The sequence below is a fragment of the Delphinus delphis genome, chromosome 10 (genome assembly GCF_949987515.2).
Source record: "Delphinus delphis chromosome 10, mDelDel1.2, whole genome shotgun sequence".
Lineage (NCBI taxonomy): Eukaryota > Metazoa > Chordata > Mammalia > Artiodactyla > Delphinidae > Delphinus > Delphinus delphis.
Window position 1 is genome coordinate 29,217,486 of NC_082692.2, and position 72,089 is coordinate 29,289,574.

At 41.8% G+C, this 72,089-nt stretch overlaps 1 protein-coding gene across 1 annotated transcript; it reads left to right on the forward strand.

Moving 5' to 3' along the window:
• Positions 1–27,155: 27,155 nt before the first annotated feature.
• ADGRF1 (adhesion G protein-coupled receptor F1) lies at positions 27,156–51,700 on the forward strand. The gene is made up of 14 exons (XM_060021258.1): positions 27,156–27,247; positions 29,359–29,416; positions 31,304–31,447; positions 32,415–32,588; positions 34,531–34,631; positions 35,660–35,718; positions 39,079–39,230; positions 40,385–40,548; positions 42,179–42,367; positions 44,440–45,813; positions 47,560–47,601; positions 48,813–48,872; positions 50,701–50,767; positions 51,313–51,700. The coding sequence occupies exons 1-14, from the start codon at positions 27,179–27,181 to the stop codon at positions 51,384–51,386; spliced, it is 2,727 nt and encodes a 908-aa protein (XP_059877241.1). The 5' UTR covers positions 27,156–27,178; the 3' UTR covers positions 51,387–51,700.
• Positions 51,701–72,089: the final 20,389 nt, after the last annotated feature.

Genomic DNA, 72,089 nt, shown 5'->3' on the forward strand with positions numbered 1-72,089 from the left:
GATACTACATTTACCTTACATTTTTTAAATTAACCTTTTTATTTTGAGATAATTATAGGATCACATGGGTTATAAGAAACAGTACAGAATAACCCAGTGTACTGTTAACCCCTAAGAGTAACATCTTGGAAAACTATAGCTCAGTATCACAACCAGGATATTGACATGGATACAGTCAAAATATAAAACACTTGCATTGTTACAAGGGTCACGAGTGTTGCCTTTTTATAGTCATATACACTCTCTTCCCATCCACATGTCCTCCTTAACCCCTGGAAACCATTAATCTGTTCTTCGTTTCTGCAATTGTGTCATTTCAAGGACGCTATATAGAAAGAGTCATAGAGTATGTAATTTTTTTTATTGGCTTTTTTTGTTTTTGCTCAGCGTAATTCTCTGTAGATTCATCCAGGGGTTGTTGCATGCATCAATAGCTTTTTCATTGCTGAATAGTAGTCCATGGTATGGGTGTACCACAGTTTGTTTAACCAGTTACCTGTTGAAGAACATTTGACTTGTTTCCAGTTTGGAGCTGTTATAAATAAAGCTGCTATGAACATTCATATACAGTGCTTTGTATGACCATATGTTTATACAAATGCCCAGGAATATGACTGCTTTCATATGGAAATACAACTGATTTTGCATGGTGATCCTGCAACTTTGCTAAACTCACTTATTAGTTGAAGGAGGGGTGTGTGTGTGTGAGTGGTAGCTTCCTTGAGATGTTTTTATGTAGATAATCACAGTATCTGCAAAGAGGCACAGCTTTAGTTCTTAGTTTCTGTTCCGTATACCTTTTATTTCCTTTCTTGCCTTTTAGCGTTGGCAAGAAGTTCCGGCACCACGTTGCAAAAGAGTGATGAGAGTGGATGCCCTTGCCTTGCTCTGATCCGAGAAAAGCGCTCAGTCCTTCACCTCTAAGCATAATATTAGCTGTAGACGTTTTGTAGATGTTCTTTATCAAGTTGAGGAAGTTCCTCTTTATTCCTAGCTTTCTGAGAGGTATTTTTAAAATCATAAATAGATGTTGAATGTTGACATGTTTTCCCGCACCAGTTAATATGATGGTGTGATTGTTCTTCTTTTGCTTTGTTGACGAAAAATTAATCAGTTGATCTAAGAAAGAAATGGAAACTTTTATTCGAGCCAAATTGGAGGATTATAACCCAGGAAGAGCATCTCAGAAAGCTCTGAGAACTGTTCTGCCCCTTAGAAGTCAAGGCACAGTTCTGTAAGTTTTTTGAGGCAGAGGACTGTACATCAAACGACCCATTATTGACAGTTTATATCGTCCAGATCTAAGTGCCGTTGCGGTGGGTCATGTGACCCCTTACGAGATCCAGAAGACATGTTATCTTTAAGGAGTTGTCTTGCTGATGCGAGGAGAATGTTGCTGTTTATGATCGAGCAGGTATTTCTGCCAACGGGGGAGGTTTGGTCGACGCCAAATGCAGATACACAGCGCACAGTGCGGGGAGGGGGGAGACCAAAGGGCAGAGAAGAATTTTTGTTTAAATTTTTCTTGTCTTGCCATAAAAATATGAATTTTTGACTGCTGGTCACTGTCACCAGGGACCTTCTCCTGCAGCTCCTAGGCGAGACCTGGAAGACCATAGCCCTTGCCTGGTTACAGATTGGGTCAGGACTCTTTGATCACGAATCTCTCCCTCCTCTCCAGCCAAAGTAAGTCTCCAGTCGCCTCTTCCGTCTGTGTCTCATTCCTCCTTGAGATTTGTCACCAGGTCCATATTAAAGGAAGCAGAGAGCTGGCTGTCTCTCTCAGCACCCTTCCAATTTACAAGAAGTCTAAATGGCTGGGGCTGTCCTGTCCTTGCTGGTTATTTCCTTTGAGACAGCAGCCAGAGGAAGGGGTGGGAGTCAAGGCAGGCAGGAAGAAAAATGTTGTTGAACACAGCCCAGCTCAGCAGATGAAAGCCTGCAGGCCTTTGGCTGAGGATAGCATAGAAAGGGACAGGCAGAGCCAATCTTCAATCATTCCTTCTCAGTGTTTACATTAGTGAGCTCTGGGCACTGCCCTGCTGGCAGCCTGGGTATTAGTAGCTGTTGGCTCGTGGCCTGATTGGAAAGAGATTCCAGATTTTGGAGGGAGTTGAGGGAAACAAGAACAACATGTCCTGTTCACTCAGAGAGTATGGAGGCCTCCGGCGTGGTCGTATGTACAGGGCGCTCAGCTGCAGGGTGATGTAGCCTCTGACACCCAGGGCCACACGTGTCAGGAGAATCCCAGATCTGGAGCTGGAGGAGGTCCTACGTTCGGGTATGGTTCCACTCTCTGACCTCAGCTTGGGAAAATGGGAGCTTGCCCAGTTTACAGATAAAGCAACCAAGGCCTGGCCTTATCTTGGGATATACAGCTAGAAAGTAGATTGAGGGAGAAGGATGATGGTAAAGTAGAAATGCGGTCTGTGGTCCCCTCTGTCCCCTCCTGGGGACACTGGCAACCTGGCCAGCCTGGACCAGCATAAGCGACACTGGGGAAATAATGCTTGCCTGTCTGCCCCATATTTACCCCAACCCATCCAAATGCCACCACCTCCTTTTCAGGCACTGTCAGCATCTAATAAGCCTATTGTCCAAGGCTTAAGTGTGTAGTGTGGGTTACTTACGGGAAGTCATTCCCGTAAGAGCTGGAGTAGTCAGGGAGAAAGTAGCCAGGGAGAAGAGAGCTTGATGCAGGCTTTAAAGTTGTCGACTGAAAGAAAATGCACACCTAAAAGTTGAGAATTATGTTTGATTCACAGACTTGGCCTTGCTGAGGACTAAAGCCCAGGAGGCAGCCTCTCGGTTAGCTCTGAGGGACTGCTCTGAAGAGGTGAGGGAAACGCCAGGATCTAGGAATTTTTGCAACAAAAACCAGGTAGTTGGAACATCCAAAGACTACTGTTAATCAAAGAAAACCAGACATCTCAAGTTAATGATTTAGCACTTTTCTACGTACGGGAAGATACAAGAGTCTGGGCTTGTTGAAATCACTCCTTTGATATGCACCTTAATTATCTAAGGCCGGTATCCTGTTTTTCTCCACCCTGAACCCCTCAGGGTACACAGCCCGGGCTGGCTGCAGTGGCTGGTGGCTCCACGGCTGCAATATCCTTTGTTTACTGATATGGCAGGCGACATTCTTCATCCACAAAGTCTGCGTAGGACTTGAGGAGATGGAGAACAGGGAAATGGGCATTCCAGGAAGCTACTTTTTAAAAGCGTTTATTAAATGCTAGTCATTAGCAAAGCACTCTACACATATTACCTCATTTAATCTTCACAACAACCCTATAAGGTAGGCATGAATTTTCCTAGGTTTATGAATGAGGCTGGGGGAGGGAGGCAGTGAAATATTTCATTCAGTATCATCAGATGATTAACCCAACGGATGTCTCCCTGAGCCCTTATTCTTGACCCCTGCCCTATACTGCTTCTCATGGTGGAACAGGAGAGACAAGAGGGTGTCCTGAGATGAAATGGGAGTGGAGATTGATTGGCAGAGTGGGTGCAATTGACATACATTTTTTGTGATCAGACATGGGTTAGGTGCGCAGTACTCTCTTGGGCATCTGCTGATCTGACACTTAGCCATTATACTAATGCTCTAGAAAATCCTGCCGTGACAATGGAAACGGCATCCTCCAAATTCAGGTTCAAATGGTGTAGGGTCAATTCATAGGGAGGCTAACGAAATGACCTGGATGAATCTGCTCATCATCAGTCCTATTAGACCCGAATTCCTGTTATAAGTGACGTGGTATCACCCTTCTGTCTATTTGTTCGTGCCCTTTTTTAACTTGTATGTTCCCTGAGGATGAAGATTGTTAGTATTTAGCTCAGTAAGTCCCTCAGTAATGGAAGGAACTCTCCATGGGCTCTCAAGTTGAATTAATTAAATCAGATTATTTAGTGGTAATAATTTCACAGTATATGCATATATCAAATCATCCCATTGTACACCTTCAACTTACACAATGCTGTGTGTCAATTATATCTCAATAAAGCTGGAAAAAGAAGAAAACATTTATTTTCAGCCATGTGATTTTGAGTAGAGTTACAGAGAAGTTAGACTCAGAGCCTCCATTGTCTCCTTCTCAAATGGTTGAATGCTTTTTAAGGATCTAAAATCCTTAAAGGATCTAGCAATTTAAATTTATATTCTGGGACCCAAATGAAACCTCTGAAGTGACATCTCTTTTAAACAATAGGTCCACAAACTTTTATGCATTGTGCATATTGGAGAGGAGATTCGTCCATTGAAATGTCTCAAGACTTCTTTAAAGTTTGCTTTTAACCATGTCCTTAAGGTCTTGTGATTCCTAAATTTGGACAGAGAGGCATTAAGGCATGATTTCAAGATCAATCATGAAAAGCTCAGGAACCCAAGGTGGATAGACCTGACTTCCGGGGTCAGCTTTGCCACTGGTTGTGTGACCTTGGGTGAGCTGGCTAAACTTTCAAAGGCTGGGTTTCATCCTTGTTCAAGGGAAGAAAAAACGGAACCCATCATAGGTGGTTGTTGTGAAATTTACTTGAGAAAATATATCCAGAGGATTCCCTGGCACTAGGCAGTGTCCCATAAATGTGAAATTAGAAGATGAAATAAATTAGTGGTACTGCCTCGGCTATTTTCATTCAGAGGCTATTTGCGTCTCCTAGGAAGGGGTAGGTGGCAAAGGAGGCTGGGTGGGTGGAGGAAGTGCTGTGGTGTGTTTGTTGTGGGACAACGGCATGGAAAACCACTTTCATGTGTTGCATGAGTCGGTGGGGGAAGTGCACAGGTGCTGTTACCCCTGGAGAAATTCACTGCCTCCCGTCCTGAACCCCCGCCCCAGAGAGAGGGAGAATCCTCACATGTTCGCCGAAGGACAATTCTCCTTGTTCCTTAGCACAGAAACCTGTTCTGTGAATCATTACACCTCTTTCCCAAAGGCCACCCAAGATGGTCTACCCTCAGCCGAAAGCTTCTTTTCCTTGGATTTTGTTTCTGGCCTCTTGTGTGCAAGCCAATACCTGTAAGTGCCCTAATGACTAGAACTTATATGAGCACCTCTGAGTGTATTCCGCATGCCTAAGTGGTCCCTCTGAAAAGACACTGTCCTTGGAGACCTCTTGGGATGTTGGGTCATGGTGAACACAGTAATGATGCTTGGTGAGTACATCTGAACGGTCCAGATATTGTTTAGCTAGTCAGAGTTGTTGGGGGCAGTTGGACGTAGTGTTGGGCCCGTCATGTGCTGTGTGTCCTCTGACTGAGGTCGTAGGAGTCATCTGTGGGATGAGCGTGGCTAAGGTGATGCAGGTGAAGTACCGGAAACTTTCCATACCATTGACCAAGGATAGCAGGTTTTGATCTGTTGATGGCTTCTGTGTTATGCCTGTACCTCCTTGATTCTTATCTATTTCTGATGGGTTAACTAGATGGGTCGCAACAAAAGGGTATAATTTTACGATTTTTAAAGAACGTGGTAAAAATTATGTGGAGCCCTGGAAGAGCAGCATGAAAAATCTGGAACTGTAGACTCTGGGCTGGACCGTCTATAGCTAGTTAGCTTGGTGCAACTGTTCATTTTATGTGTCAAGTCAAATGGGGCACAGCGTCCCCAGATATTTGGTCAAACATTATCCTGGCTGTGTCGATGAGGGTGTTTTGGGATGGGATTAACATTTGAATCGGTAGACTGAAAAAAAGCAGATTGCCCTCCCTAATGTGATGTGTGGCTCTCATCTAATCAACTGAAAACCCGAATAGAACAAAAAGCCTGACCCTCCTGTGAATAGAGAGAACATCACCTGCCTGATTGATTGAGATGGGACACTGGTGTTTTCCAGACTTGGACTGAAACCTCTGCTCTTCTGGGATTCTGAGACAGCCAGCTTTTAGGCTGGAACTTACTTACACCATTGGCTCTCCTGATTCTTTGGCCTTTGGACTCAGCCCGCAGCTACACATTGGCTCTCCTGGGACTCTGGCTTGTCAACAGCCCATCTTGTACTTCTCAGCCTCCATAATCCCATGAGCCAAGTCCTTATAATAAATTTCTTTGGATCGATATAGATGTATACGTATTTCCTATTGGTCCTGTTTCTGTGGAGAACCCTGACGAATTACACTTGGTAAATTATGCATGCTTTTGTCTGGCTGTGTTAGTATCTTCAGGCATTCAATGGGTCACTTAAATTTGCTTTTCTGCATTTAAGTATCTGCACCCCAAACCCTGACCCGCTGCCTAACAGTGAGCTGCTGTTATGTGAAGGAACCAAGAAAGGGAATATGGATTTATAAAGATAAATTTAGACCTCCTCCTAAAAGCTTCTAAATTTATGTGGATTTTTTTATAAAGTTTTTGTTACAAAGTTTTGCATATGACAAATTACAAACTAGGTCGCCAGCTTGCAAAGTGTAAGCATGAGACTGTGTCCAATCAATTTATGAAGAAAGGCATACAGAATATATGCAAGGAGCACTAAATTGGAGACTATTCTGCATAAGAGTGTGCTTTGAGGTCTAAGAATTAAAGTTAAGGCAAATTAAAGGCACTCTTTTAAGAGGGGTTAAAATTACTTCCATGAGATGCTGCCACGTGCTGAAGACAAAATAAGTTCAGCAAAGGGTTAAAAATTTAATATATGATAACACTGTGTTTGTTGGTTTACTAAAATAAGCAGGAAAACCAAAAGTTAGAGCCCCAATCTGTGGAAGATGACATCATAGGGCAAATTGGCTGTCCCACCACGTGGAAGTGAGAGGGGACCCGCAAGTGTGGCATAGCTTAAGGTTCTGATTAAGTTCTTATGATATTGAGGTTATTATTCTGCTTGTTGCTTTTATTGAATGTAAGCAGGTAACAGGCATTGGAAATGTTCATTGTAACGTATAACATTGTTCTCAATTTTTTTAATGCATTAGTGCTCTTTCCCATGCAAAACTGTCAGCTCCTTACATCCTGGGACCTGGTTGATTTCTTATTGTGTCTCTAACAGTATTTAGATATTAGTACTCTGTGCCGGGCTCCATGCATAGAGGGTCTCGGTATATACTTGTTGAATAGAATTGAGTTTATCATCCATTCAAACAGGCATGGAGACACTATAATTCAAAGTAGGATGAGTACAGATGTAAACCAAAGAAGGCATTCCTTGTATTTGTACAGCATTGTTCTTGCACAGAGCACAACTTCCTTGTTATACCTTACGGGCTCAGATATCATGCTAAGAATGTTATATATATTCTGAGTAGTATTCCATTGTACGGCTATATCTGCATTTGTTAGTCCCTGTGCCTATTGATGGAGATTTGAATTGTTGCCAGATCAGCAATTATTACTAAAGCCGCTATGAACATTGCATACAATTCTTTGTGTGGATAGATTATTTTCATTTCCCTTGGGTAAATATCTAGAAGTGTGTTATGAAGCTACAGCAAATAGTGTTGAACTGGTTCTTGAGTACATACAGACGAATGCAAGGAATGTAAAGTCCATACATGGACACAAAGAAACATGGGAATTTCATATTTAATAAAGGTGGTACTTCAAATCAATAAGGAAAAGTTGAATTATTCAATCAACAGTGTTGGAACAAATGGGTAAATAGCTGGAGAAAAAGTTACTAGCTTTAATTGCTTCGGCTGGTTTAGACTATGCATTATAAGAAAAAGACGGCTGTTCTCAAAAAGGAAGAAAAGGACAAAAAAATAAGTCCCCAAACTCCAGGATCTGTCAGACAGAAGATGTAACTAATTCCCATTTCTAACTGGAAAAATATAAAACCGAGATGGCCTTTGAGTGATTAAGGCCAATTACTACTAAGCCTCATGACAAGAAGCAAGTCAAGGGTATGACCATGAAAACCTTTTGCTTAAACATCTGGAATAATTAAGGTGGTTCTAAGTAAATCCTTTCAGTTGGACAAAATTGCTCCGGGAAAATAGACCAAAGGTACGGCTCTCCCACCAAAGCCTGATATGCTCAAGATACCTGCCTGGAAAAGAACTGGGGCATAACGATTGGCACAAAAAGCTAATTGAATAAAATAGATAAAAAGCCAACTACATTTTTAAGAGAGTTACACTGTCAAGAGAGCCACTAGCTGTGCTAAAAGGGGTTCTAACTTCTTTATCTAAGACCACAAGCTTATTCAGCATATTATTATCTACCAGACAAGTTCTCACAAAAGTTTTACTGCATTACATAGATTGCCTTCAATTTAGTCTCCTGTAACAGTTTCTTTGCTGCCCATTAGCTAGACCAGAAGCAAATGCCATTAATTTTCAAATTGCTCTTATGGAACTTTTTGCCCCACTCTTGGAACTAATTTCTGTATTAGCCAACTAAGTCAATGGTGGTAACAATGAAAAAGAGTGAGTCACTTATAATATACATACAAAATATTTTCCCAAATAATTATTTATATTTGGATGCTCTTTATTGTGGTTTTTTGCCATGAAGAATCCCTCCCACCTGTTTATATAGTCAAATACCGTTTGGTTCTCTTTGTCATTCTGGGTTATGGTTTTACTTTGAAAAGGTTGTGTCATTAAATCAACAAATTAAGGGACATAAGAGCAACAGCTCCTTGTTTTCTTCTAGTATTTTTATAGTTTCATATTTTAACAATTTTAACCCAGATGAAATTGATTCATAGTGGTAACAATTTCAGTTGTTAAAACAAAAAGGGTTTATATTTTGTGCATATAACATATTTTAAATAAATAGAAGCCACGACACCTATTGATGGACTTTTGTATTGCTTCCAATTTTCACATATCACAAGTAATTCTGCATTGGACATATTTGTACAGATATCATTCTGCACGTGGGCAAGTATATCTGTAGGTTCTCTTTCTAGAAAATAGAATTGCTAGGTTAAAGGATATGTACATTTTAAAATTTGGCATAGACTTATTGATTTATACTCCCACTAGCTATATATGAGACTGCCTATTTCCTCCTACCCGCAACAATAGCATTAACCTTTTTGGTCTTTGCCCCACCTGAGAGGTGAAATGTAATATTTCATTAATGTTTTGTTTTTTATTTTTTCAAGTTAGATTAGACTTTTCCTTGCTTTTCATATATTTCAGAAGTCTTTTTACCTCTTTATTTTTTTCATATCCCTTTTTCCATTTCTCTCTTTGGTTGTATTAACAATGGTTAAAGAAGACAATTTAGTTGATCCAAACAAGCTTTATTTAACACTTCATGAAGTAGACAGTCTCCATTCGGAGAGGTGCAAAATGGGGTAGAAGGCAGGAAGCTTTTATAGGTAAAGAATAAGGAATAAGGAAGAGAAAAAAAAAACCTATCTGATTGACTGGGGCTGCAGAGCCTACCTTGTTTGGGGTGAAAAAGAACAAGGAAATAAGGGTAGATCCCGAAGCTGGCTTGGTGTTTGGCTAACAGGATAGACTGCATTTCACGTCAAGTGGAACATTTACAAGGACACAGAAGTCACCCAAGTTTGAGTTTGCCTCTGTGGCACTCCAGGCAGAAGTGGATCCATTTTGGGCCCAGAAAGTTATTTCAACAGACATAACTTTTTCTTATAGATTTGTAAGAACTATTTACATAGGCAATAAAAGACTCACTTATGACATACATTGAAAATATTTTTCCAAGTAATTATTTATATTTGGATGCTGTTTTTTGTGGTTTTTGCCGTGAAGAATCCCCTCCCACACCTTTTTATATAGTCAAATACCAATTGTTTCTCTTTGTCATTCTGGGTTATGGTTTCACTTTGGAAAGGTTTTCTCATTAAATCAACAAATGAATGGATATAAGAGCAACAACTCCTTGTTTCCTTCTAGTATCTTTATAGTTCCATATTTTGTTTTAACATTTTTAACCCAGATGAAATTGATTCTGGTGTAAGTTGCTAGGGAGGGATACATATTTATACAATACCTAACTGGTGAGGGTGGGTGTTTTTGTAGATGATGATCTGTGAGCTGTGGAACAAGAGTTGTAGAAGATTAATTTTCTAATGAATATATTTTTGTAATTTTGGGTTTTGTACCTCGTTCATGTAAAATCTACCAAAAATTCATTGAACTAATTAAATTCTTTGCTGTGATGAAAGAAAGCAACAGGAACATGGACAGTCTCTGCTCAGCTTCAGTTAAATGTCACCAAGGCAGAAATATGGAAACAGTATTGTCAGACCTGCCCACTTTTCAAAAGAAGCTGAAATCTGGATTTTCATGTGAAATCCCCGGATGTTTAAATGTTAACAACTAATTCAGAGTTTTAAAAACATTGCCTGGGCCAAGCAAACACATCTGTGAGCCAGATGGGGCCCTCAGGGTGCCAGTTTGAGACCTGTGGTTTAGACATGTTTTCCTCTTACCCTCAAAGATTCATTTAAGTGCCTCTTCTAGGGGAAGCCATAGTGTGGTCAGCCTGTATCACAAAGGATTTTAATTGATTGTTGGTGGCCTAGTTTTTCTATTAAACTCAAGCCTTTCTATTAAGTTATAAAGTTAGAAATATTTATAGATTTTGAGATCCCCAGGGCCTAGCACAGTATCTTGTACCTAGTAGACATTTAATATGAATGTCTGTTGAATGAATAAGTAGATGAATGAATGAACTCCACTGCAAATAGAATCCCTGCCAAACATTCGGACAAAGTAGCTCAGGTTCTCGGAGGTTACCTCCCCCCAACCCCCCAAGTCCCCCAGTGCACTCATGGCAAGCTGAACATTTGTACCCGATTTTGTTTACAGGTGGCCTCTTCCACGTTGTGAATCTTGGCCACTAGATGTCTCGCTTTGCTTAAAAGACATTCTGGACCCCTGGGTTCAACTTGTGGTTTGCTACAAAGAAACAATACTTAAGTAAAAAAGAATGCCTTAATCTCAGGCCACATCTTCTACATATGTTTGTCCTCTTGAAGAAGCTGAAGACAGCCACAATATCAAAGAAAAAGTGCCTAGGGATGGAATCAGATTTATTTTGTTCTGGGAGAATTTTTTATCCACAGGAATGCACCCTTGGGGGCACTGAATGACAGTCTGTTGGGTTTTAGCCTCTAATCCAGCAGATTCGTGAGTGTTCTCCACAAGTCTTGTTGGTGTTACTTTTCTCTGCTGCTTTCGGCTGGTGGAGAAATGCATCTTCCTGTTAAGGGTCTGGGACTCTAGAACCCGTGTAGTAAAAGCAGAATTCTTGTAAGCTGTATCAGGACAAACTTCCCCCCTGAGGCTGCCCAGATGCTCATCTGAATTCCTGAGCTTCACGTGAACACAGGGGATATGCTGGTGCCTGTGGTTGTGTCTTTCATGTGCCCAGTGAGGGTCTGCTGAGCTTGGAAAGGTGGGCTGCTTGGTGCTGTATAATTCTTATTTTCTTCTTCTTCTTCTTATTTTGGCCACACCCACGCAGCCTGCAGAATCTTAGTTCCCTGACCAGGGATCAAACCTGGGCCCTGGCAGTAAAAGCACCTAGTCCTAACCACCGGACTGCCATGGAATTCCCTTTCTTTTTTTAGTGCTCTATAATTCGCGTTTTAAAGACAGGCAGAGTAAGGGGTAAAAAAAAAGCTCAATACTTTTATAGCCCATGGCTTTCTCTTCTCAGTGTTACCTCTGGCATTCAAACACAGTACATTCTGAACTGATTAAGGGCAATGGATGGAAGATTGCCCAACGCTGTTAAATGCACCCAGGGCCTTGAATTGAATGATACTTGAAGCTACTTGAATAAAATGGAACTGTGCATTCTATGGGGCTCTGGTGGCTCTCTGATTTATTATGGAAGGTTCAGATGGTAAGAACGCTGTGTCTCATTAGCACCTGAGACATAGCCTTGCCTTTGTCTTTTCTTTGGTTATTTTGCAAGTGTTTGACACTTCTCTTTGCATTTCTCATCTGTCTTAGAGAAGCAATGGAGTGTAGGTTCAGAAAACAGACTTTGAAGTCAGCCTGTGTTAGTGTCCTGGCCCACCATTGAGACTACATCAATTTTGATTGTTTTACCATATTTGTAAGACTTACCATATTACTCACTGTAATTTACATTTTACAGTCAACTCTCCCCCTCTTTACTTCTCCTTTCAGTTGTTTTTTGTTTTTGGTTTTTTTTTCGGTACGCAGGCCTCTCACTGTTGTGGCCTCTCCCTTTGCGGAGCACAGGCTTCAGACGCGCAGGCTCAGTGGCCATGGCTCACGGGCCCAGTCGCTCCGCGGCACGTGGGATCTTCCCGGACCGGGGCACGTACCTGCGTCCCCCGCATCAGCAGGTGGACCCTCAACCACTGTGCCACCAGGGAAGCCCTCCTTTCAGTTTTTCTTTCTAATTATACCTGAATTTTAAAAATTACATTTAACCCTTTCACAATTATGGAATAAAGCCACTGGAAACAGTTCAGGACATATCCCTCCCTTGAATCACCATGTCATTCAATGTGGCCCTCTGTGTTTGCAGCCCCTGGATCAGAGCTTCTCAAAGACCAAACGCAAAGGATACCCAGCACTTCCGATGGAAGGACACTCCTCAGAGTGGGTACATGTCCTTCGCAGGTCCACCTGCTGATCGAATTCAGATATTGTCTCAAACCCACTCAGGGAAAGATTGTTGAGGTCATAAGAGTTAGATGACTAGTTCCAGTAACACGATTCTGTTTGCTATTTCCTTTGTCCTAGGCCTCAGTCTTGTTGCTGCTTATTCCTGTGACTCTTCTCTTTTGCTGGGAAACCAAGCCGTCAGACCAAAACAAACAGATGGAGTTAGGAGGCCTGAAGCTCTTCCTCAGCCCCCGGTCTTTCTTCTTGTTCTTCTTCAGCATTTGCAGGATGTTAGACCCAGACTCGCCAAGGAAGCTCTGTGGTCAAGTTCACCAGAGGAAAAAAATGTCAGGTTGACCAGATGGACCAAAACGCATTGGTTTAGCTACCTTTGTACCCTTAGGTGAACAACTTTGTTTCTGCTTCATAGGTCAGTGGGTGAGATTTGGGGGCAGAAGGAGCATTGCCATTGCATCAGAGCAGCAACACTTCCTCAGCTCTGCCTTCACAGAAGGTGGCTCTTCTTGGGCTCATAACAAAGACATGTCACAACGCCAGCACAAGGCTCAAAGCATGCTTCTTCCTTTTGGTCTTTGTCCTCTGCAGTGATGGGGGAGCCCCATCCCCGAACCAGGAAATATTGAAAAATTCAGCATCGCGTGTGTTAGCATATTATTAGGAGGAAGCTGGAAGGGGTGATTAAATGGCTTGGTGGTGAGTCATCGGTAACCCTCTTTGTGAAACAACCTGAATACTGGGCATACTATGATCTCCTTCTATAAAATATGGAATTAACTATTAAACACATACATTTATTTGAATTCAGGGTTTCACCAAAATCAATGTACTCATGAAATCACTGATGTTTATTGGTTGCCTAATTTTCTAGTATCTGCTGAATGGTTTTGAACTAATAAGAAACTGTAGGGGTCCCTTTGGTTCTGAGGACTATACACCAGCCCCTAGGAAGCTGCTGGGCTTCATGACAAAAAGAGCTGGAAGTGAATAACAGAGCTGCCGTACGAGCTGCCAGCCCTCACCATGCTGAGCTCCACACTGATCGGCCACTTGGTCTGCTCTTCGGCTGTTTCCTTACCCCTCCCCCTCGCCCACCACCCAATTCCATAGCTACTTTCTCCCTAAGTAATTAGTAAGTTATTAGTCCATTTTATAGACACATTCCCACTGAGATGTCAGTGACTTATATGTTCCTACAAGCTCCTGAATTTTCATACAGACAATAGGAAAAGGGCAGCACTGAACTGAAAATATGGCATCTAATCCTAGGATGTTAGACATTGGATCAACTGAGTAAGAGTATATAGTTCTAGAAGTCCTCGACCGTTCTTATTGAATGGAAATTTGGTCTCCACGTACCATTGGTGGATCCCGAAAATAGGCAGAACCCTGCAGAAAAAGCACATGAGAAGAAAGGAATTAACTTGACTAAATGATGAGATCAGCTTTATTCCACCCAGGCTGGTGGGGGACACAGGAGAGATGGTTGATGCCCTTGAACTATTGGAGGTTGTCAGAATGGCTTTGTTCTCTTGACAGCTCTTCCACTGGACCAGATCCAGACCTGGTCATGAAGAGACAGGATGAGGACCAAGTGGCCCAGATGGTGTTGGAAACAAGAGGATCACATTGAGTTCAGGCCTGATTGGCACTAAAGGTATTCAGAATGAAAATATAGACCCTAATATATTGGGAATATTGTTCACTCTAAAAAAAAAAAAAAAAAAAAAAAGAGAGAGAGAGAGACTTCTGTTAGGTTTTAGTGCCCCGAAGACCATTTTGTCCTTCCTGAGAAAATGGCTGCTTCCTTTTTTCTGATAATAGGAACAATGTATCTGACTAGCTTCCTCTTTTCATTGCTAGGAAGCTCTGTCCCTAGAGTTACATTTTAAATTTACAAAACACTGTAACTACCTCATAGGTTTTTATTTACATTCTTTTTCTTAGTTGACTCCCTACTCTTTTTTTATTTTATTGGAGTAAAATTGCTTTACAATGTTGTGTTAGTTTCTGCTATACAATGAAGTGAATCAGCTATATGTATACCTGTATCCCCTCCCTTTTGGACTTCTCTCTCCCGCCACCATCCCACCCATCTAGGTCGTCACAGAGCACCAAGCTGAGTTCCCTGTGCTATACAGCAGGTTCCCACTAGCTATCTATTTTACATATGGTAGCGTATTTATGTCAAACCTAATCTCCCAGTTCATCCCACCCTCCCCCCGCCACCATGTCCACATGTCTGTTCTCTATGTCTACGTCACTATTCCTGTGACTCTCCACTCTTATAGTTCCCCTTTTTATAGTTCATGTACATACATATAGTTTATGTATAGAACATTTATGTTTCTTTATTTCTATTCTAATGTAATTTTATGCATTAATATTGTAAGCTGCCTCAAATCATTTGTAAGTTATAGAGTGGTTTAAAGTGTCAACTACCTCAAGTCATTGGTAAATGTGGAGTGTCAGCTTTCAAATCGGATGACTCCTTAGAAAGAAACTTATGAAAGAAGTTAGTAAGGTTTAGCTCGAGGTTTTCTAAGGACAAAGAATATACCGAAAGCATTTGCCCTGGGCGTGGACGCCGTTGCTCTTTTTTGCCCACCCCCATTACATAGTATTCCACCCAGAAGTCCGAGGTGCCTTTGTCTGGGAAAGTAGCAGGTTGATTCTTCAGCCTTGAGTGAGAAAGTGGGAAAAGGAAAAATGATATCTACCTCTCCCCATACCTCCCTGGAAAGACCCACCTCTCCCCAGCTGAAATTTATGCATGAAAGGCTACATTCCTTCTGCTTTATGGGCTATGGCCCTGGGTGTCCAGAGGCTGGATGTGAAAGCTTGACAGAGTGGCATCATGTGACACGTGAATCTAGGACAGAAGTATCCTGCATTCCCCTAGAGCATTTTTCTCCCATTTTCCTTCTGTGATTTCTGTGTGCTGGGAGAATCATTAGGTCTTGGACTCTGAGCTCTTTCCTCTTACCAGGCCTGTTAGGGACTTAAGTGGGAGGGAGAGTCAACATAAAGGTATTTCTCTCTTCCTTCTTGAAGGGAGTGTGTTCTGGGCTTGTCTGCCTACTGGGCAGCAACGTGCTGCAGGAGTTGCTGGTGAATCAGTGGCCTGTACACCTGCCAGCGAGCCCCTGTGGCTCAGATATTACGATTATCTTTCCAAACAGAACAAGAAGTGATTGAGCCACGGTTACACCAGAGGAAGGGCTCCCTGGGGCTGTGATGTGAAGAGAGGAATCACAGGTAAGCCTCAAAGCTGTGATTTGATTCCTTAGAATGTGTCTTACTATCATCCTTATTACCTGTTAATCTGAGATGACTTTTCCCCTCCGCATGAGGAAAACTCTGATTTCAATATCCCATTTCCTAAAGAAGGGTAACTAAAGGAAGAGAGAGTGGAAAAAACAATGAGCAGATACGACAGAGTTCAGCTTCTCGGTAATTATATAAATCGAGATGTTTGGTGAGTCTCAGACTAGAGGTTTGCTGACTCAAAGCGCAGCCTTCTCTCTGTCGATTGCAACACGGTAACCCCTATTCCTGGGGGTGTGCCTGGGAAATGGATTGACTGGCATAAAGGGTAATTGTTAAAACGTCAATCTCGCGGCTTCCATGAAATAGTCATAGATTTCCCCTCGCCATCTCTTGAAATAAAAATATTCTTGATAGGATCAAGTTTATTTTCACTTTAAGACGAATTAGTTTAAGCTTTGACCTAATTGGTATATTTCCAGGAAGTGCTTCCCAATTTAACTCCTTCCCTAGACTCTAAAAACTCCACAAACTGACCCTTTTAATCCTTTCCTCTGCTCCCTCCCCCAATAAATATAAAGTGATACACTTGAAAATTAGTCATTTTTCTTTTCCCTTTTTTTCTTTTTCATGAAGAATTAATTTATGCAAACCTGATATTCTATGTAATCCATCCAGGCCAGATACTAAATAATGAGAAGTTACCAAAGGAGGTATAGGAAGAAGGTCAGGGTGGAGAAATGTGGAAAAATGATGACTTTGGCATTTCCATGGAGAAATCCATTAAACTAAACCTGATAATAACACACATAGGCTGGAAATTACAGAGACAAGAGAAGTAACAAAAACAGATAAAAGTACATTCTATAATTTATCAGAGTATTAGCACAAGCATTTTGTTATGTTCTTAATAAAACCACTATTAATTATTCAACCATAACCCAAATTTAAAAGGATTGTATATTATGTAGCCACATATAGTACTTTATTCAACCATTAACAAGTAACATAATCTTGAGCAAATTATTTAGCTTTCCTTATTCTGGTCACTTGATTTGCAAAATGATAGCCATGAGCATGAAGTGTTAAAATGAGAGCCTGGGGCTTCCCTGGTGGCGCAGTGGTTGAGAGTCCACCTGCCGATGCAGGGGACACGGGTTCGTGCCCCGGTCCGGGAAGATCCCACATGCCGCGGAGCGGCTGGGCCCGTGAGCCATGGCCGCTGAGCCTGCGCGTCCGGAGCCTGTGCTCCGCAACGGGAGAGGCCACAACAGGGAGAGGCCCGCGTACTGCAAAAAAAAAAAAAAGAGAGCCTGTCTGTGTTGAGTCTAAGAAACTTGACTTTCAAACACTTCTATTCTGTGCATGACCACAGGTTGATGGAAATTGTTGCCGACAGGCCTCAAAGGTACATATGTCTTGCTTCTCTAAAAAGACAGTGTATTTCTTTATTCCTTTTTAAAAGCAAGGACAGGGTTCCCATCACAGGGTTTATCTCTTGTGGTGCTGAGGGTTAGGCGAGCACAATACTTTGGCATCCATGTGCCCTCTGGTGTCATTCATTCCACAATTAAAGGGATACAAATATCCTCCTAGAAAAAGTAAATGAACACATTCAATCAAACTAGGGTGTCAGTGACATTTTTTAGCAGCTTGGCTGGGAGCAATTGTGAACTGGATGAAGCAAGAGGATACTGGGTACGGAAGGACACGAGCAGTGGCAGCAGTGTGTCCCCAGGGTGAACGACCCAGAAAGTAGAGGGATGGCATCCCTAGGACAATGTCACTGAATTCACAGTTTTGCTTACAGCCGCTCCTTAAGAAACCACGTTCTACCCAATCTAAATGTATGTCTCTGCCACTTTCAAAATGGTCTGCCTTGTTCTCTTTCTAAAGGTCTTTGGCAGGGAATACCCATAGCTACATAGAGTGTGTTTGAGCAGAGATGTGCTCACAGGATGTCAAGGTCTCCATAGTTCTGGACTGGATACACGGTCTTGATAGCTATGAAAATAATCTTAGAAACCTGGAGGGATGGTGCAAAAGATCTAGAACATCATCCTCTCTCCCATGCCCAGCTGGTTCTAGCCTTGCTGAATTCCACCACTGTAGTACACAGAACTGGGCGGGGAGGCAGGTGGGGTGGGGGTGGGGGGTGGCTTCTTACCCCGCCTCCACCCCAGCAAGCCACAGATAATCTCATCAAGGCTCCAGTTCAACGGCAGATGAAAACCTGGGCTCTGGCATGTTGAGGCCAAAAATCCATAAGAATTAATAAGTGTGAAAGTGCCCTGGCATTCCCTAGAATTATAGTAAATTTCCCATGCACAGTTGAATGAATAAAATGCAGAGGTGAACAGCCATGAGGTATGTAGCCCTAAAATGTGCAAAATATAGTTAAATCTTGTTGATGAAGGTCATCTGGTCTTCATCGTGTCTCTGGGTCCTCAGTGAGAATGTCAGTCTTTGATCCCCAGAGGCTCACAAACCATGGAAACTCTAGTGTTTTGTTTTGTTTTGTTTTAAAGAAAGTCTTTTAAACTAAAGACTTTAAGTAAAGTCTTGAAGATAATTTCCTTATCACTTGCTTCTTTCTTATAAGACAAAATTTTTAAAAACCCGATCATAAGAATTCCTTTATTATTAGGGATAAGCAGGCATTTACTCTAAGTTTGTGGTGTTAGGACAGCTTTGTCACAACAGAACAGATTCACACCTGCAAAGTTTTGGGTAAAGAGGTTTTGCATTAAGCAGATTATATTTTCCATGACGACTTTTCACACTTGTGTTTGTACGTTAGCCTAATTTTGCTTAAAGACATTCCTGTGTTTAATCTCTTAAGAGAATCAGGCTAATTATTTCTAAGAGAACAACATATTTCTTAGGCATATAACACTCTTCTACATTGTCAACAAAGATGCCAATTAAGCAAGTAACTAGCAAAAGAAAAGACACAGATAGCATAGAATTTAAAAAATATTTAGGTTAGAATTTTATTATATGACCATGTGCACCTTTAACATTGATAAAGAATTTTACAGGTGGTCTTGATAAAGAATGGTTTAGTCAAGAAATGTAGTTAGCATAACTGGTTATTCATTTGGAGGAAAATGAAAGTAAACCCCTATTTTATACCGAAACCTAAAATAACTCCAGAAGGACTGAGAATTTTAAAGTATATAACAAATGAACTAACTCACTGAAAGAAGCGTTAGAAGATAATATAGGAGGATATGTTTACCATCTTTTTATAGAAAAAAAATTCTTAGCATGACCCCAATTTAAAATCCATAATGGAAAGGATTGACAGAGACATTCATTGATGAATGTCTTAAACTTTTGTGCCGAACAGGACAACGTAAAAAGTTAAAGACCAAAGACAAATGATGAGCGCATATCTATAACACGAGTGACAAAGAGCTGATATCCATGCTATGATGAGCTCCTAGAAGCAGTTCTTAAGAAATAGGTGAACATTCCAACAGAAGCACTTTGGACAATGACTTAAATAGTCAAGCCAGAAAAAAATATATATAAATGACCAATAAACATCTGAAAAATGCTTAATTTTATTAATAATCAAAGGCATAAAAATTAAAGCAATTAGATAAATATTTGCCTATCAGTTTGGCAAATATTATACAGATGTTGGGGCCAGTGTGATGAAACAGGCATTTCTACACCTTACCAGGGACTGTAAATGGGTACAAATTAGGAGGGCCATTTGGCCATGTCTATCAAAACTCAAAATGTAATAACCTGGAATTAAAGATGCACAAGAAGAAGGTTAACAGAAGGAACATTTGAGGCAGATTATAGGAGCCTAAATAACAAATTTGCCATGATAATGTGTTAGATTTTCATCTGCACATAACGTGAAGCCCAGAAGGTTTTTGAATGTGGATTGGCATGACATTTGCAGGATAGGTAGAATGCCAGGCAACTGGCTTTATTTCTAGAAAAATCATTTGGGGAATATCATTGGAAAATGTGCTTTTACTTATTAGGAAATTATGATGAAAACACTGTTCATATGCTTAGGGAAGCTTAAAGAATGAGTGTTTTTTGGTAGATTTGAAACAATTGAGGTTTAGCAGTGTGAGCACTGAATGAAAAGTCAGATATTGTTTCACTCTTATTTAAAAATAGATCACGCAAGAACAGTTTGGAACATCTTTAATCTGACCTTTCACCCATGAAGGCCCCACAAAGCCCGTTCTGTAGGTTCTTTCCAGTAGGCCTGATGAATTGTGTTTTCTCCCTTGCAGAGCTGAGTTTCTTTGGACACTGGTGACACTCACATTGTTAGGAGGATAGCTTTGAAACATATATTCTTCTTTTTCCTGAATAAAGAAAGCTTAATTGTCAGGAACTCGGATGGGGATCATGTTAATAATTGTGACTAAGCAACAAAACGAACTGGGCCCAGAGTCCGAGAGAAATAACAGGTTCTTTGGGGAGAGAAACTTAAGGAAATAGTCAATACATTCTTTCTATTTAGAATTTAGGTTTACCCTTCTCATTTTACACAAGTGTAAAACCCAAATAATTCCCACTTAACTGCCAAATAATCAAAGCAATACATATGAAAGTATTTTGTAAATTAGAAAGAATTATCCTATTTCTTCTTATGTAAATATCCCCGCCCTTGAGTGCGGTTCTGGTACATTTTTCAAGCAAAAGGTCCAAGAGGAAGGTCAAATTCTCTGGGCTTTACTGATTGTCAGTAAGAAAATTCGAGTGGGGAAGATGGGAAACAATGACCTGGGGATTCCAGGAAGGCTGGGTCCCCAGTTGCTAAGCTGAAGTCTTGACTGAAGAAAGAGCTTGGCACCTTTCCTGGAATGCCATTAATCATGCTTTAAGGGCTTGGTGGTAACTTGCGTTCTACTGAACCATGAGTGACAGGAGCAAATCCTCAGTTACAGGGGGTTGGAATAGAGCCAACCCTTGAGGCTGGCAGTCAGGCTTTTTACAACAGGATTGAGCTAGACTTGTCTGTGAGTGATAAACTCAACCAGTACACCCAAAGCAGTATTGGGTGATGAGCTAAGAACGACGAGTCATTCTGTATCTCTTCTAAGAAACAAAGCACAGATAAATGAATTTAAAAAAACCAGAATCCTTGTGAGGAGGGAGCAGACAGCTGAGCTGGGCTGACAGCACCAGCAACAGGAGAAATGCTCTCTAGCTGAAGTTCCAATTCGTGGCAAAGGACAGAAGGCCTCGTCAGAAATGTATCTCAATTTTTGGATGGAAAAGAATCAGATAAGAGGCATGGTCACAAACTGGACTCTGAAGGGAGATCCATTCAGTGAAACATCAGAGAGTTTACTTTATTTATTTATTTATTATTATTGTTTTTTGCGGTACGCGGGCCTCTCACTGTTGTGGCCTCTCCCGCTGCGGAGCACACGCTCCGGACGCACAGGCTCAGCGGCCATGGCTCACGGGCCCAGCCACTCCGCGGCATGTGGGATCCTCCCGGACCGGGGCACGAACCCGCATCCCCTGCATCGGCAGGCGGACTCCCAACCACTGCGCCACCAGGGAAGCCCTCAGAGAGTTTAAATAGGGAACAGAGAGACCCCAGCAACCCAGCAGTTGTTTTCAAAAGTAGGTCTGATCATGGCTCTTGGAGTTTCCCCAAGTGGGTGGCACGAACACCCTGCCTGGGAAATTGGAGGCGCTCAATACACAAGGCTCTCGATACACAAGTGATTGGACAAATCAAAGTTTAGCAGATTGGTAAAGTGTTGCAAGGAAAGGGACAACTTAGCTAAGTAATTCCTTTTGTCTCTTCCAGCCTTCCAACTCCGTAGTTCTTAAAAAACCTACCACTATTCTCAACCGAAGGGCTTAATTCTTATCAGGTTCTCAGCCCATCTCAAAAGATGTTCCGGAATGATAATAACCAGTATGAGGAGGACACAGGAACAGAGTCCAGTAAAAACAATTTAATCTTTCTAGACTCAGATTTGCTGACTGACAGACACTAATGAAAAGAACGATTACATATACAAATAGAAACTGGGAAATGGGCATATAATAATGGAATCTGAATGTGAACAGATCTGAGGGCACCCTATTTTCTTGCTTACTTTATAGAAAAGGAAACTGAGTCCAGCAAGTCTTCTTTTTAACTTTCACAAATTCTAGCAGATAAGGGACAATGCTGAAGTTAGGGTCTAATTCATCTAGGTCTTTTCCCACTAAGTTTATTCAACATGAACACACTAAAAACATGCTGCAATATAAAATATGTGTTTAAAATTTTACTGGGAACACATGTTTATACAGACACTCACTGAACTTTTAAATAACTTTATAGTTCTTCCAAAAGAAGTTGGTCTAGCTCATAAAAATTACCAAACCACCAAACATTTTTCCATATATGACATTGGTTATCTTTTCCGTCTCCCACCTATATCCCCACCTGTCTTTACCACATCTGCCTACTGAAAGGAATGCAAAGAAACTCTTCTCAAAGGCAAATGGCCCAAGGACTCCTATACAAAGGCAGATCCCAATGAAAATGTGACCAAAAACTTATAAAATAAGACGTAAAATAAAACCGAGATTTTAAAGGTCCTCTGCCTATTAATCAGTTCTATTTGAATCCTGATTTCTTTCAGATCCCAGCTGGAGATCTGTTCTTTCCATTTGTGTGTGTGTGTGTGTGTGTGTGTGTGTGTGTGTTATGCATGTGTGCACATGTGAGTCCAAGGCAGAGAGGAGGGTGACAGTTCTACTGGGAATTCTTCTATTTATAGAGGAAGAAACATAATCCCATACATATTGATGCCAGGAAAACAGCCCAAGAGTTTAACTCTGCCTAAGAATAGAATGTTGCTAAAAATGCTAGAAAATGTATGTGAGAGCAGTGCTAGTTAAGCACCACTGTTGATAAGGAGACAGCTGTTGATATAAATAAGTGATATTTGGATCCGTAAATACATAACTGGAAGATTGAGGAGACAATGGGCAGCTGTCTCCAGAGGCGTAATAGCAAATTCTAATGATTGTTCTCTAAAAACTGAAGGACAGGGATTATCAGGAATGAATTCACTTGAATGAATTCAAGGAAGTGAGGGGAGTCCCACCACGGCCAAGTCTTCCCATGGATGCCAGGGCCTCCCATGGACGCCCGGGCCAACACAGCTGTAGGTCAGGCATCGCTGGCCCCCAGCTGCACAGAGAGACGTGTGTTGTAGACAAGCACACACACTCTGATGACAAAAACAGCTTCTCGTCTATGGCAAGGGAACATGGATTCTGAGAACTTTTTTTAAAATAATCAGGACCCTTCCAGTTTAGAAGGGACGTGCTGAAAATACCACGGGGTTTGCCTCTAGGGAAGGCAAAGTTAAGTTGGATTTAAGATTACACCTCAACACACACACACACACACACACACACACACACACACACAGTATTTCTTGACCCTCTTTAGAGTCAGATAACTAAGTCACTGTAAAAATGTATTTTTACTACCTCCAAGCTGGGATCCCTCCATTGATACAGTGTTAGCTATCAACCCAGGGGCACCTTTTATTTGACCAGTTAATTTGCCTCAGATTGAAGTCAAATTCTGACACAATCCAACAAGTAACTACAAAAACTGGTGGTGAGATTGAAACGCTAGTCGTACTAATATTAGCAGCTATCAATCATTGAGGCTCACCACCTGTCAGGCGTTGTTCTGAGTCCTCTATATTCAATGACTCATTCAATTCTCCGAAGAACCTCTGAATTAGATACGACTTTCCCCATCTTATAGATGAGCAAACCGAGGCATAGAAAGCCTAAAAAAGTGTCAAAAGGAATCCGGTTGATAAACGCCAGGACCTGAAGCCTTTGCAGGCTAGCCACAGAGCCCGTTTTGACCCATGCACCCGGAGATAACGATTTTCCTCCTTTTGATTAGTTGTCAAATACAGTCCAGTTAAATTTGAATTTCAGAAAAACAGCTGTAATTCTGGACAATGAATAGTGTCCCAAATATTGTGTGGCACATAAGCACACTAAAACATTATTTGTTATTTATCTGAAAGTCAATCTTCCAACCCTACCCCAGAGGGAGCTGAGTGCACCAAGGGAGCAAAGAAAACATTTTGATAAATTTGACGTTTGGTCCCAAATCCCAAAGGAGAATTCAAATCACAGTATTAGCCTTGGGGCAGAACTCTTTTTCCCTCTCCTAGAAGCAGTCTAGAATAACAGCTCTCAAAGCTGTCTGGGGGTCAGCCTCGCTTGGGAAGGTTTAATAACACACATGGCTGGGCCTGGTCTGCATAAGATTTAGTAGACTTACTGTGGGATAGGGGCACCATTATTTTCAAATGAGCCCCTAAGTGTTTCCTTGTCTCCTTCCCAGCTCCTCCCCCTTTTTCATAGTCCGGCTATTCATGACTGGCCTATAGACCAGTGACTGGGAATCACTGGTCTGAAACCCTGATTATAAGTTCCAGTTGACCATTTCTAGCCAGTCCAAGGAGACAGCCCAGGCTCCACCCTCCAGTGTGGGAAGAAGAGAGAATTAACAGGCTGAGAGGATGAGAGAGTTTCCTCACACGCTTGGAGCTGTCACCCAGGCCTCCTCACGGTGGGTTTGCAGCCTCAGGCCTGAATGCTACATGCGAGAAAGAGATTTTTCAAAGCGAGAGAGATGGAGAGAAAGAGCCATATGAGGGCCAGGCCTCCCGTTTGGAAGCAGGCCCTGGCGCAAGAGAGAGGGTAGATCATGTTAAAAATTGTCCCTGGAAGTGGAGGAAAATTGGGAAAGGGGCTGGAAAGAGCACAAGCTCCGTCTGCAATGTGGCTGCACTCCAGGAGGGTACTGGGAAATAAATTTAGCAGGACGTGGCAATTCACCAATAAATAAACAAACAAACAGATATATAAATAAAAACAAATAGAAAATATCCAAAGGGCACAGAAAAAGAAGTTCTATTTAACAAAACTGTTCAGTTATTTTACATATATATAAAATTTTCATTATGTGTGAGTATATATATATATCTATATATATATACCTAATACAGATATATACACACTTTATTATGTGTGTATCTATACCCTCATGTTATAAAATATGTTTCTTTCTATGGGGTCAAAAATATTTGAAAAACACCACTCCAGAGGCAAACATCCATCCCTTTTGGAAAGCAGAAAGCACAGACCAGAGCAAATAGGACTCAGAGCAGCTTTTGGGAAGGAAGATGGGGAAGAATGATCTGGAGACTGGACAGCTGCCCAAAGAACGTTAAAGCTGTCGATTTAGGGGGAGTCTTGGCAGGCAGGTGGATGGGAGCACGCGAGGACCATTCCCTAAGGGGAGAAGGTAAATACAAAACGGGTATGTGTCTCATGGCTTATTTTTCATGCTGCCCTAGAAAGCCCTAGAAGGAATCTCTGCTGACTTGTAGGCACATCTGTGGGAGTCGTTACCCTGTCTCTAATGCCTTTTCTCTTTTCTTCTTTTTAATCAGTATTTTTTAAAATTGCAGCATAGTTGATTTACAATGTTGTATTAATTTCTGCTGTATAGCAAAGTGATTCAGTTATATGTATATATAAATTCTTTTTAAAAATATTGTTTTCCATTATGGTTTATTCCAGGACATTGAATACAGTCCCCTGTGCTATACAGTAGGACCTTGTTGTTATCTATTCGATATATAAAAGCTTACATCTGCTAATCTCCGCCTCTCACTCCATCCTTTCCCACCTGTTCTCTTTTCTTGTAGGTCAGAGAGCAAAGCCTGAGGCCGCACTGTTGGGATGGCAAGGCGTGTATGAAGTTTAAAGTGCACCCAGGAAGCAAGGTAAGGGCTGGAGAACCAACCCTGGGCTTCTGTGCTGCTGTCCCCAGGCACTTATTCCAATGGTGGGTTACTGAGCTTGGGAATCATAGCTCTTCATCTTTTCCTATGGAGATGTAAAGAGAAAGGGAATTTTATGACCATGACTATGGACTTTTGTCTAAATTATTCTGAGATAACCATGAACTTGAGGACAATTTGTTGCTAACCACATCAACTATGAGGAAGGCCACAGGGAAGTATTCTTTCATGTTCTGTCAATACTGGCCAATAAAACGTTAAAAAAATTTTTTGTTAACAAAACCCCACACAACATAAAACGTACCATCTTAGCCATTTTTAAGTGTAAAGTTCAGCAGTGTTAAATATATTTACACTGTTGTGCCACAGATTTCTAGAACTTTTCCTTTTGGCAAAATTGAAACTATATCCACTGAATAACAACTCCCCTCTACCCCCTCCTCCCAGCCCCTGGCAACCGCATTCTTCTGTCTATTTCTATGAGTCTGACTTCTTTAGATCCTCATATAAGTGGAATCATATAGTACTTGCCATTTTGTGATTGGCTTATGTCATTTAACATAATGCCCTTAAGGTTCATCCATGATCATAGCACGTGACAGAATTTTTTTTCTTTTTAAAGGCTGAGTAATATTCCATACCCAATAAAATTTTTGGCAATGATCAAAGTGTTCTGTGTCTACACTGCCTAACATGGTAACCACTAGCCACATGTGGTTATTGAGCACTTGAAATGTGGCTAGTATGACTGAGAAACTGAGTTTTTCATTCCATTTTATTCTAATTAAAATTAAATTTATTCTAATTAAAAGTAGACTGTCACATGTGGCTAGTGGCTACTACATTGGACAGAACAGTTCTAACTCGTGATTTTTTTCATTGCCACCAAATAACCTGTGTGTAAATGATTAAATATTGTGACCATGACTATGGGCTGAGTTTTGTCTAAATTATTCTAAGATACCCATGAACTTGAGCACAGTTGGTTGCTAATTACGTGAACTATGAACAAGGAACTTTGCTGGATTGGTTCACTATTATTTTTATGCTGAAATACTCAGAGTCTATCTTTATATTAATGGTTCTAGGGTCCTTGGTTATTTGAATGCCTGTCTTTACTGAGATGAAAAGAAAACCTCAGTGAAATATAAAAGGCTGGATGTTAAATGCACCCAGCTACAAAGTAAAGCAAGCCATGATTTTAAAATAGCCTGTGTTGAGTCAAACTTGATCACTTAGATCAAACTTAAACGTAGAAGAGAGTTCTGGAGAAATTTTCTAGTAGGTTTGTAAAGAGAAAAATTCACTAGTTCTGCAGTGGGAGTGGAAGTGATGTTGTCTCTGGTGGAAAAATATAACCATATGCTCAGGGCTTCTGATGAGCCCAGCTAGGCTTTACCCCTGTGTGCATTTAAAAATGTTGGCTTGAATGACTTGTTTTTGTGCCTCAGCCTTGCATGGCGCACACATCTAGTCACAGACTGTGATTCCAGCTGTTCTTGTCCTGTCCAGAAGCAGGAGGGGCCAGGGGAAGATGAGAGTTCCTATGCCCTGGCTCTTCTCCTTCTTCATGATCACCGAGGGCTGGAATGGCTTCCTGGGGGTAAGTTTGCGTACGTCCCGTTTTCTTCTCTACCACCTCCCCTCTGTCCTTCTGGCACTTTGAGCGTCTGTCACTCTCTAGGCAACTGCAGTGACAAAAGTTCATAGACTTGGCATCAGAAGTGCTGGGTTCTTGTCTCAACAATACCAGCATTAGCTGTGTGACCTTGGATGAGTCACTTCATCTCTTGGAGCTTGGATGACCTGACTGCAAAAACCGGGATCTTGGACTAAGCCATACTGGAGATGTTTTCTAACTCAGCGCATCCTCTCCTATGGCCTCTTTGATGGAGGAAAAGCATAGAGATCGACATTAGCAGTCCTTGGCCTCTTCCCTATCTATACTCACTTTCCTTTTTTTTCCCCAATAACCTTTTTTTTAATTGAAGTAATAATTTACATATTTTAGTTTAGTTTACATAGTTAATTTACAATGTGTTAGCTTTAGGTATACAGCAAAGTGATTCAGTTATACATATATATATGTATACATATATATATTCTTTTTCAGATTCCTTTCCATTATAGGTTATTATAAGACTTTGAGTATAGTTCCGTGTGCTATACAGTAGGTCCTTATTGTTTACCTGTTTTATACATAGTAGTGTGTATCTGTTAATCCCAAACTCCTAATTTATCACTCCCCACCTGCCCCTGTCCCCTCTGGTGACCATAAGTCCATTCTCTAAGTCTGTGAGTCTGTTTCTGTTTTGTAAGTAAGTTCATTTGTATCATTGTTTTAGATTCCCCGTATAAGTGATATCATATGATATTTGTCCTTCTCTTTCTGACACACTTCCCTTAGTATGATAATCTCTAGGTCCATCCATGTTGCTGCAAATGGCATTATTTCATTCTTTTATATGCCTGAGTAATATTCCACATCTATGCCACGTCTTCTTTATCCATTCATCTGTCAGTGGGCACTTAGGTAGCTTCCATGTCTTGGCTATTGTAAATAGTGCTGCTGTGAACATTCGGGTGTATGTATCTTTTCAGATTAGAGTTTTGTCTGGATAGATGCCCAGGAGTGGGATTGCAGGATCATACGGCAACACTATTTTTAGTTGTTTTAAGGAACCTCCATACTGCTCTCCATAGTGGCTGCACCAATTTCCATTCCCACCAGCAGCGTAGGAGGGTTCCTTTCTCTCCACATTCTACTCACTTTCTTGATGCTTTCATCTGGGGTCATGGTTTTAATGTTCTCTGCATGCCAATGACTCCAAAATCTGTGTCTCCTTCTCACACCTGTTCCCTGAACGCCACACTCACCTATCTACTACCTACTTGATATCTCCAGTTGGGTGCCAATATCCCGTCAACTTAATATGTCCAAAATTAAACTCTCGGTTTTTTCTCACCAAACCTGCTTCTCCTTGCCCATCTCAGCAAGTGGTATCACTGTCTCTCCAGCTGCTTAGGCAGAAAAATTATTATTACGCTTGACACTTCTCATAATCCACGTCTAAACCATTAGATCTTTTTTTCTGGTTTTCTCTTTAAAATATATCCAGAATCCAAACACTTCTCACCAACTCCATGGCTACCATCCTGATCCACACCTTCATCATCTCTCACCTATATTATCTCGGTAGCTCCTGAAACACTCTCATTGCTTCGGTGCTTGTCTATTCCCAACACGGCTGCAGGATTGAGCCTTCTAGAAAGTGGAGCAGAGCACATCTTTCCTCCATTCAGAACTCTCCAGCGGGCTCCCATCCCACTCAAGCAAAAGCTAAGCCCTTGCCACAGCCCGGAAGGATCTACAGGACCTGCCTCCCTAGAGATACTCTCTGACATCACCTCCTGCCCCGCCTCCCCGACTCCACTTAGCTGCTCTGGCCTTCACGTGCCAGGCATATTCTTATCCCAGGGCCTTTGCACCTGTTCCTCCCTCCTCCTGGGAAGTTCTTTCTCAGGGATCCTTCAGGTTTGTGCTCAAAAGGTGCCTCAGCGATGTCCTTTTCTGCCCCCCTCCCCCACCATCCCTGGCTTGCATTTTAGATCCATGATTTCAGTTTATCTGGGAAATCCAACGAGGCCTTATGAAATACAATATGACCAAGCCTCGCTGTAATTCTTCTTCTTTTTTTTTTTTTCTCTTAACAGAGTGATGATGGCATCAAAACAAAGCAAGAACTCATTTTGAATAAGAAAAATCCTCTAGGTGAGACTCCCTCAGATAGCACGGTACAGCACACCCTGGAGCCCAGAGAGCAGGGTTCAAATCCCAGGGGCGCTCCTGATGGGTTTTATGATCTTTGGCACATCGTTAAATACCTCAAATCCGTAAAACGATAATTACAGTAATTCCTTGGGAGGATGAAATACTATAATAGAGGCATAGTATCCTGTCCCATAGCCAGCCAGTAGCTGCTGCATACTCGTCCTTTCCCTCTTCACCTTGATCCCAATAATGTAATGCATGGCACAGACTTCAGTCCAGGAATGAGTTGTGGTCTGGAATTTGATTTGCGGGTCTGATGTTTCAAGCACTGTATATATTTCCTCACGGAAACAGTGGTACACACAGACGGTGGTTAGGTTCCTGGGTCAGTCCTCAAAAGCCTTTTTACGGTGCCATGAATCTGCCGTCCAGCAATGCGCTAATAGGACCATAGACCTTCCCACACTGTAGCAAGGCTACAATTCGTTGGGAAAATGAAACCAGAGCGTCAGCTTGGAATGCCATGGGAAGCTGTTGCCAGCGCCGTGCACTATCCTAAGTGCGTTAGATGAATTAAAGCCTCACAAAGATCCTCTGAGTTAGGTACAATCTCCATCTTTATTTTACAGGTAGTGAAACTGACAAGGTGAAACCCACCTACCAGTGGGTAGGTCGGGCAGAATTCAACGCCCAGTCAGTCTGACTCCAGAACCAGAGCCATTCATCTTTCCCCCCTTCCCCACCTATTACCTGCTTGGGCCTCCTAGCTTACATCCCTTGGAGTAATTCCCAAGGCCGGGACAGAGCTTCCGGCCTTAAGGAGATGCGGAGAGGGGTGAGTTGGTGGCAACTACAGCAGGCAGGAGTCTCCTGTAAATGTCCCGGGACATGCTGCAGCTTCTGGATTTCCTTCTGAGAAGCCTAGGGATTGATCCAGCTGCTTTTCTTCCCTCTAAATCTCCCAGCTCCCCCGGACCCTTAAGAAATGGGACAGTCTCATAGAAGCTCCCCATCTCACCTGTGCCTGTAGAAAGCATGGTCCCGTCCTGAGAGATCTAAGGGATTCTAAGAGAGTTCACTGCCGATGATAACAAAATGAGATCCAGGAAGAAAGGATGTTCACCTTTTGCCTCTTTTTCTCTGAGGCCCTTCACATTCTTAACCTGGGGTCCACAGAGGACCTTGGGAGGATTTTGAGACCCCATGGAACTTCATACAGAGTTTCATGTGAACGTGCCTAAGTGAATTCTGGGTGCGATTCCTCTTCTCTCCCAGCCCAAAACACCTAATGGTCTCTTCTTAGGGAAACAAAAGGTACTGCTCAGAAACGATAGGGTGGAGGTGAGGGTGCATCAAGGCTCAAGTAAGGTTTGCTTTGGTTTTACTCGTGCATTTCATCTCAATAGCAAACTCAGCTAATTAGTGGAACATTTGTACAGGAGAAGGAAGGGCTCTTTGGAGAGGAAAGAGGGGACTGGGGGTTTTATATCAAAGATACATCCAGGAGACCAGAGCTGGGGGAGGAGTCGGGTAGAGTGACCAGGACTTTCTCACCTCTTCTCCCTTCAGTCTTGACCCTGAAACTTGACTCTGGATGTGACCTGAGAAGTATATAAAGTCAGGAGGGCGATGCTGGGGTGGGTCAGAGAGCACAGAGCAGCTGGCCTGGCCGAAGTCAGAGGAGAGAGGTGTCTTAGGCACCTGTGGACTGTCTGATGCTTTGCTCGGGATGCTCATTTTTAGTCCATGTCTGGATGAATGGAAGTGACCAAGCCACGTCCGTGACCCTCAGGCTGAATCTGACAAGCGCTCCGAGGTCACTTGCTCTGCAGTATCTCCCTCCCAGCCTGAGAAAAGAAGCCTTTGACGGTCTCTCTTTCTCTCTAGGTCCAATCCAGGAATACGAGCTGCTGCTTCAGGTAGCCTATCGAGATTCCAAGGAGAAAAGAGACGTGAAGAACTTTCTGAAGCTTTTGGAGCCTTGCCTTGTTTTTGGGCCAGTGAAGATTATCAGAGCAAAGGCCACCACGTGTGAGTCAGTCTCTGGTAACTGGGAGTGGAAATGGGGAAGGTGGTGTGTGAGTCAGGAGAGGTTAGGTTATGCTGGGGAATCAACCATCCCCCCAATATCTGTGGCTGAAAAGAATAAATGCTTGTAAAAAATATCTGGCCAACAGCACTAATGACCACCACAATGGGGTTAGGAGAAGTTAAATGATTTATCTAAAGCAAGGGTTCTCAGAGTGTGGTACCCAGACCGACAGTAGCAGCAGCATCAGGGAACTTAAAAGAAGTGCAGATCCCTGGCTCCATTCCAGACTTACTGAATCATAACCTTTGGGATGAGACCCCTCCCAGAAGGTTCTGATGCATGATCACGTTTGAGAACCATTTACTGCACACCATTGTGCATATTTTCACAACCGTATGTGGTGACTTTGCCCCATTTTTGTTTTTTTTTTGTCTATTGAAAAGGAAAGGTTTTTTAGTGGGAGTTTTAGGTCCAATACAAGCATACAGGATTGGTTAATAAAATTTTTCATCATGACTCTCAACAAAAAGGTCTCTCTGCCTTTGCCATATTGCTAACAGGGACTTTGGGGGAGTGATGCTAGGTGGATAGGAGCCTCCGATAAGACAGTGGACAAATACCATCTAGAACCCTTTAAATAACTCTCAGGTCGACATATCCTCTTCTGCTTCTTTCTCCATGTAAGTGGCACCAACTGGGCACACATCCTTCTTTTGGACGCTAGCCCCGGACACTTGATTGTTATGTTAGCTGGGTTTCTGATCCAACCTCAGTATCTATTGAGTGGGACGTTTCCTTAACCTTAAACATACTTGTTTCCGTCTTGTTTTCATCCTTACAGCTTTTGGAGAGAAATAGCTCTAGCTTTCGGTTCAGATTCTATATCAGAACCAAAGATGAGAACTCAACCATAGCCAATTTATTAACCAGGTCCCGTGAGACCAAGCTCTGTTTCTTTTTGTGCAGACTGTGGTATCCAGAACGGGGTCCTGCGCTGTGCCTGTGACGACGGCTACTCCTGGTTTCCTCCCTCATGCCTTGATCCCCAGAAATGCTACCTTCACACGGAGGGATCTCTCCAGAGCTGTGATTGTCATGTCAACAACCTCACCCAGAGTGTCCATTTCTGTGAGAGAACAAGTAAGTGTGTAAGGATACACCCCTCCCACCTCCACATGTGACAGAGAGAGAAGGACCACCGGGTCTGTGCCCCAGTGTTTCTCTCTGCCTCCCAGAGAAGAGCCAGTGTTTACAGGGAGTTGGAAGGGCAGTGATGACGTACCCTGCTAGGCTTGGCTGGACACAGCGAGAGCTTCGTAAGTGCAGAAAATTCAGAAATGCGAGCTGATGTTTGGGCGCTAGTTCAGCCTGGAGGTACATCCAACTCACCTCGACAATTCTACGATCCTTCTGAGATTTAGGGAGATTCCCTGAAATTCCAAGTAGGGGAACAGCTTGAGTAAATAACGTTTTTCTTCCCACCTTCTGTTTACTTCTTTGGCCAACATCAATTTCCAGAAAATAAAAATTTAGAGGTGTGCAGGCAGGGAGCGTTGCCCAGTGATTACATTGAAAGAAATTCTGTAAATTGCCAACAAATATGTGTGTTGAATGAATTGCCAAAACCAAACAAAAGTTGAAAGTCTAGTTTAGGAGCCAGTGGACGCTGAGGGAGCTACTGCTGACTTAGGCTGATGCCCAGTGGATGATGGGGTGAGCCGCGTGACGTGGGCTCCGACAGCTTGAAGGACTTTAAGAAACGTCCCCAAAGACTAGTCCAGTTATCTTGAAGCTCCAGATTTTGGTAGAGTGGAGCAAAGAGTGAAGGAGGACCTGAAATAGCCCAGCTTTCCTGGGTCTCCCTGGGTCCCTTTCCCAGAACCACAGCAGTTCAGGTTAAGGTAACACTTCTTTATTTATTTATTTAAAAAATTTGATTGAAGTATAGTTGATTTACAATGTTGTGTTTAATTTCTGCTGTACAGAAAAGTGACTCAGTTTTATATGCATCTATCTATCTATCTATCTATCCTTTTTCATATTCTTTTCCATTATGGGTTATCAAAGGATATTGAGTACAGTTCCCTGTGCTATGAAGTAGGACCTGTTGATTATCCATCCTGTATATAATAGTTTGCATCTGCTAATCCCAGACTCCTAATCCTTCCTGCCTCAAGTAACACGTATTTATTAAACACCATCTTTATACCCAGATCTGGGGCAAATTCTGGGAGGTCACCGTGAGGCATTTCTCTTGCTGTCGATCAATTAGCAAGCTACCTGGGGAGGCCAGAGGCTGTTAACACATGAAAGAAGACAATGTGATCTCTTCAACAAATTTTGATGAAAGCCTACACTTTGAAAAGTGGTCCAAGTCTGATCCATCTTTGGGGGATACAAAGATGGTTCAGATAGGGATTACACTCACAGGGAGATTCCCAAAGTAGAGTGGGGACACACATACATGAGGTGTGTTCACAGATAGGATAGATGTGTAGGTGAAGAGGCTGGAAGGGACGTATGGATAACGTACTGTAAGAATTTAAAGGAGAGGGAGACTCTTTTCATCTGGGGCCCAGGGAAGGTCTTGCTAAAGAGGCGCATTTAACTAAGTCCTGAATGAAAGATACACAGGATTTGTCCATCCAGAGGTGGGGAATAACCTGTCCCAGAGGAGAAAAGCACCAGTGATGGGTAAGCAAGGGGTAAGTTGGAGTTAGCAAGTAGTGATTTTTTTTTTTTTTTAATTTTTAAATAGGGACAACGTTTAAGCTCAGGGCCTAGACTGGGATAAGTGCCTTTTATAACCACATGTGAGTGGCTACTCATTTACCTGCTTATAAGGTCATCTTGATTATCGCACTTTCCCATTATCTTCCAAATCCACAAAAGAGAATTCCGGTTTTATGGATACTTCCTATATTACTTTAGGTGAACATTCATCATAAAAAGAAAATTGACAAAACAAAGAAGAAAGTACCAGTGTCAAATAGACGGGCTGAATTAGACTTCTGTAACTTTAAGCTATAATATATCAAGTGAGTAATTTTTATCTCTGTAAATTTCTTTTTATTTTCCATAGAGGTTTGGGGTACTTTCAAAATTAATGAAAGATTTACAAAAGATCTTTTGGATTCATCTTCTGCTATATACTCCAAATATACCACTGGAATTGAACTTCAAGTAAGCACCTTCTACTTATTACAAAAGAAATCCTTGCCTAAACGTAAGTTCAGGTGTTTCCAATTCAACATATTTATTTAACACATATTCTTAATTTTTCATTTTCAATGACTTACTACATAGCAGTTAATCACTCTACCCACAAGTGATGTACTTTGAACATTTTCTTTCAAGGAGCGTTAAGCAATTGACTTCTTCCCATTCCTTTAGTGTTTAGTTTTGCTCATTTGTTAGGGTAATATTAAACCACACCCTCTTGATTCTTTTCTTTTTTTTTTTTTAAGTACTAAGGATCTTTATTCTCAGGTCTGATATTGAATCTGTGGCTGCAGGTAATGTCACTATTTTGAGAATAAAAGTTCCCGTTATCTTCATTCTTTGCAAGTCTTCAGCCACAAAGTTACACCTTATTCTCATAATTAGATGAGTGAATCAAGCCTTCTTGATTATTTTCTGATTTTTATTTGTCAAAAGAAAGTTTTCATGATCCAAGCTCAATTGTTAACATTTGGGATTTGTTCCTTAAAGAAGCCTCTCTTGTTAGAGGCTAAAGAGGGTTACTGACCAAAATTCTGGACTTCATAATGAAGTAACATAAACTACCTCTACCTAGGATGGTGGCTTAGATGTGGTCCTAACTGAAGACATGCACAAACACTTCGCAGGCAGATTCAGTTTAAGCATCTATTGAAATCAATGGCTTATTTAGGGGAAGGAGAAAATAGATTTTGGATGAATTTATTACATTATCTGGCACCCGACCCATCCTCTAGTCTAAGCAGTTGGTTCCACATTCTTTATTAGCAACCTCAACATTAAATTATATGTGTGTACGGAGGCGTGTGTGTGTACATTTTCTGCTATCATTTTAAATGTATTTCTACAACATGCAACTACCTCTCACCATATCTCTTTCCTTTTCTTGCTGCTTCCGTTGGTTATTTATTGTCTGTGATCATTTTTTGCTCAAATGTCTTTCTTGTGTGGGAACAAAGATCAACATATTGCTCTTTGCTCTCTTTGTAAAGCTTAAAGAAGCCTACAAAAGTATCAAAGGTTTTGAGTCAGTTCAAGTCACCCAGTTTCGGTAAGTAATACAACGGTCTTAGAAGGGCATCCCTGGAATCATGCACCCGTCCTGCAGGATGCCTCATGCTGTTTCCAAGTGACCTTGACAGAAAATACGTCAACTGCTTTTTGAAGCAGGATTCTTACTAAAACTGAATAAAAGTCTGTGGTGCTTTAAAAAATCTTAAGAAGAAAGCCTATATTCTCATTTAAATGCGTTTGCGAATATAAATATTAAATGGCATTCTCGAAGCTATGGATCAGAAACTAGAATTGGAAACCCGCATGGCTTGGAAGGAAGCAGGAGGACGTGGTGTGCATGCATGGGAAGGGGCGAGTGGTGGTGACAAGGGTTGTGGGTTGCGGAGGGATGCGTTTTCTCCTTCCATAACACAGAGGGTGTGATGTTGTATAACTGGGGGCCAGAAGGGGCTCCTTGGGTAAAATATTATATTTTTGTGTAGATATCATGTATGCACCATAGTTCAAAGCCCAGTAGTCATTGTCTACAGCAAAGAAAGAGATATTTAGTAAATTACCCTTTTGTTTATACTTTAATTCAAAAGTTATTTGGTTAGTTACCCCTGTGTGTGTGTTGATTACCAGCTATTTATAGTCTGCTTGATAGAGGAAGTGACTTACAGGTCAGAGAACTTAACTTCTTATATACTTTTTTCACAGCTAAAGAAGAGCTATAGGAAATTTTCAGTAGCTTTTGCTATAAATATACTGTCCTGGACATTATCCTTTAAGCCTTCTCATGTACCTATAAAAAAGGCTCACATATATAATATTCTTTAAAATTCAGTGCTAGGAAAAACACTGCTTCTTTTTTCTTATGTCAAGGTCTATATAATTAATCTAACTTCTGTTTTTGACTTTGCTGTCATTGAATTCATAGACAGCATTGAAACTCAATCAACAGTTTTGTATTCAATATTCACGTTTCTTTTCCTTGGTCCTGGTTTTCTATTTATATTTCTAATTTATATTCCATCATATATATATATATATCTTACAAACTGTCTCCAATAATTTGTAGACAAAATCACAGTAAATGTACACATAAGTCTATAAAATACAACTATTTTGGTTTTACTCTTTACGTACATGATCTAAAGTAAATCTTAGTCTCTCACAGTCTCAATTTATTTATCTGTCAAACAGGACTGTTAATACCTGTGGAATTTGAGTTAACCTCATTACATAAAATGAAATAATAGAAAAATACTTTTCAAACACGATAGAAGGGCCGTATCAATGAAAAGCCATTGTGATCGTCACAGCATAAAAGGGTATTTGGGTTTATTTATTGTGAGTTCAATGTAGTTCAATGTAGTGATTAAGAATTTGAGCTTTAGAGAGCCAGAGGTTCATATCCATCAATTAATAATTAATGACTTGACCCAACTTCTTTAGGACTCAGTTCTCTTATCTATAAAATGAGAATAACCCTAACCCTAACCCTCATGGAGTTGCAGGATTAAATTAATCCATGTTATCTCACTTGCTTTCGTAACTTCAAATACCATCTGTATACAGATGGGTTCTAAATTTATTACTTGACCTCAGCCTCTCCCCTAAACTCTGGACTCCAACATCCAATGCCTATTAACATCTCCAGGTGATTTTCTAGTAGGCATGTCAAATGTAACAGGTCCAAAATGGGAGTCCTCCAACTGCCCCCCATCATAAGCTTTCATCTCCTTCTCCCACTGTCTTCCCCATCTCATTTCCAGACCCAAATCTTAGAGCTATCCTGTCTTAATTTATTTTCCAATAAATTATACTTAATTATTGAAGTATAATTTACATACAGTGATATGCTCAAAACCTAATTGTACAGCTTTATTAGCTTTGACAAATACTAATACACGCCACCTCCTATCAAGACAGACCATTTCCATTATCCCCAAAGTTCCCTTGTACCCCTTTCCAGCCAATCTCCATGCACATTCCTACCTCCCTACCAGAAATAACCACGATCACCATAATAACCTATCACCATAGGCTGGTTTTGCTTATGCTAGAACTTTACCTAAATGGAATCATGTAGTGTATAGTTTTTTGGGGGGCCTGGCTTCTTTCACTCAGCCTAAGGCCTTTGAGACTCATCCTTGGCTTTCTGAGTATCAGTGATTCCTTCCTTTTTATTGCCCAGTAATAATCCATTGTATGAATATACTACAGTTTGTTTTTCAATTCCCTGGGGTCGTTCTTGCCTGGTTTCTTTCTCCCACACCCAAAATCTGCTCCGTTAGCAAGTCTTCTGGCTCTATCTTCAAATACAACCTGAAACTGACCAGTTCACTTCTCCCCACACACACTGCTACTCAATCCGTTCAGGGCACCACCCTCTCCTTCCTAACTAGCTTTCCTGCTTCTCTGCTTCCTCCCTTCACCTATTTTCTACACAGCAGCCAGAGTGATGATCTTAAATTATAAATCTGATCATGCCATGCCTTTTCAAAAAGAGTAAAACCTTTTAATAAAAGATGAAATTCAGACTCAAAGGCCCTCTTCCATCTGGCTCCTGGGTACCTCTCAAGGGTCATCTCCTATCCATCTCTCACCTGCTCATTGAATTTTAGTCACGTTAGCCTTGAAGTTTGTCAGACTCACAGGCATTTTCTTGCCTCCAGCCCTTCTCAGGTGCTGGCCACGCTGTACCAATTCTCTTTGCATCACTGGCTGTTTCTTTTCATCCTTCAGGTCTCAGCTTCAAAGATCCTCTGCACAGAGAAGCCTTTCCTGACCAGTCTTATTTAAAGTGGGCCTCACGTCTACTTGATATTCTTTTTTTTTTAAAGATCTACATGAAGAAAACTTTATTTTATTTTTAAAGTTGTATTGGCATGTTGTTGATTTTCAATGTTGTCTTAGTTTCAGGTGTACAGCAAAGTGAATCAGTTATACATATATCCACCCTTTTTTAGATTCTTTCCCCATATAGGCCATTATAAAGTATTAGGTAGCGTTCCCTGGCTGTACAGTAGGTCCTTATTAATTATCTATTTTGTATATAGTAGTGTGTATATGTCCATCCCAATCTCCCAATTTATCCCTCCCCCCACCTTACCCTCTGGTAACCATAAGTTTGTTTTCTACATCTGTAACTCTATCCCTGAACTTGTCTCTCATAACACTTAACAAAATTTGGAATTATATATATATATATATTTATAATTATGATTTTATATATTTGGTGGTTATTTGTTTCTTATTTGCCTTGCCTTCTCCACTGGCACATAAGCTCCAAGAAGGCAAAGACCAAATCTGTTTGATCTATTCCCACTGACCCAATGCCATCCCCACACAGAATAAGCCTTGAGTGACTGAATGAATGAATCTCATGTTTCTTTCCACATCATCATTGTAGAAATGGAAGCATCATTGCTGGGTATGAAGTTGTTGGTTCCAGCAACACATCTGAACTGCTGTCAGGCATTGGGCAGGCGGCTAAGAAGGCTAAGACAGGCCTGCATCAGCTGTTTCCACTAGAAGACAACTCTTTCAGAGTGTTCGGAAAAGGTAACACTGGATTCCCGTCCTCTGTAGGGAAGTAGATTAGGGGAGCCTAATTAGTAGATTGTATTATATATTGGAGATGTTCCCGAAACGGAATTGTTCTAAGACTGACTTTTAGTAGAAACAAGCAGCTGTTTCTCCTCCCGACCAGGATGAAACTCAATTTCAGCTCCACTATTTCAGACGGCTTGCTCATGGGTCAGCTGACCTCCAGTTCTTAGTGTAAACGTCACACAAGACTGATTCACTGCAGGCGCTGATGGAAATGATTCAGCAATCGTTTCCTGGTATACATGCTGGAAGAGCCCTGGGGCTGATGAAATTCCTAAATCATAATCCAAGGGACCCAGGAGAGAAAGCATTTTTTCCAGGTCATTCACATACACCCAGACACACAAACACACACAGATATACATAGACACACACACCCTACTTCTTTTCTTCAGATGTTTAAAAAATTCTTTACATTCAGTTTTAAACCTCTCTTACCAAGCTTTGTGCCACTTTCAACATTTATTCAACAAATATTTACTAAGTATCCAAAGTGATTAGGCACTTAAGACACAGCAGTGGGGAAAAGAAACAAAATTCATAGCCCTTGTGGTTCTTCCTTTCAAGGCTTCCTCTTCGCAGTCCCAACGTGGTAAGAGTATATTATGAAGGGCCAGCTGCAGGAGGAACTAGTGGCTGATCACGATGTGAGAAGCCTTTAAAGGGGTACAAAGTAGGACATGTCACCCCCAAATGGCAACTGCCCATCTTTTAACCCTATCATGCCTGCTTTGTCCCATAGTGTCTTGAAGATTTTCTGGTTTTCTAGTATTCCCTTAAAGAGTGAAAATATTTCCTGGGAGGGATCACACCCCGTCTTATTTTCACCGAATACTTAACTATTTGATAGCCCATTAAATTCAGATTGTTGGCATAGATCAGACACCTGGAGGGAAAGGGGGCCAGCCTTGGGGAGGGTAGGACATCAGGAAAGAGGAAAAGGGGTTGATGGGGTGAAGCTGGGCATCAAAGACAAACTTCTCCTACTCCTGAGTTTTGCCTGGGTTTTGTCTGAAAACATGACTTAGAAAGTACTGCTTTATAGTTTATAGAGAGTGTCAAAATATTCAGAGACATTTTTCTTCTTCGTTTCCATTCTTTTCCAGCCCAGTGTAACAGCATAGTCTTTGGATTTGGGTCTAAGAATGATGAGTATACTCTTCCCTGTAGCAGCGGCTACTCCGGAATCATCACGGCCAGGTGCCAACCCTCTGGGTGGCATGTCCTCAGGGAGACGTGTGTGCTCTCTGAGCTGGAAGAACTGAAGAAGGTAAAAAAAGCATTTCCGCCTTGCAGATTTGCCCTGGTTTTGAGTTTCACAGTGGGTGTCTCCCAGTGAGCATGGCTGGGTGGAAGGTAAAATGTATCAATTTGTCTCATTGGTCAGAAGTCAGTGACATCAGACCCTGGGAAACCCAGGGAGTGTAGGCGTGAGTAGTGAGGACCTCAGAAACGTAAGATTGGGTGGTTTTGGGGGGAGGGTGCTGCAGAGGTGTGAATCAATGCTGAAGAGAGCTGAAGACGGCAGAACAGCAACTAAGCTGGCCTCTGAAAGCCTGGGAATCAAAGATCCAAGTGAAGGTATAAGTCAGAAGCTATAACCTTAGTACATTTGTCAGAAACCGGGGCAGGGAATGAGTCAGCCATATAGAATGATAGAACTTCAGTGGCTCTCCAGGGCCATGTGCCTCACCAACTTCCTTCTATAGATCAGAAAAGGGGAGACTAAGGGGCTAGTGGTCCCTCTGGTAGCAGTAGTGTTGAACTAGAAACATGGTCACTTGATTTCCGGTCCAGTGCTATGACCTTCACATGACGCTCTCTTAGGAAGTTTCAAGTACTTAAGATGTAGTAGATAGAAAGATGGAAGCAAATGGTGAGGATTTAAAACTCAAGTCATGGAAGAGGAACTCCAGGACCAGCTCACAGACACTATCCTGCAAATAGTTCGTAGTGAGCAGAACTTCAGTCCCAGCCAGAGATCCTGCTTTGGAAGCAGAGAACCCCACAGTATTCACCAAGGGACCGTGGAAGGTTTACTGCTCTCTTTCTGGACCTCAGTTTTCTCATCTGTAAACTGGGGAGGGAGATTGGAGCAGGTGTCTTCTGAGGTTCATCCTTGTTCTTGCCTTCTTTGGCCCAGTTTCTGGACACGAATCGTAGCTGGGACCAGGTCACCCCAGGGTGTGAGGACAGTCAGATCCCAGGCGCCCTAGGCAGAAAACAGCTCTGTCAGCTGAGAAGAGTAAAGAGGAAAACAGGGGGGATCTGGGATCCTGGGTTGATGTGCTTTGAACAAAGGGAATATCCCTCTTGGCTGCCTTCCAAATTAGCTCAGTGTCGTGGAAGCAGATGGGAGCCTCAAGGAAGAAGTAAAACCCCAAATCCAGTGACCAAGTGTAGCGAAGTCTCCACTTATGTCCCTCTAAATCCTCTATAGGGATTTCTCAGCACAGTATAATGGATATAACATAGGATTTAGTGCCAAGTAGACCCTACCTTTCCACTTCCTAGCTGGGTACTGTTTGGAAAGTCACTGAATCTCACTGAACATCAGGTTCTGTATAATCAGGGTAACAATTTATATAAAAGTGCTTCTTAGTGAATCTCTTCAAGTTTCAATTTCCTTAATCATAAAATGAAAATATCATGGTACCTCCTTTAAAGGGTAATGTAAAGATGAAATCAGTGAATCCCCAGTAAAACGTTTAGCGCACTGTATGGAAAATAAAAAGCACTGAATGACAGCCATTATATCGTTGTTATCATTGTTATATGATTATCCTGCGTTATAATGCACCATACAAATGCTGGTTATTCGTGGCCATGAAATCTGATTTAAGTCTGATGAAGCACAAGCATTTCATTGTTTTCTGGAACATAACCATTTCTATTCCTAGAACTTCAGTGTGATTGCCAGCAACGCCACTGAGGAAACCGTGTCATCCTTGGTGCAGAATCTTTCAATGGTCATTCAGCAAAACCCATCAACCACAGCTGGGAATCTGGCTTCTGTGGTGTCAATTCTGGGCAATATCTCGTCCCTGTCCCTAGAAAGACACTTCAGTGTGTCCAGTTCGACAATGGAGGTAAGGTCTGCCTGAGCTTGAAGGGCTCACTTTAAATGCTCAGTCTTGCAGGAGGAATGGCAGAAGCCCCAGTTGATGGGGTGCTGTTGAAAAGGACCAAAGAGCCATGTAACAGTCTTGACGTGAGCTTCACTGCTTCCTCAGCAGTGTATAAGCAACCCCCGGGATCAACTATGTGAGTTCAAAGTGAGAGGGAGCCGCCTCCAGGCAGACTGCCTGGATAGCATCTGGCTGAGGGGAAGGCGTGAGCCTCTGCCCTGAATGACACAGGTGCCAAGTTTTTAATATTTAATATTGAGTCGGCAGTTGTTCCTTCCCGTGGCTATAAGCTCTGACTTTAGTATATCATATTTAGTATATTTTAAGAGCTCCATTTTTTCGACTGGGGAATTCATGACTTAGTTTGGACATTTAAAAATTAACTTTAAAAATTACTCAAATGAGACATGCTCACTATAAGATATACAAATAAACAAAAAGAAAAATAAGTGATATGTAACCTTGTCACCCTAGAATAGCCACTGCTTACATTTTACGTGTCACCTCAGTGCCTAGAAAATGGACAAGGGACACATAGCAGGTACTCAATAAATATTTGTTAAATAAATATCCTTCCAAACACTTTGGATGTGTGCATTTTATATGTTAAAGCATATAATATTTTACAAAATTGGATTATATAATGTATATTGTTACATAATCACACAATCCTGCTTAACTGTATAAGGTGAACATAATGTCAGAGATGACATTAAGTGTGAATAAGTTAAACTCCCTGAATCAAAGATGCTCAGATTTGTTTTTTTTTTTAAAGTCTGACTATGCATTGTTTACAAGAGACCAACTAAAACAAGGTGACACAAAAAGGCTAAAAATAAAATGAAGGACAAAAACAGAGCAGCAAACACAAACAAAAAGAAGGCAGAGGTTGCTGGGGCAATAGGAGAAGCTCACTATGCAATCCAGGCCAGAAGCCACAGAGGGCTCAGTTAGGGTAAGACTCAGCCAGAGGGATAGACGCCCACAGCAGATGCCTGGGAACCAGACCCGTAAGAGTGAGTGAGGGTCCTGGGTGAGAAAACGCTGCCTTTCAGGTACGTTTGGAAAAGGAACCTGGTTTTTGTTGTTGCTATTGTTTTTGTTTGTTTGTTTGGCCTTACTGCTTGAGGGATCTTAGTTCCCCAACCAGGGATCGATCCTGGGCCCTCAGCAGTGAAAGCACAGAATCCTAACCACTGAATTGCCAGGGAATTCCTTGAAAAGGAATCTCAAACTGAGACTGACCCTTAAAACCCACAACAATTCAATGCTTCCTTGTTGCATGTCCAGTGTTTAAGGATTTTTGCTTTATATTCTCCTCTATTAAAGAAAAGTCATAAATACAAATGAATTAAAACTTGAACATTCATGACATGAATTTAGAACTTCTGATATTAGCAAAAAACCATGATATGGGAAAGCAATTACAAGTAACGTTTCACTCTTGGACCCTCAGCCTGAGGAGTCATGCAGTCCCGTTTGCCATCTCAGAAGGAAGAAAATGCACACTCTGCAGCACCCATTGCAGGATTCTCCTCTTCTCCTCCGAAGCCCCAACCGGAGTATGAATTCCCGGGGGTGATCACCGTGGAACTGACGTGATTCTGCTGACCCTCATTTCTTTCTTTTTTTTTTTTTTTTTTTTGCGGTACGCAGGCCTCTCACTGTTGTGGCCTCTCCCGTTGCGGAGCACAGGCTCCGGACGCACAGGCTCAGCGGCCATGGCTCACGGGCCCAGCTGCTCCGCGGCATGTGGGATCTTCCCGGATCGGGGCACGAACCCGTGTCCCTTGAATCGGCAGGTGGACTCTCAACCACTGTGCCACCGGGGAAGCCCTGACCCTCCTTTCTTAATCCAATGCTTCCACTGCGCGGAGCCCCAGAGCTGCATTTCATTGCTGAGTTTTAATGTGGTCCTCAACTGAGCCAATTCTCTGGGCCATTTTCCTGAGCTTAAGACTCACGACTATCCACCCGTAGTCCTCTGATCTGTTTCCTCAAAATCCAAACTGACGTTCACCCTTGTATTTCAGAATGTCATCAGTATATCTGACCACATCCTTAATTCTACCTCGGTGACCAACTGGACAGTGTTAGTTCAGAAAGAAAAGAACGCCGGGTCCCAGTTCCTAGCATCACTGGAAAACATCAGTGTTCTGGTCCCTTCGACAGCTCTGCCTCTGGAATTTTCTCAAGAATTCATTAACTGGAAAGGGATTCCAGCATCCTCAAATCAAAGCAATTTGGGTTACAACTATCAGACTGAAATGTTCCTAAAAAACCCCTCCATTCCCATCAGAGGCCATGCATTAATTAGGTCAGACCAATTCCAGGAGCCCCTTCCAGAAACTATCATCAGCATGACCTCCTTGACCCTGGGGAACATTCTACCTGCTACCAAAAATGGAAATGCTCAGGTCAATGGGCCCGTGATATCCATGGTTATCCCAAACTATTCCATCAATGAAATTTTCCTGACTTTTTCCAAGATAGAATCAAATCTGATCCAGCCTCATTGTGTGTTTTGGGATTTCAACCATTCACAGTGGAACGATAATGGCTGCCACCTAGTGAATGAAACTCCAGACTCGGTGACGTGCCGCTGTACTCACCTGACCTCCTTCTCCGTGCTGATGTCACCCTCTGTCCCCCCTGCCATCGTTCCCGTTGTGAAATGGATCACCTTTGTGGGACTGGGGGTCTCCATCGGAAGTCTTGTCTTATGCCTGACCATCGAAGCTCTGTTTTGGAAGCAGGTCAGCAGAAGCCAAACCTCGCACATGCGTCACATTTGCATGGTGAACATAGCCCTGTGCCTCCTGATCGCAGACATCTGGTTTATTGTCGCTGCCTCCGTGCACACCACGGCGAACCCGTCTGGAGTCTGCACAGCTGCAGTGTTCTTTACACACTTTTTCTACCTCTCCTTGTTCTTCTGGATGCTTCTGCTCAGCTTCCTGCTGGCTTATCGGGTTATCCTGGTGTTCCACCACATGACCACGCCTTTGTTGGTGGCTGTCGGGTTCTGCCTGGGCTACGGGTGTCCTCTTATTATATCCATCGTCACCATTGCGGTCACACACCCCAGCAATGGCTATGAAAGGAAAGATGTGTGTTGGCTTAACTGGTCCGATGGGAGCAAACCTCTCCTGGCCTTTGCGGGTCCCGCCCTGACTATCGTGGCTGTGAATCTGGTGGTGGTCCTGTTAGTTCTCACGAAGCTCTGGAGGCCCGCTGTTGGAGAAAGGCTGACTCAGGACAGCAAGGCCACTGTCGTCCGCGTGGGGAGGAGCCTTCTCGTTCTGACCCCTCTGCTAGGGCTCACCTGGGGGTTTGGCATAGGAACAATGGTTGACAGCCAGAATCCGGCCTGGCACGTTATTTTCGCATCACTCAATGCATCCCAGGTGAGAGCGGTGAGAACAACCTATTACATCATCGGGTAATTGGAATAATTGTAGAGAATTGAGGATGGGAAAACCACTCTGGGGGTGATCGATCTCATTTCCCTGCCTCTAGCAGGACTATTATAACCCAAATTGCCTGGCAACAGTGAATAGAAAAAAATAAAATAAAATAAGATCCAGTCTTCCCAACAGTGATTCTCATACTGAAGCAGAATATTGGGCTTCTTCAGTAATCCATTCCAGGGTTTTAAATCTGTTAGAGTTCACATAGCTAACACTAATCTGTCTTGCCGTTGACCCAGTCCTCTTTGTCTTGTGCTGATGTCTGTTAAAGCACACAGGGAAAGGGAAATAAATCCAGAGTGCTTTTTGAGTCTGAATGGTGCAGAAGAAGTCCCTAATGTGCCATAAAGTAGGGCCTGGCCAATTGTAGGCAGCACTGTCTTTGTAAATAAAGTTTTATTGGAACACAGCCATGCCCATTCATCGATATAGGGCCTGTGGCTGTTTTCCTTACACAGGCAGAACTGAGCAGTTGTAAGAGACTGGATGACCTGCAAAACCTGAAATATTTACTCTCTGGCTCTTTACAGAAAAAGTTTGCTGAACTCTGCTGCCAAGGATGGGTTTTACATGCCATGATCAGAGAGTATTCAGAGAGTAGGTGGGCAAAACAATCCTTAGGTTTTGGTGAATCTGGAAGAGAGCCTTCAGTCCTGGTTCAAGAAATATTTGCTGGGTCTCCTCTGGACAACGACTCAGGGTAGTGGTGGTTAAACGTTTGAGCTCTGGAGTTAAATAGCTCTGGGCTCAAATGTGTCATGCTATCCAACTGAGTGACTGCTAACAAATTATTTAATTTCTCTTTACCTTAATTCTCTCATTAATTAATTAATTACCTGTAATATTAAGTACCTGATAATATTTTTAATATTAATTAATATTATTAATATTAATTATCTGATAATATTATTACCTGTATCTTAGAGTAAATGTGAAGATTAAATGAGATCATTTTAGCACTTAGTGCAGTGCCTGGCACAGAGTAAGTGCTCAGTAGATATCTCCTGAATCCAGTTGGTTCTCCACCTACTGCAACAAACCAGGGTACATTTAGGTGGTGGCACAGAGGGCAGTCATGGAGAGCACACACCTAATGGTGACAGGTTTAGGGAACTGCTGTCCAGGGCCCTTGGTGACACGCTGTCTGAACAGGCACCAACTGAGGGTCCTCTGCCTGGGAGGAGAATTTCAAGGTCCAAGAAAGACTCTGCCAAGGGTTACCCAAGGGCTGGATGGACCTGATGGAAAGGATGCTGATATAGTCAACTTCCTCTACTTGGCCTTGGGGTCGGACTTCAGTGACTGCTGACATCATAGACGCTTAGTTAATGTTTGTTTAATGCCTAAAGAAAGACTAAGACATAGAAGCAAATGGAAGTTCTTTGTTTTGGGTTTAGGATAACACAAAGGGGAAAATGGTGATCCACGTGTGTTTCAGACTTTATTCACGCAATAATTTAATTATATGTTCAACCAAAAAAAAAAATGTTTGCGTACTTTGTGTTAATCCAGGCATCGTGGAGTTTATACAGTATCCTTACCTTCAAGGACCCACAGTCAACAGGGGGACAGACAAGGAAATAATTTCAATGTTGGGGGATATAATAGAATAGAAATACATATAAATGCTTTCTTTACTGGAAAAGGAAAAGATAATACATGTGCCTTATTCCTTTTTTTAAGGGCTTTTTCATCTTCTGTTTTGGAATGCTCTTGGATAGTAAGGTATGTGTATTCATTTCTCTCTTTCTCCTTTAACCCAGGCACCTAGTCCCTCCCCTTCAGTTCTAGGGCCCTTATTCATATATAAGAAGTTAGACCATGGGTACCTGCATAATAAAATTCTATAATTTCACAAAAGGCAGGTTCCATCAGGAGACAAAGAAACTAAACACTCATTGCTGAAAATAGAGCTGTAGAGAACTAACCACAACATATAATGTGAACATTGTAGAAAAAAAGGGGAAACTTGTTTTTAGTTTTAAATTATGATTTGGCATAATTAACCAGCAGAAAAACTTTCCTTAGGGGTGAATTCCTTTTTGCTCCTTTACTTAATTTATTCATTCACTTAGAATATGCTGAAAGGCCTATCTGTATGTATGTTTCTAGAATTTTATGTAGTAAATATTACATAGCCTCTAACATTAAATAGAATTCCTAATGAAGGATGACCAATGTAAGTAAAAGAAAATAGAAAAAAACTTAAACTTCTCTCGTTATTTTTCCAAGCTTTGAGCAATTCCGCAGAGAGAGGTAAAGACAATAAGCTAAAAAATGTAGCCTCTGTTTTAATAAGAAGATAAGGATATTTTATAATTATCATAATTGTTGCACATGCCTCCAAACCCCTGTTTACAAAGAAGCGATTTGCCTCCTTCTTGATTGGACTAAATAATTCTGTTGTTTGCACCATTCCCTTGATAAGGACACTCTTCACTTCAAAGACAAACTTCGATTTAGCCATTATTGCCAATTACTAATGTCTAGAATCTGAATTATTATGTTTTTTGGAACTGTTGCTTTTTGTTTCATTCTAGATTTGTTTACAGGTAAAGAAAAGAAATAAAAGAAAAGAAATCCTTTCATCAGATCCACATGCTTATCGCTTATTAAATGCTTCCAGGAAATACTACTACTAAATAACAATTACACTCTTCAGTTTTGTTCTTTTTTTTTTTTTTTTTGCGGTACGCGGGCCTCTCACCGCTGTGGCCTCTCTCGCCGCGGAGCACAGGCTCCGGACACGCAGGCTCAGCGGCCATGGCTCACGGGCCCAGCCGCTCCGCGGCACGTGGGATCCTCCCGTGTCCCCTGTATCGGCAGGCGGACTCTCAACCACTGCGCCACCAGGGAAGCCCTTCAGTTTTGCTCTTGATTTGCCTCTGTACGATTGCCTATGTGTAGTTCCTCACTATTTCTTTTTTGCCCTGTAGCTGCGACAGCTGCTGCTCAACAAGTTGTCTCCTTTAAGCTTTTGGAACCAAGCATCAAAGGTAATCATCTCCTGCAGCCGTGGAGGCAGTTCGTGAAGTTCCAGTTTTGCACTTTTTTACACAGTCCCACGGCAAGCCCACTTTTGTGTAAACCCCTTGAGTTTCTGTCCCGTTATATTCCTGGTATCTGGCACGATGTCCAGCACATGGTCAATACTCATTAAAGAGCTGTTGAATGAATGGGTGAATGAGTGAATGGATGAATGGATGCGAGGGTGTGGAAAGCTTCAAGGATGCTCAGGCATGGGGGTCTGGGGTGCTCTTGTGAGCAAATACATTTCAACGGTGTTGCTTGTTATAGTCTGACTTGTCTCCCAATATCTAGAATCAGTAGGGTCCTTTTCTCTGCCTGCCTGTCTAGATCTCCTGCAGAGCACTTTTCCTTCTCCAGAAAATCAGACGGGGAAGCCTTCATTAACTTCTAATATGTAAAATGATCTTTATGAATTTTCCCTTATGCTGGTGTACCTGACTTTGTTACTTGCAATTTTAGCTCTTCAGTCTACAAACTGATAAGTTTGTATGGAAACAAAGGATTCTTGTTTCCATTCTTTGCCACAAAAGTGCAATCCACTTAAGGAACAGTATAGTTAGGAACAAAAGTACTTGCCTCTCGGTTTTGTATTTTTGACATTAACTCAGACTTGTGTCTTTTAGCAAGACACGGAGGGCCTCTCAGAAAGGGTTCTAAAGCAGAAATTTCTGTGTGTGATAAAAATCAGCTGATTTAAGTGCATGAAAAACTACATGGATATTTAGAGATTCTTAACAAGGGATAATATAACGTTTTGAAATTAAAAAAACAGTGAGGAAATTAACCTCTGGCATTTTTATAAAATAATTTTCCTGGGTCTGCATTTCATAGGAGAGGGCTGTGACCCCAGGAGCTGGCAGACCTGATTGTATTTCTGACTCAGTAACCAATTGGCTGTGTGACCTCGGGAAAGTCACTTAGTACCTTTTGGTTTCAATGTTCTCAAGATGTAAAAATAAGTGTTAGACTAGTTACTCAAAGCAGAAGTTCTAATATTCTGTGATTTTGATTTTACGTCTTGAAGAACTAAAATCCCTTGAACCAGAAAATGTGAAACTAATGAATCATTCTCTACTCTTAAGAAAAGGAGGGAGTTACAGCAGTGTGACTGCATTAAAGTCAAACCTTTAGTTAGTAAAACAAGACAGGACACTCCCCACCCTACAAAGCAGGAAGTCAGAATTTTTCTCACTGGAAGGCCAAAGACAGAAAAACACTGAAAAGGAAAATACACCAAAACCAAAAGTAAAGACGCCTGATAGTGGTTTATCTCCCTGTTTTTATTTATTTTTATTTTTATTTTTTATTTTTTTGCAGTATGCGGGCCTCTCACTGTTGTGGCCTCTCCCGTTGCGGAGCACAGGCTCCGGACGCGCAGGCTCAGCGGCCATGGCTCACGGGCCCAGCCGCTCTGTGGCATGTGGGATCTTCCCGGACTGGGGCACGAACCCGTGTCCCCTGCATCGGCAGGTGGACTCTCAACCACTGCGCCACCAGGGAAGCCCTATCTCCCTGTTTTTAATGTAAATTGTTGACCTTTTTCAGAAGGCAGCAGTGGTCAGTGAGGGCTTTGCATCTTCTGGATTTGTACCCCTTCTCCAGTTTCACTTTCAAATTAGGTGACAGAAATGAGATTTTGTTTTCTGGGTAGGTGGCTCATTTGCTTTAAAGTAAATGCACATTTGGCAGAAGAAAAATTGAGTATTTGTAATCTTCTGAGGGAGTCTGAATGAAAAAGCAGGCACCTGAAAGAATACTTTGAATGCCTAAATGACTTGGTTTTCTTTTGTGCAGCAAAACTCATCAGATTCATCTGTCAAACCCAGATTCAAAAAGACTTTCAACCCATTCCAACACAAACGTGAGTTACAACAAACCAAAGGTTCTAAGGGGTAGGAAGAAAGAGCATGAATCCATCATGGGCAACTCACTTTAGAGTCCAATCAAAATTCTTTGGATTTCAGATAAAGTTCAAGTGTCGGAACTTGAAAAAGCATATTTCCCTCCCCAAATGCTCAATGTGCTCATCCAGAAGCTTTGGGTCCTGTTATCACTGCCACCAACCAGCCTGAGGGCTTTTAATAAATCTGTTTACCTTTTTGGACCTTTGTTCCTCATCAGTAAAAAGAAAAACTAAGAGATCACTAAGTTTCCTTCCAGCAGTAACATTCAGTGATCTCAAACCAATCTCATTCCCCAACGTCTGAAAATACGGTGCTTCTCTTCTCAAATGAGAGATGTCTGACAAATGTAAGCTTCTATGGCATTAATAAAATGCTGTACACCCTAACCTCTTCCTAACACTGTCCAAAATTGTAAGGAATTGCATAGGCTTATTTTCATTTTGGTCTTATGCTTGATTCCAACATAGTAGCAATAATTCTTATCCTCTTTTTCCTCTTTTAGGCAACTATGTACTTTCTTATACTGGAGGGTCCTCAAACGACATCACGCTAACTCAGTTTTCATCAACTGAATAAAACCGGGAACCCTAAAATCAAGGAAAATTTTTTGGAGCAAATTGACATTAGAGCTAAATGTCAGTGAAGAAATCATGCTCAATATTCAATGGATTTTTCTGATTTCGGAGTCTGAGAATATAATAAGGAACTCTCAGCAGTTTCATGACAGCCATCTTTATCTTCAATTAAATGGAGAGATTTACTTCCATGGGGTTTGATTCAAAGGAATTGCTTCATAAATGTAGAAGATTAAGTTTTTGTCGGAAATTATGTCAGTTGTACTAGCCTCTCACTGCCACAAACTATGGTTTCCTTTTTCATAAAATAGCGTTATTCATGTGACATTTCTAATCACCTGAACTGGAGTAAGGAAATGTCATGAAATCACTTTAGATGCACTGATGGACCATGTTCACTTTCTTATAAAAAAAGTCACTGGTGAAATTTCCTAGAGAAAAGGAGTTTTCCTCCAAAAACTTCCAGTTGGATTTTATGCTTGTTTTTGTGGTACAGTCACTGAACTTTGAAAGTTAATCAGAAACAAAATAGAAGTGTCCATTTCAGATAGCTTCATAGCTGTTACTTAGGAAGTATAAAGCAGTATATATATATATATAATGCATTATTTTTCAGTTTACAAGGCACTTTCATCTGGTCCCCCATCCAATGACGTGAGGTGTCCAGGCAGACCTAGTGCAGACATGATGAAATAGAGGCTTGGACAAGTGAAGTGACTTCCCAAAGTGAAGCCAGTAAAGGGCGCTTTTAGGACTTTTGGTTCCTAGTCCATTTCTACAGCCTCATAACAGCCTTGAAAATTACCTGCAATCCTAAGCAAGCCTTATGAGGTTAGATACGAGATTCATCACTCCCAGAATTCTCTCTATGTAAGAGGAAAATTGAGGGAGAATTTGGTTGTCAGCATCCAGAAAGACCTTAAAGCACCTGGTTTTCTTTCATGATGCACTGTCGGCACTTTTGGAAGTTATTTACATGTATGGCCGTTGCTACTTTTGGATGAGATAGAGAGCAGCAGGTGAAGGCACTGCAGGAAGCAACATTTCCCTTCCATACTGCCATCACTTTGGGCTCACCTGAGTTTCAGTCCCGACCACAGTGCCCAGAAGAACTAAGCCCTTTGATTCAGAGGCTTCCAGAGCCTCCTAACAATCCGCTGTGGCATTTTTAAAGCAAGTGTTGATTTCTTTCAATAACAATTGCAGTGATGACGATGATGATGGTGGTGGTAAGAAGTCATAAAAGAAGAAGCTACGTGTAGAGGGTCCTCACTATGTGTCAGGCATTATTCTAAGTGCTGTGCATCTATTAACTCATGTAATCTTCACAATAAGCTTGTGAAGGGGGAATAATATCCCTGTTTTACAACTGCTGAAACTAAGGCACAGAGAGGTGAGATGTGAGCAGGGCAACATGGATGGCAAATGGCTATGCCAGGGTAGTAGTTATGGAAGTTGAATTACAATAAGAAGAGGGTTATATAAGTCAGCCTAGCAGGATTGGAACTGCTAATTTGATTGTAATTAGAATCCTAGACTACTTGGTCTGCAAGGGAGCTCAGGTATCATCTAGCTACTATTTTATGAGTAACCCTGATGTCCTAAGTCTCAGCAGCCTGTGATTACAAAAGTAAGTCAAGTCCACATTTACTGCTATCTGTAGGAGTATATTAGTCAGCTCAGACTGCCATAATGGAACATCACAGACCAGTGGTTTAGACAACAGAAATTTATTTTCTCATGGTTCTGGAGTCCAGGAAGTCCAAGTTGAAGCTGCCGTTGGGCTTGTTTTCTAGTGAGACTGCTCTTCTGTCTTGTCTGTGTCCTCACATGGCCTCTTCTCCATGCACATGCAAATAGAGCTCTCTGGTGTCTCCTCCTCTTCTTATAAGGACACCGATGCTATCAGATTAGGGCCCCACCCTTATCAGCTCATTTCACCTTAATTACTTCCCTACTGACCCTGTCTCCAAATAATCACATTGGCGGTTAGAGCTTCGACATACGAATTTTGCAGGGACACTATTCAGTCCATAACAAGTAGCTAGAATTTTTATTTGCCTGTTTAATTGAAATTAGGGTCTTTTAAAAGTGTGTTGGATCACATACCATATATCATGTTTGTCTAACCCACTGACTACACACACATTCAGCTCAGCTCCCTTCCAGAATGCTACTGAAACAGCAATAAAATAATTAAAAAAGGAGAAAGACATTGGAATATTTTCTATGGCTGTGTAAAAAAACTGCCACAAACTTAGGGGTTTAAAACAACCTGCATTTATTTTCTCACAGTTTCCCTGGGTCAAGAGTCCAGACACAGCTTAATTGGGTCCTCTGCTCAGGGTCTCACAAGACTGAAGGAGCTAGCTGGTCTACCTCTTTATCTGGAGGCTTGACTGGAGAAGAATCCACCTCCAACTCATTCAGTTTACGGGCAGAACTTATTTCCTTGCAGCAGTGGTAAAGAGAACCTTGGCTTTTTGCTGACTATTGGCCAGAGGCTACCTTGGGACACTAGAGGTCACCTACACATCCCTGCCACTGGGATTTTCCAAAATGGCCGCTTATGTCATTAAGCCTGCAAGGAGAGTCTCTTAGTCCAGTCTGCTTTTAAGACAGAGTCTTGTCCAATATAAGGTAATCAGGGGAGTGACATCCTATACCTTTTTCCGTATTCTATCAGCTAGAAGTGAGTCACAAGTCCTGGCCACACTCAAGGGAAGGGGATTTCTAAAGGTGTGAACAGTAGGAGGAAGGGATTTCCAGACCTGAACTACTGAGGATAAGGAGAGAGAGAGGAAGCAACAGCAACAGAGCTTTGGAGAGCAGGTGGGGTGAGTGCAAACTGGCTTAGCTGGCCTAAGAAAGCTAAATATGAAGCCAGAAGCGAGGGAAGCCAAGAAGCAAGCTGCTTTACCCTGCGGAATCCCCCAAGAGACTGGAGACTTGGCAGCACCAGAGTCCATAAGAAGTGAAGTGAAGGTGGAACTGAACCGTATGGTTGTTCAAAGTCAGTTTAAGAAACAGACTCTCAGATGCCTCCCTCACCCCAAGCAACCGAGTAACCATCCCTTCCTCCATCCTAGCAATAGAATATATGGATATGTGGGGGAAACATGGGATTTGGGGACTGTGCGACTCCAGAAGCATTTGAGGGAGAGTTTACCATCTCCAAAACAGAGAGATTCAGTGACAGTTAACATATAACACCAGCAGCGAGGCTTACCTCCTCCTGGCAAGAGACTGGGACGGTCCTCTCTGGAGAATCTGATCACCAGGAGAAAACACTGAAAGATACTGACTCTGGGTGTTTGCTAATGAAATGTTCACACCTACAGTGAAGCCAAGAACCATCCTACGCGCTTTGTTCACAGACCTTCCAATCAGCTCTTCAATGTCCTACTCTGAAAAGTATAGCCAAACCGTCACAGCCCACTAGGCTCTCTAGGAAAACACCCAGTATTAAATGCAGAGGGCAAAACAAACAGAAAGAGCCAGTATGGTGTCACCTAGAATCCAGTTCTATGAGCTCGACTAGAAGATGAAGGAGAAAACAGAGAAAGGAAGCTGGGGCAGGGGCAGGGGGGTGGGGGGACGTGACTAGAAAGAGGGGAAGGGCAGGAATCAATACTAACCTCCAACAGAACATTGCCTTTATGAACAGGGTGCTATAAAAAGGCGTACTGGGGCCACAGAAAGAATCTTTGGAACTAAAAATAGAATAACATAACCACTAAAATACTTCAACTGAGGGGATGGAAGATAAAGTTGAGGCAATGACCTGGAAAATAGAAATAAAAGAAAAAGATGTAAAATGAAAGAAAAAAAATTAGAGGACTAGACCCAGAATTTCACCATTTGAATAGTAGGATTTTCAGAAAGAAAGACTAGAGGAACAAAAGGAAGGCATCATTAAAGTCATAAACAGAGAACATTTTTTGGTCACTTAGGGTCATGAGTTTCTCTACTGAAAAGGCCCACAGAATGCCCAGTATGATAAATGAAAATAGACCCACAGTTAGACATGCTATCATCTGAATGTTTGTGTCTTCCCCAAATTCATATGTTATGAATTCATACCTAGTCCCCAAGGTGATGGTGGTAGGAAGTGGGGCCTTTGGGAATTGTTTGGGTCATGAGGGCGGATGTTGCATGAATGAGATTCCGGCTCTTATAAAAGAGGTCTCACAGAGCTCCCCAGCCCTTCCCACCACCCGAGGTTGTAGCAAGAAGCCGGACGTCTGCAACCCGGAAGAACCTTCACCAGATCTTGTACTTCCCACCTCCAGAACTGTGTTGAATAAGTATTTGTTGTTTATATGGCATCCAGTCTATAGTATTTTTCTATAGCAGCCCAAATGGACTGAGACAACATTATTGTGAAATTTCAGGTCACAGAAGAAAAAAAAAAGAAGATGCAAATATTTTCAGAGAGGAAAAGTGGGATTTACCTGAAGGGTCCAAATCAGAATATTATCAGGACTCTTCACAGCAGCAGTATAAGCTAGAAAACAATGGAAAATGTCTTCAAAATGTTGAGAAGAAAAGACTGCAACCTAAAAGCAATTAAGTGTGAGGAAGAATAAAGATAGTTTCAGACGCAGAAATTCTTGACACGTTTTCCTGCAATACTGCCTTTCCCAAAGGTTACTGGGGAATAGACTGCACCAAAGGCAGCAATAAACCCAGAAAGAGTTGGGACACAAGATGCAGTAGAAGAGAGAGAGAGAGGGAACCTCTAGTGTGGGAATAAGGGAGTCGCTAGCCAGACAGCAGCCATGGGGCTGGTCCAGGCTGGACCCACAGCAGAGACTGCTCAACAAGGTGAAAATGATAAGATACCTGATGTACTTGAGTGTTATTTAGAAGAGACCTACATACTTTGAGGTAGGTTGGGTATGGATTTTTCATAAGAACACAGAAATCTAAGCAAGTAAAAGAAGTTACACCTAACAGAAATAAAATGTTGTGCAAAAAAGGAACAGCAGTTAAGCATACTACCTGGCTCAGCTATGAATAGAGCATACAGAGTGCCAATAATGTGAAATGATTTTGATATAACCAAAATAATAACGATGTATCAGGAAGGTGGAGAATAGGAAGTATATTTGAGAGGATAGGAAAAGAGATGTAAATACTCATTCTTTGTTTTTGGAAATCAATAAAACTGAGAAACCAAGAAGTAGCATTATAGTCATGTTATTTAGAAACATAGAAATAAATATCAAAAGAATCAACTAAATCAGTTAAAAGAGTTTGTCTCTGAGAAGCAGGGAATTATAGAGTTATTTGACTCTTGAAATCATATCCATGTGACTTTGGTTTAATGTGTGTGTGTGTATAATTGGAGACAGCATGGGACATCCTGAAATAGGAAGTCACCTTGATTGATTTGATTGGCCACAAGCTTATGTAGCCTTGGTCAGCTGCTTCAGTTCTTGGAGATGCCTATGAAACCTTCAATTTGTAATGTCCAGTAGGACACTTGGCATATCAATCTATTGTTCAAGGGAGAATCTGGGCTAGAGATACACTCTTAGGGTCTTCACCCTGGAGATTATGGTTAAAGCCATGGGACCAGATGAAATCACCTAGCAGGTACAGGGAAAGAAGTGAGTAGGTCCAAGCATTGAGCTTTGAGGGTACCCCATCATTTAGGAGTAGGGAGAGGACGAGGATTCAGTAAAGAGGAAGGAGAAGGGCAGCCTGTGAAGTAGGAGGGAAACCAGGACAATGGGACCCAGAAGCAAAGAAAAGCATTTCAAGAAGGAGTTCAAGGACAGCAACTGGGTTAACTACTGCTGAGAGTCAAGAAAGAAAAAGAGCCCAACTTGCCCATTCCAGTTTGAATGTGAAGATCATTAATGTATGAGTATAATAAGCACTCAGGGTAAGGAATTCCACTAGTGGAGAGTTTCACATTGAACACAGAGAACGGAATCGTGTTTAGATGTTGCCATCCCTCATATTGGATAAGCTCTTCCAGATAGATCTGCAACTAGCTATTTTAGAAAGATTAATTTTCTCCATTTTTTGGATGCTTCCAGAACAAATGGAGGGGCTGAGGGATGGTCATTTTGTCGCACCTAGAATGTTTCCCAGCCGGATGCAGATTTTGGTAAAAGTCCCAAATCTATTTCTCTCTCAATGATTCTTATGAAGAAAGACAATGTGCCTTTTGTTAAAAGAAGGCAGCAAAACTGTGCTGTACTTACCTTTATTAAACTTCAGGGGGCAGGCTCTGACCAAGAAATAAATCCTGGACAAATTGCTCAAAGCTTAAATACACCTGAGATCCAGCCTGGAATGTGGCGAGGTGAAAGGCGTTTTAATCCAGCTACTCTAATTAGGAACAATTTACAGTGTTGCTGCTGTGTTTTGTCTAGTAAAAGAGATTAGGGAGCTAAGAACATAATAACTCTGTTTGGGGCTGGGAAACAATACCTCTGTTTCCTGGGTTTAAGCCCAAGGGTGCTGACGAACAGTTGAAGCCTGCTTTGAAGCAAAGCAGGAATTAGCCATGGTTGGCAGGGGATTTTTGCCTGCTAGAAAACCAGTGTTTTATTTAAAATGTAGGTTGTCTAACAGGATATACCTTGAGTAACTTGGGCAAATGCAAGTTAATTCAAGTATGTGGCACCAAATAGATTGGGGATGTTCCTAGATTTTTGGATTCATTGTTTACTTTGGGGGAAAATGGTCTGGCAGATTTTGTACAGTTTTGTCATACATGAGCTTCCATGAACGCATTACCCTAACTCTTCAGGGCGGAGGGAACAGAACAAAAGAAACATAAAATAGTGACTTCATTCAGAGCAAAGATTTACTAGGGCCTCAAAGATGAATCAGGAAAGCTCAGGGCTGCTTGCAATTTATTCCTCAGCCCTCCCCTTGCTGCCAGGGCTCGCGTTAGTGTTACGCAGTCCAAGCTCATACTGCCCGCTGCACAACAGGCCAATAGATCAAGAGATGAGGTGTTGGGACGAGGAATAGTGACCTTATCTGGAAAGCCAGCAGACCAAGAAGTGGGTGGACTAGTGTCCCAAAGAACCATCCTGCCCAGATTTGGGTGCTAGTTTCTTTTATAGAGCCAAGAGGGGAAGGTGAGGAGGTAAAGTAAAAAAAGTGTTAAGTTTTGCAAATATTTCCTGGTTCCTGCCAGACTCCGGAGGGGATGTGTTGATTTCTTCTTTCCTGCAGCCATTCATAGGTTGGCCTGGTCGGGATGTTTCCTGTGAGCTAAACAAAGGTATTTTAGCTTAATCCTCAGGCATGGGAAGCAGGGTTCCCCAGGATGGGCCATTATGTATACTTTAAGCCTTAGGCAACACCCCTTTAGTGATTAACTTGTAGCAAAAGCAATAGAATACAAAGATTAAAATAAAAGAGACAGATCCAATATGGAGTCAGATTTGTTCTTCCCTATTACATTATTGACAGAAAGGGTAGGAAAGGGAACAGAGGTGACCAAAGCCCTCAGGATCCCAGTTTCTGTCTTAGACTCAGCATAGCTCATGCTCGTTAATCCTCAGAACAACACAGTAAGTTGCATATTATTTTCCCCCTTCTATAGATAAGGAAGATGGGACTCGGAGAGTTTGGGTAAGCTGTACACAGCAGGAAGGGTCCAGAGCACTCCACTCTGCCTCACTTCCCTTGTTCAGAAAGCCTCCTTGCTTCACTCTATGCAAGCAGCAACCATTCCTAATATTTTGTGAATAGAGATTTATTGCTTTGGGATAAATATTGGACCCTCAGGCTGTACCATGAAGTAATTTATCCAGACACTCGACTCCAGATTCTCCTGATAACCCGGGCAAGGTCAGGGAAGGGTTAGAACTTGAGAAAAGGACAAGTGATGGGGGAAGAGTCCACTGGTGACCACAAACTCTTCTGTAATTTGTCTCCATTTCACCTGCTTGATCCTAAAAAAAAAAAAGTGCCCATGTACATTTCCATGATGGGCTCCATGGGGCTTATGTAGAGGGTTCTCTCTGGGATGGAGTCCTTGGGAGGCCCACCTCTAGTTTGCCTCCATCACTTCTCTGTGGGTCAACTTCCCATCAGTAAAACCACAGATCTGCATTAATTCGATAAGCTCAGAGATCCCTTCCAGTCCTGACTTTCTCTGATTCTGCGTCTCTTCATAGGTAACACCCTGGGAGAAGAGAAATTTATCACCAAAGAGTACCAAGTGGGTTTGGCAAGACCTTATCTTGCTGGGTAGGAATCACAGACAAAGCATTGCCAACAACTACTTTTATGCCAGCCAGATGGGAGGCAACACCCCTCTGGAATTCTGACCTGACACTTGAAACCAGAGGAGAGGAGAGCCCCAGTGTGATGTGTTGCCAAGGGACACATTGCTTTTATGGATAAGGTTTCCTGGTTCTTAGATCTCAGCCATGTCCCCCAGTAGAGCACGGCGAGGCAGCTGTGGATTCCATGACAATACACAGCCAGGCACTGCCAAGGACAACTCTTTGTGGCACGAAAGCTTGCCTGGTGCTGGTGATAACGTGACTTTGTTTTCCTGAAGTAGGCTGGGTGTGGGGAGCCAGCCCCACCTGTCCTCTATGTCACCTGATGCGGGGAACGTTATACAGCCCCCCTCCCCATCAGCTTTCAAAGGAATATGTAAGAAGTCACATTCATGGAATCACTTTCAAAACTTGTGTTGATAATTTTTTACATATTAAATTCTGCAAACATGCAGTGCACCTGCCCTGCGTTCTTTTAGACTAGAGCAATGATTCCCAAACTATATCTTCAACCGGCAGCATCAGCATGACTGGAACTTCTTAGAAATGCCAATTCCTGGACCCCACCCCAGACCTCCTAAATCAGAAACTCTGGAGTGGTGCCCAGGGAGTGCTGTTTTAACAAGCCCTCCGGGGGATTCTGATGCACACTCAGATTTGGGAACCACCAACTTAGAGAACTGAAAGGGGGAATGTTTCAGGCTGAGGGCAGGAGATTAGGATCTGAATAAACCTTGCCCTGTGCAGGAGGGTAGGGCAGGGAGTGAGGACTTTTTTGTTTCATTTTCTAATGACAGCACTTCCGTGAGCCTCAGGGATCAAGACAGTCTTGGTACTGGTGCGAGCAGAGAAGTGTTAATGATAGATGTGTAATGTAACAGAACTAATAAGAAAGAAAAGGAGTTGAGGCCTGGCTCCAACACTTACTAACGATATTAACTTGGTTCCATTCCTAAAGCCCAGTTACTTCATCTGTAAGCTAAGGGTAATAACTCTTTGGAAAGTTATTGTTGGGAGTTCATGAGAGAACCTGAAAATTCTCGGCATACTGCCTGGTATTTGGTAAGCCTCCAACAAATACCGGCTATTACTAATATTAATAGTGCTGAAGTTAATAAAGCAGTGTGAATTCTATATGATATTGTCACGGCCCCAAAGCAGTGCACTTCGAGGAAAGATACAGTCTTCAAGGTCCAGAGACAAGGGTTCGAATATCAGTCCGGCTATTGACCACGTTGGACAGGCTATCTTATTTCTAGTTATTTGTTAAAAATCGGAAAGATGGGGGCTTCCCTGGCGGCGCAGTGGTTGAGAGTCCGCCTGCCGATGCAGGGGACACGGGTTCGTGCCCTGGTCTGGGAAGATCCCACATGCCGCGGAGCGGCTGGGCCCGTGAGCCATGGCCGCTGAGCCTGCGCGTCCGGAGCCTGTGCTCCGCAACGGGAGAGGCCACAACAGCGAGAGGCCCGCGCACCGCAAAAAAAAAAAAAAAAAAGAAAAATCGGAAAGATGACAATTATCTATTGTCATCATGTTCAGGCTTGTTTAATGCCTGAATATATAGGAGTCCAATACATTTTCTTTTTTCTTCCTCTTCTTTCAGTGGGAAAGGAAACCCAATTTTCAAGGGTATGAAGGTCAGTGTGTCAGCGATTTAATCATGCAGAACATTCATATCGGAGCGTTCTGTCGAGGTGGCTTACAAAATACTTGTTTAAAGCTGAGGAGAAAGGCCATGGGCAGCTGTGAAGGAGAGAAGGACCCTGGATGTATATTTCTTTTTCTTGTTCATTATCCTATAGAAAAGTGTAATGACCCTTGACAAGTAGAAAGAAAAATAGTCCAGACCAAAGAAGGCTTTACAGGGAAGAATCCTGAAGACTCACAACCAAAAGAAATGTCTAATTACTTTTCCCTTGTTAATATAAAATAGACTTTAAGAATATCAAAGGCATTGCCATAACTTCCGCTTAGGACATTTCCAAATGTACGGGACTCTCAGGTCCCTAAATGACGATGCCTTTCTGGCCCATCTCTCTTTGCTTTTTGTTTTTCACTTTAACGAAGACTGGTCACCAGCCTCAGATGTCTTTTTCCGGCCTCTCTTCCCTTCTGCCTCTCCCCAGCCCAATGTGTATACATTTTCCTCATCCTGGCGTTGCAGGTGCTGGGAGGGGTCATGTAGTACAGTCATAGACATTTGGTTGAGTGTCTAAATGAAACAAAGTGTACATTCCAAGTACTGAGCATAAGATGTATAACAGGTGTGACTATGAGTGAGTGAGATTGATTCTTTGTTTCCCAAAAAGGAATGTTAAGTTTATTCATTTAAGGAAGTTGAGTACCGTGGCAGGAAGTATGGAATCTGGACTCCCACTGTAGCATAGCTCTTGCATTTAGCCCTGTCCTCTGGCAAGTGATTTAGTCCCTCCAAGACCTCAATTTGCTCAATGGTAAAACGGAGACAGTGATAGGAACTGCCTATAGGGTTGTTGTGAGAAGTATCGGTAAATGAAATAACACATGTAGCAAAATTCCTGGAACAGAGTATGTGCTCAATATATGTTAGCTATAATCACTTTTAGCTTTTATTTTATTATAAATAAAAAAATACATATGATAGAATATAAAAATCCGTTTCCTTACTTTTACGTTTACTTTTGCCTCCCCAGTACCCCGCCACACACAGTAAATAATCATTGTTTTTGGACTATATTTTTCAAGACTTTATCCTTCCACACAAATGGGATCCACTTTCTATGTGCACGTATTCTCCCTTGTCAGCTCGTGTTTGATGTTTACTTCAAAAAAATCACAGAAGAGATTTGGAAAATTTCTATGAGACTGAACCAGGTATGAAATACAGAAGGAATAGATCTCATAACATTAGAGCTTTGGAGTGATACCTAATTTTCAAAATAAAAACTGCCTTGTTCTACGTGGCTACTGAATTATTTACAAAAAGAATGGGTCTGGATACATGTGAGTTTCTCAAAAAATTCATACCTTTCTCAAAGTTGCTGGTATTGTCATCATAGCAGATATTTAGAAGATTGTGATGCTGGCCCTGAAGGTGGGGAAATGTGAATTCTGCACACACATGCCCTTCTTCTCCCATCTCCCTGACAGCCCAATAGTGTTGTAAAGCCCCAAATCAAAGTGTTAACTCGGATCCTCCCTCCAGCGCAGCCGATAAACCCACGGTCATGTGCAAAAATACACTGTGGACACAGAGATGGGCAATGAGTAATTTTGTTCAAGATCTGACATTGTCTTGGCAGGGACCGGCAGCTTCCACTGCCGAGAGGTGAGACTTCACTATTGAAGTCCAGCTCTTCCTTTGCAAAGGTTTCTTTCAGATAAACAACAGTACATGATAGCATATGGTTCCTACATGTGCTCATTTATCTTACAAGATTCCCAGGGCGAGGAGGGGTGCAAGCAGACCAGGAGTTAGGGTCCGTATGTATCACTTTAAGACACGGCTCTGGCTCCTGGTTGAACAGTTGCCTAGATACAAGTACATTTTTCTTGTGCCATCACTTAGTGATGTTCATAGTTATCACCTCCACCTTATCCAGTCCTCTCAGAGCACATCTTATTAAAAATAAGTGCTTTTAATACTGGAGTATGTAGGAGTAACATGATATGGTATCAGAGATCTACTGCTTTTTTTTTTTTTCTGGTACGCGGGCCTCTCACTGTTGTGGCCTCTCCCATTGCGGAGCACTGGCTCCGGACACACAGGCTCAGCGGCCATGGCTCACGGGCCCAGCCGCTCCGCGGCCTGCGGGATCCTCGCGGACCGGGGCACGAACCCACATCCCCTGCATCGGCAGGCGGACTCTCAACCACAGCGCCACCAGGGAAGCCCCAGGCTGAATTTCTTGAATGAGAAGGTTAACTGTTGTTCTTTCTCCCACAGTGGAAAAGTCAAAGACAGGCATTGAGAAGCCCCTAGGAAATCTTCCAGTTTCATTCTCAGCTCATCTCCAAGGGAGATAGGGACAGGGGAGAGCTGTCCAAGAAACAATCAAATATGTAAAACAAAGCAAAACAAAACAAAACAAAAACTCTTATTGGATGTTGGAGGCATGAGGGGGAGAAAAAAAAAGTAAAAAGGAGGGAAAAAGAAATCACTTCTATTTCTACTGCTACTGAGAGCACGTGGTGGAGAAATTGCAAAGGGTTCTATATTCCTAGAAGGAAAACAAAGTGCAGACACTGGGGATTACGGTACAGAGGACACTGACCTTCCTCTCTTCCTGAAGAGCTTATGAGACCACACAAGGAAAAAGAGATTTGTGCTGGGAGAATCTCTTTACTTTCTTCCATTTGTCAGAAGTAAAATATCAAGGTGGAAGAGGTGGAAAGGAGAGGAAAGGGCCATTTTCAGAAAAAGAACAACAACAACCCTGAAATATCACAGTTACCCTTAGTTCTAGGAAAAGGAATAAAACATGGTCTCCTTTTTATTTTTATCTTTTGAAGGGGCACCTGAACTCGCCATGTTTTCTTAGTTGGAGCATTTCCTCCTTCCAAATATATCCTGTAAATCTTGGGACAGATCTTTCCTTTGTATTTAGTTGGAGCTCAGTCAGGGAATTTGACTAGATTTGGAGCCATTATGCACAATAAACTCTACCATACATATTCAACCCTCAGAGTGTGCAGATGATTCCAGCAAAATTAATAATTGAGTTGTTTGTAAAGGGCCGAACACTTGTGCGACCTTTATTAACATTAGTAGTCATGCAGACTTTGGAGTGAGCAGTCAAGCTTCAAGCTTCCAGGCATGGGCAGGGAACAGGTCAGCTTAGAAAAGGACATTTACTCTCACATACTTCTGAAGGGAAGAGAACATTCCTTGAGTTCTTTCACCTTTACTCCAATGGGCAAATGGGCTCTATTCTTAGCAAACACCACTGAAGACCAACCCATTCAGGAAAACAAACGTTAACAGTAGCTCTGTAGGTCTGAAAGGGTTCTGCTTGGAAGTGTATGAGCCCAGGTCTCACTTTGAGTCTTTCCAAGATTCATTCATTCATTTGACAAAAATCTATTGGGCACTATGGGCCATACACTGTTCTAGGTATTGGGAATACAGTGGTGAACAAGATGAAGAGATGAGGTTCCCATCCATGTGGGTACAAACCCATCACAAGTCTACAACTTTTCAGCTTGTCTGGTCAGTCTCTCCTAGGCTCTGCTACTTTTCGAGAGGTTATTTTTTATTGATTTGGAATACTTGGGCCCTGTCAATAAATAATCTGATATTCATCTACTTTTATGCTCTACTTCCAAAGGAAAAACTTACCACTCCCCATGTTGTTTCATTCAACCTAGAAAGCCCGCCCACTCTCCCTTCCACCTTTGCAAACCTCCTTGGTTCTTCAAGGTTCAGATGGCAGCCTACGTCCTGCTTGAAAACATTTCTGCCTGCTCCTGCCTGAATCGACTCCCTTGTCCTCTGAATCTTATCGTACTCAAGTAGCCACCAAGATGTTGCAGGAGGTATTGATTGCATAGTTTTTCTATCATTTGCTGTTTTTTATCCCTATTAACTTTGTTTCACCTGCTGGATTATGCATTTCTCACCAGTGAAGGCTGCGCTTTATACTTTGATGATAGCTGACTCATTGGTATTAGACTTGAATATCAATTGCATATATTTGATGCATACAATGGAATATTACTCAGCCATAAAAAAGAATGAAATAATGCCACTGGCAGCAACATGGATGAACCTAGAGATTATCATACTGAGTGAAGTAAGTCAGACAGAGAAAGACAACTATTATATGATAATCATTTCTATGTGGAATCTAAAAAATAATACAAATGAACTTCTTTACAAAACAGAAACAGATTCACAGACACAGAAAACAAACTTATGGTTACCAAAGAGGAAAGGGAGGGAGAGATAAATTAGGAGTGTTGGATTAACAAATACACACTACTATATACAAAATAAACAAGGGCCTACTGTATAGCACAGGGAACTATATTCAATATCATGTCAATAATGGAAAAGAATCTGAAAAAAATACATATATGACTGAATCACTTTCCTGTACATGTAAAGCTAGCACAATATTGTCAATCCACTATACTTCAATAAAAATAAAGAAAGGAATTGCATACCTTTGAAGTATACATTTTCATTTGCGAATTAAAAAGCTTTTCACAACATTGTAAATCAACTACACTTGAATAAAATACATTTAAAAATATTTGTATTGGAGTATAGTTGCTTTACAATGTTGTGTTAGTTTCTGCTGTACAGCAAAGAGAATCATCTACACGTATACATATACGTTACAATTTTCTACAGGAAAGCCAGGTGATCGGATAAAAGCCAAAAGAGATTTAATTGATTCTCCAGATGTTGAAATCATAGAAAAGAAACCACCAGAAGATTGACCTGCATCTTCTCGATACTAAGCTCCTAATTCACGAGCTAGTCCTAAGCCAGCAGTTGTTCACAGGCATCTCCCCCCTTCATGCAATTTGAAAAATGGGCATCCCTCTGGTCAAAACAATTTTGCCTTCTATATCACTCGTTTGTAAATTTGGAGTAAGAAGAAAGTGGCTCTGGGTGTGGGAGAGAAAAGGTGGCTGGAGGAGATGCAGAAAGTAAAGCTCATTCATTTAATGACTGTGTATTCACCTCAGCACAGCATGATCCAGAGCCACTCACAGCTCCCTGTTTTTTTTTTAACATGCAAATAAGCACTTCAAGCAGCTTTTGGGTATTTTCCCATCTCAGGTCTCCCCATTGTTTGCCAAGTCCTTCTGGACAGGCGAAATGCAACGTATTTCCTTCTCGGTGATTGTTTGGTCTGTAGACCTGTGTGTGCGTGTGTTTGTGTGTGCACTGCCCAGCTGGTAGGTAGACAGATTTCCCCCACGCCCTTGGCCTTTGAATAGAGCAGAAAGGTGGAGATTGTTTTTTAACTTAGTAATAACAATGCTGTTACGAAGCGATTGAGAAAATACCTAAGGCTGCATCAAAAACAGCTGACTTAGATGTGACACAGAACCGCGGTGACTGTCATCAGAGACAGGGTCAAAGACAATTTTTATGGGTCCTCAGACCAAAGGACATTGGGGCAGATTCTGTGTTTGAGGGGGTGGGGAGTGACATCTTATTTCCTGAGTAGGATATGCCAATTTTTTTTCTGTATTTTTATAGTCTTTTTTCAGATGTTATGGTATTTTCCACTTTGTGTGAATGTGTGTGTGTACCTGAATATATTGAAGAATATTTTTATAACTTATTCTTTCATTCAATCAATCTTTTATTTTGATGGAAAATAAATTGTGCTTTATATTTTATTTTGCTTCATTTTGTCTGTTTGTTTTTCTCTGCAGCAAATGGCAAAACCAGAAATGGTGCTGGGTGAATGACCGTGAAATCAGTACAGATTAGGTGTGGAAACCTCGGAGTCACTGGAAGCACCTCCTTTAAGTGTCAGTCCTGCTATTCTAATGTCTTGAATAGCAATGAAATATGCCTTTTGAGTATGAGGGCTGGAAGGGGAGCAAGTGGTCAAACTCCAAAGTTAATAGAAGAAAAGAAAGATAATTGGGATTCTGGGTCCATAAGGTGGCAGATGCCTGGGTCACCATCCTAATACTGCCCTCTGGGATCTGTTTGTGGCCTGGAAGGTATAGGACCTATGGAGAGAGGTGAGATCTACTGTGGATGCCCTACTTCTATGGCTCCAGCTAGAGTAACCTCTCATTGATTGTGTAAGTTTCTAGACTGGAACTTGCTGTGGCACTTTGGGTTTTAGGGGGTGAGAGGACACCACTGTCCTATATGGTAGCTTAGCCTTTATATGTTTCCTTCTGTCACCAGATTCCCAGTGTTTTGAGTGTGAGACCACATGGCTCATGCATCTCTATAGCCCCAGCCTTGCACACATTCCATGGGGTTTGTTCAATGAAAGAAGGAATGAGGAATAGATTCTATAGGTGGAGAAACAGAGAATTCTTGCTGCGAAATTCTCTGCTCTCTACAACTGACTTTCCAAAGTGACTTTCCATTCTTTGACTTTAAACACTGCCACAAGTCCCGGTTTGGGGTTAAACGTAATAGGAAAGAAGGAGAGGCCTCTGTTATTCTGTAAGAAAATTCAGAACTTGAACTGGGGAATAAAAAATACATTTCATAGAAACTAAATTTGTGGACAATTTGAAAAATCATTAAAGCAGAATGTAAATATATCATTGGTTAGCTGAAAGACTTCACACACACACACACAATTTAAAAGAAGTACAAAGACTATGCTCTATAAATTTCTCCATATCATAAGTAACTTTCAAAACATATCTTTAGTGAGCTGCCTGCTCCTCCATCACGATGTTGGACTATATTTAATTTAATGAATTAAACTCATTTGGGGGGGCTCTGTAGCAAAGAATTAATCTCACCCAGAGAGAGATCTGGCCTTTGACCTTGGCTACGGGGAGGTATTCTCTTGGCCGTTGTAATGTCCTGCCTGATAAGAACGTCTTTGTTTAACTTGGGGTCTTGTGCTAAACTGGACAGTCTAACAGTGTGATTTATAATGGGCCCCTTAGGCCACACAGCATTTGCCCAGGTGCAGAGGGGCAGGAGATTAAGTAGGATGCGCCACACAGCGACACAGGCAGCCACTCAAGTCTACGCGATTGAGCCCAGTAAACACTGGACACCCAAGGATCAGGTGGCCCTCTCTGGGTGGCAATACTCTAGGCGTATTGCCACACATTGTTGCAAGGGGACTTCACGCTGTCCATGGCTCTACTGGGAGAGGCCAAATGGATACTCCACCTGTGGAATTTTCTGCCCTGTGCACATTTGCCCTTGGCTGACTTTAATGTGCAGTCATTCACTGTAATAAACCGTAACCAGAAGTATAACAGCTTCCAGTGAGTTCTGTGAATCCTTCTAGCGAATGAGCGAATCAGAGGGTGACCTTGAGAACCCCCAACTCTGCAGTTGGCATCAGACATGAGGGTGGTTTTGTGGACTGTACTCCCTAACTTCACAGGAGCATTAATATTTCCCTTTGTTCTAAGTTGTCAATGACTTTGAAATGAAATATGAGTTTAAAATAACATTTTGTAGAATAAAGAAAAATTTACATGACATATACATCATCTGTAATATGCATTAGAAAGGCTAAATGTGTTAAGATATGGCTCTTAGAATTAAGAAAATTAAGCAAATTGTTTCAATTTTTGTATAATATAAAATAATATAGTAATGTACAGTATGCACTTGGATATGTGTCTTTGACCCTTTCTTTACATTAGATTCATAAAAGTAGAATTAATTGGTTGAAAGACCTGGACATCAAGCTTGAAGGATGTGGAGCTTTGAATGTGCAGCAACAGATGGGGAAGGAAGGGGCTTCCCTGGTGGTGCAGTGGTTGAGAGTCCGTCTGCCGATGCAGGGGACACGGGTTCGTGCCCCGGTCCGGGAAGATCCCACATGCCGCGGAGCGGCTGGGCCCGTGAGCCATGGCCGCTGAGCCTGCGCGTCCGGAGCCTGTGCTCCGCAACGGGAGAGGCCACAGCAGTGAGAGGCCCGTGTATCGCAAAAAAAAAAAAAAAAAAAAAAGAGAGATGGAGAAGGAGGAAAAGAGCCTTCCAGGTGGGTCAATGAGAGGAAGCTGATGCATGGAGACAGGGAGGCCAGTGAGAGAATGATCTGGACTGAACAGAATGAAAGCTTGGACAGGTGAGTATTTGAGAAAAAGTATTAAGAAGATAAATCTTCTTATGATAGTGAAGTTATGATAGTGAAGTCATCCAAGATGCTTACAGGCCTGCAAAGTAGGAGAAATTAAGACTTTCAGGCTTTGCGAGAGGCTAGCTGTTGTTGAACCTCATTCCACAAAGGATTTGAGGGAGCTGAAACTCCCATCAAAACCTATTGAAAAGTTGATCATTCCAGAGCAGCCAGAGGAAATAGGTAACAGGCAGATCATTTGTCACATGGACAGAATCTAGACTCAGAGGCTGCTTAGTAGAAGGGTAATTACTAAGACCTCAGAATTCTTATAGTTCTTACACACAACTCGAAACAGTGATAGGCTTCCTTCTGAAACATGATAGTAAGGAAATGGTTCTAAACTTTTCCGTTAATGTGTATTTGCAGGTTAAACCAATACCCATTTATTGACTCACATTCTGTATGTCAGGGTCTGGCCTGGCATGGCTGGGCTCTCTGCTCAGGGTGAAATAAAGGTATTGGCTGGATGCATTCTCATCTGGGACTTGGGCCCTTTTCTAAGGAAAAGTCCCCATTTTCTTGCTGGCTACTGGCTGGGGCTGCTTTCAGTAACTAGAGACTGTCTCAGTTCCCTGCTCCAGGGACCCCTCCATCTCACATTTCAGATCTCTGACATCCTCTTCTGTTCCCACTTGAAGACAACTCTCTGCTTTTAAGGGACTCATGTCATTAGGTGAGATGCACTGGAAAATCTTCCTATCCTAAGGTCAACTGATTATTGACCTCAATTACATCTGCAAAAATATCTTTTTCCACATGAAATAACCTAATACAGGAGTGACACCAGGGAGTGGAGACCATGGTGTCCTCTCAAAATTCAGCCTCCCACAGGATAGACCAGAAGAAGTCCTTCAGAGAAGGACCCTGCAGACAAATGTATAAAGACTGGCAGAGCTTAATTCAGAAGTTCTCAAAGGATAAGTCAGTGATCAGAGTCCCTGAGAAGATCATGAGATCAGAACCGTTTTCAAAATAATATTAAAATACAACTTGCCTTTTTTTACTCTCGTTTTCCCACATGTGGGTCTGTCTAAAGGCTGCATGATGTGTGATACAGCACAGACTGAATACAGAAGCAAACATGAGGGTCCATGTCTCCTATTAAAGACATTAAAGAGGTTTGCAAAAATATAAAACAGTGACACTAGTCACTCAGTTTGTTTTTTTATTTGGAAAGCACGATTGTTTTTCACACACAAAATTTTTTGTTAACATGTAATGGGTTTACTATTGCCATTTAAAACGAATTACTAACCCCAATGTTCAAGCAGCATTATTTACAATTGCCAAGATATGCAAGCAACCTAAATGTCCATCCTTTATGAAGGGATAAAAAAGATGTGTTTTATATATATATATATATATATATATATATATATATATATATATATATATATATATACACACACACACACACACACACACACACAATGGAATACTACTCAACCATAAAAAAGATCAAAATTTTGCCATTTGCAGCAATGCGGATGGACTTGGAGGGCATTATACTTAGTGAAATAAGTCAGACAGAGAAAGACAAATACTGCATGATATCACTTATATGCAGAATCTAAAAAACACAACAAACTAGTAAATATAACAAAAAAGAAGCAGACTCACAGATATAGAGAGCAAACTAGTGGCTACAGTGGTGCAGGGGAGGGAAATATAGGGGTGGGGGAGTGGGAGGTACAAGCTATTGAGTGTAAAATATGCTACAAGGATGTACTGTACCACATGGGGCACATAGTCAGTATTTTGAAATAACTGTAAAGAAATGAAATGAATTACTAAATATATATACTTTAAATTCTGATTTAATTCCCAATATGGTTAATATTGATAAACATTAACAGCACAATAACAACATAAACACCAACAAAAGCTCTAATTTTTAATGTAAAGTGTTTCTGAGACTAACTGGTGTGAGAAATGCTAGTTTCACCAAAAGAAATGTTTTGAGCAAAACTTACTAGGAGAAAATGTATTTTATCACATTGTTTCATTTGGATAGCTAGACTTTTGTTTTTGGACTGTTAGCATTATGGGGGAGAAAAAGCTCATTCAAGTGAGTTTTCCATCTGGATGACGTATTAAATATTTCCTTACTTCATGGGAAGAGAATAAAAGTGTCATCAGCCGACTGTATTCTTCCTGGAAGTTGCAACCCTGAGTTCCAAGAAGAGACAGTTAGAGCTATATTTGGAACCAAGGTCAAGTCTAAAGTGAGCCTAGAAGGACTCTGGAGATGAACGTACAAAGCCCGGCTTGGCTTAAGCCCTGGGTTCTCAAGGCCAGGTCTGGGGTTTACCAGTAGTCCCCAAAGCATCAAGGATTGAAGAACAATTCAAGGTTGTAATGCTCTCACTTTGTTCCACTGTCCTTTACAGGTGTGTTATACTGTTGTTTCTGCAAATATTTTGTGTTATATCAGGACTTTGTGCGATAAAGTCATGTGTAAATCACACAAGCTAATAATTGACTGCAGACCTTTAAGATTTTCACTTTATATTTAGAATTATACTGCTAAAATATGTTGTTTGAAAGCCCCCTCCCCTCAAACTAAGAATAAGGAAAAATAGCTTGCCTTTTCAAATTTTTACTAAGTCCCCTGTGGACCCATGAATCTCTTCTTTTATAACTTACCTTTCT

What these genes read in the sequence shown, in the direction of transcription:
- ADGRF1 (XM_060021258.1), top strand. Translation starts at nt 27,179, where the DNA reads ATGAGAGTTCCTATGCCCTGGCTCTTCTCCTTCTTCATGATCACCGAG. An exon ending in GAATAAGAAAAATCCTCTAG is followed by an intron (nt 29,417 to 31,303) that starts GTGAGACTCCCT and finishes CTTTCTCTCTAG; the next exon opens with GTCCAATCCAGGAATACGAG. An exon ending in TGTCCAGTTCGACAATGGAG is followed by an intron (nt 42,368 to 44,439) that starts GTAAGGTCTGCC and finishes CTTGTATTTCAG; the next exon opens with AATGTCATCAGTATATCTGA.